Source organism: Malurus melanocephalus, unplaced genomic scaffold (genome assembly GCF_030028575.1).
Source record: "Malurus melanocephalus ecotype Western Australia unplaced genomic scaffold, MMel_1.1 scaffold_166, whole genome shotgun sequence".
In the NCBI taxonomy this organism is placed as follows: Eukaryota; Metazoa; Chordata; class Aves; order Passeriformes; family Maluridae; genus Malurus; species Malurus melanocephalus.
This window is the reverse complement of record NW_026623398.1, coordinates 689,986-762,074: the sequence shown is the minus strand read 5'-3', so window position 1 is coordinate 762,074 and position 72,089 is coordinate 689,986. Positions and strand designations below refer to the sequence as shown.

Sequence of the window (72,089 nt, the reverse complement as noted above, 5' to 3'; positions counted from 1 at the left end):
ACCTGAGATATAATCATCATATAAAGTTGCTTTCTTCTGTCAGCAAGCTGCTGCCCTCTGGGTGGAAAAGTGTATCTTTAAGAGGATCCAGGACAGTAATACTATCAGATTTAAGAGGTGACAACATTTAATTGATGTATATTTCATGCCTAGAAATAAAACAATGCCTCAAAGGAAAGAGACAAACTCCTTGTATATTGTCATGAACACCCAAACAGGGAGAAATACAAGGCGTGTAAAGAACATTTTGGTCACTCATAAAAGCAAACATTTTAGACTTGAGAAATCACAGCCTGTCTTTTAGAAAAGGTTGTGACAGAYCTCTTAAATTTTAAKGTCAAGAACTACRAGGTCACAATTATCAGCCTCTSAGAGCTAAATCATGCCAGCAAGAGMTATGATAAATAATGACAGCRGATTCTGCAAGCTGCAGCATGCTGTTGTTTGGCATATGAACTAATGGGTCACGGTAAATGCCAGCGTATTCAAATGTATTTAGTACAGAACCGGAATTTAAAAACAACTTATGACCCCTCTGGGTTCACTATCAGCATCAGTGATCCAAGCTATAGATTAGTTTTCTGAAATGCATATGAAACTTATTGGCTTCTTATACAAGTTCCCATGGTGCAACAGGTTCTAGTTAGGCTTGACCCCAGGAGGTAAGAAAACAATGCAGACTGCAAAAATTAAAGATGGGCAAAGTGCAGAAAGACTGGATCCTGGAGGGAGGAACACAAACTGCAGAAAGGAACAGGCTGGAAGTGCCACTGTGACACCAACATGAGTGCACAGGGCTGATGGCCACTTACCGGAATCCACACCTTAATTTGGTTTTACGAGCACTGACTCCTCTACTGTGATTATTACTGATTATTCTCTGTGCAGCGCACAAAGCAGGAATGTGCTGCCCACATACAGACCGAGAAGGAAGTCCAAATAGGGTACAAAGATCTGAGACCTGGTCCTGATAGAGAAAATGAAYGAATGACAAAAGCTCAACTGCTTCATTGAGATGGAAGACAATGCCTTCTGAGGTACAAACATGAGATAAGCCAATGGCTTCTCAATAAATACAATGGTGATCCAGCTCAAATGGTAACATTTTCATAAGTGTCTTACTGAATATAATACATAAAAGYCCCAAATTAGTCCTAAATGTTTGCTATATAAATACAGCACACATTGGGCAGGAGGGATGTAYCAATTACCCGTCAAAATTTTCTGCAGCTGCATTTGATCCACACTGCATCCTAACAGCTAAATATATTGAATAAGGCTGGTTCATACTGCTTTCATGCATCCAACAATATTCCAGTCCTGGAGCCGGCTCAACCATTTCTAGCTTGAAAGATCCAATGTGCTTGCACAAACAGGCACTTAACTCATTTTCAGGACAAATGTTACATTTTCCAAACAGTTGTATTTTTCCTTTAAGAATTATTGGAGGAAGAATCTTATTCTTATGTATTGCCCAATGTTAGATTTTGGAACATATTTAATGGAAAATATAATAGTAGATTACAGTGATCACAACAGTTAGAACTGTRGAAAAGGGTTTGCTATCTCCAGTGTCCAGGCCAAAAAGCACTAACCCAGCTTGAGACTRTTTGAGCAAAACCTTCAGGAATCAACAGCAACATTAAGAGCCCTTCCTTGCYAGGCAGTTTGTAGCACAGGGCAGTTCTACACCATAGAAATTCACATTTCAACAGCAGATCCAAATGGCACATGTCATATCCAAAATGCTGATTGTCAGGTAAGATACCATGAAACAGATAACAAGAAGCACTCACATATTAGATGTGAAYACCTTTTAAAGAGAGATTATTTTATATTCTGATCTGCAGCCTCCTTCTGGTATCACAGAAGAATTAAAATAACTTTTGACAAATCTCATTGAAGCATGTTGGCTTTTCTCCTTACTGCACTGGTGGTGAGAGAAAATAGATAAGAAATTTAAGTAAGAGCCCCTCACCACAYTGGGATGTGCCTTTTCTGCATCAGTGAGCATCTGGCTTTGAAAAATAGAGGTCTTCATATTCTCCAGTCTTTGTGAAAATTGCCACATGAATCCAAATTATTAACTTGAACAGAATTCATATATCTTTTATTCCATGGCAGTTGTTGGTGTAAGATAAGCATGGAATGTCCTTCAAACCKATCAGGTGACTGTTAGATCCTTCTGCATTGTTCTGATTTTGAAAACAGATCTCCAGACTGCAGTAAGAGAGCACTTGTTATTTCAAAGCATCTTCTACTTTTCTGTTATTAATCAGTGCGACCTTTCTTTCTGCCCACTCTACACATATAAGCAGATAYATGTGCGTATCTACAGAATTCTAAAGACTCCAACACAGACAATTATTAAAAGCATCCTTTGATTTTGCCTAGAACTTTTCTGAAGTTGGTGGTGTGCTATTTGAATGCCACTTTTAGCATATTGTGTTAGAGAAAGGATCTTGTTAAAGCAATGATTAAATTAAACTCCAGCTATTTTCGATTGAAAGGGCATTTTGATTCATCCAGGTATCTCTCTGGAAGAGAGGAAACCGTCAAGAATGGGCAAAGAAGAAACTTATCTGAGACAAGCAAAGTATAACAATACAAGTAAAGAGCTTAAGGACTTCAGTCTGCTGTAAAACAYTTAATTTACCTCTTTTGACTCTGGTGGTATCTGGACAGTCAGAGGTAGACCATAAACAGAAAGAGATACACAGAGATAAAGGATATGTCCAAATCCATACAAGTCAGGATTCAGCCATGGTCCATTTTATATTTCCTGACCTCAAACGAGTTTTTTTTTCACACAAATTCATAGGTATGTACAGATTGCCTCAACTCCAGAGGTCTCTGAAAAGTGAAAACCTGARAACACTTGGCACTCCATCACATTCTAATATTTCCCTTTGTAAATAGATGGATCAAGCACAGGCAAAGTCAGCAGTTTTCTGCCAGCATCTTCCCCAAATCAGCTCTTCAGAGCCATCATGATGGTTGTCTAGCATAAGAGCTAGTCACTGTTTGCACTCAAAGACTTTAGGATAGATAAAGAAGATATGTGAAGCTGAAAACATTYTCATACAAGTAGTAGGACTATTGTTACACTGTGCACATCTCTTTCCACCCCTCCTTTCTTAACCATCACAACTTCTGTATCTGTACAAGATGATTTTTTTTAAAGAAAAAGTATATATTTTAGGAGCTTTAATTCATGTTAACTTGCTCATTTTTTAAATTACCTGACAAATGGCTTAACAAACAAGTTGTATATCTAACRAATAAGTTGTATGTCATTTGAGTGGCAGSAACACTYGASAGAATGGCCTGAAGTTTTGTCAGGGGAGGTTTGGGTTGGATATTAGAAAGAGATYCTTCACCCAGAGGGTGKTTGGGCACTGGAAGTGGCTCCCCAGGGAAGGTCACAGCACCAAGCCTGACAGAGCTCAGGAAGCATTTGTACAATGCTCTCAGGCATGTGGTGTGACTGTTGGAGATGGTYCTGAGYAAGGMCAGGAGTTGGGCTTTGATGATCCTTGGGTCCCTTCCAGCTCAGAATACTCTTTGATTCTGTATGACTGTAAGCAGTCTTCATTATCCTACAAGTATTCATCATTTCAGAGATTTCTTTAAGAGTAACCCTGATTCTGTTATCAGTAGCATGGTTCTTATGGCTTCTCTCTTTGTTTTATCCTCATGATGCACCTTGGTTTGAGTTTTGTGGGCTGATGGGTGAATAAATAAAATGAAGATCTGTTCAGTGTTTATCTGTGTTGTTTCAGAAGTCTTGCTGTTTATTGCACTCTGTCTTTCTTTTCTATTAGCAGAGCTGGAATGAGCTATCATACCCGATAGGGCAACCCTGTTTCCAGTTTGGTTGCTGCTTAGAGTAGAGCTTTCTGTAAATTGGCAATAATAGATTTTGAAAAAAAATTTAATTATAATTAAGGACAATGTTTACACATTCCTTTCTGAGGTAGAACTGAGGATGAACACAGTCGAGAAAATAGCCTGTTCTAAGTTCAAGAAGACCTGTAGTAAGGACTAAAGCTTTTAATATTCATGAAGGAATATGTATTTTCCCGTGACATCAGAAAATCAACTCCCTTGTTTAGCAGAGGAGGCTTGAGGGAAGGGAGAGATACACGTATGCCAATGAATTACACTTCTTTCATCTGCAGTAATAAACATGCCTGAGAAGTATTGCAAAGAGCCAACTTAGGTCAGATTTCATACCTCATGACTTAATTGAAGGCCTGTTCTTCATTCTGCCCTAATCTTACATCTATTTCCATGGAGATGAAGGTTGTGAATGCATTCATCCCTGAATGTGTTCCACTTCTTTGTTATTAGGCAGGTGTGCAGCATGYAAGACAATCACCTCAGAGAAATTCTGCCTGTTCTCTTTGCTCCAGTGAACATGAGCCTTTCCGGACATTCTCTCAGCTGCACTTTCAGGTGAGTCAACAGGGAGTGTGCTTAAGTGGATAGCCATGCCCGTAATCAAGAGCCCTGTCTTACAGAGTCCTTATTGGGTGTGACATCTCTGAGGAGAGCCTAAGACAGCTCAGAGCAGATGAATACAAAATGTCATTCTAGTGAAAATTACTGTAATTTAAAAAAAAAATTTCTTTTCTGCAGTCAAACCTTTTCTGCAACTGTGTCAGTTCATTACTATGGGCACGTTCTTTATTATTCCTCTCCTAAGAGCTAAACATTCTGCACTGAGGAGAGCTCCAGGTTCCACTTTCTTTTGGCAATCTAGCAATCTACCAGGTCATTTCAGGGTAGATTCAGTGAAGAACATTGACTTAGTTTGCATTCCTTAAGAGCGTATCTTGCAGACTAATTATTAATTGGACTTCACAGATATTTGTAGTTCAGATCTGAACCAGGTGTTTCTAAGAGAAACAGTGTGAATCAAATAAATCAGTTCAGCACTTCATAAAAAAAGATCAAAGCAGGTTCTGAATGTCTGTTCATAAACATGAAGATGTTATTACAGAGTACACAAAATTTCCCAGACAGATGTGATAAAATGAAGACTCCCAGCACACAATGAGTCATACTTTCTGTAGGGCTGAGATGTTCACAGCTGAGGCAACAGCAAGAGGGCATCTAGGGTAGCTGTAATTYGGAGAGAAACGTGAACTAAAAGGTAGGTCAGTGGTGCTCTGGTCTCTGCTCCYTCCCCAACAGCCATACTGGAAGGTGACCAAACTGAAACAGAAGCAGGTACTGTTGGTAGTAGAAGGAATACCAAGGAAATCCTCAGTTTACCATTTGTAGTCAATTACCTGGGACAAAACAGATGTCTAKGCCTAAAATTTTYCYATTGGCCCTACTGAGTSCTTTGAGGTGTTGGTAARACTCAMCAGTTGATAGCTCTGAGRCATGTCAGCTTTAGTCCTATAAAATCACCTCACTACTACACATTTGACAGCTATACTTGGAGAATATTGAGTAGGATTCTAATTGTGAATATTAAATAATTACAACTTCATACAAAATAGCAACACTAACAGCAGTAAAAGAAAATTTATGGATTATGGCTGCGAGTAATGACTTCAGTGTGGGGGATTCTGACTTTTACACAATGGAACAGTAAATCTTCTGWAAGGGACAAATGCAYRTGAGACTTCTGTCCAATSTCRYATCACTGAAATGCAGGAAAATCACYKTGAAGGCYAGTGGATTTTTCCAGATGCAAAAACTAGTGGGARAAGAAGCTATTTTCTCCAGATCCTGTGATAATCATTAATGTGTAATATTCACAATGCCTGGCAAACTTTGCACAATAGCTGCGCATTTAAGTATAATAAAACACTTTGTCCTCACTATTTGTCTTCTTTCCTACATGCTGTTTGTAAAAGGTTCTGTAGGGTTGACCACAGAGTTAGGAGGCAAGGAGATGCAGGGAAATGYAGCCAGCTGTTGAATGAAGCACCAAGACATGAGCAGGACAATTACTTGAGGCAGTTTTCCTGCCTAAAACAACAGGAAGCCTCATCTACAAGATATGAATTTCTAACAGGAGACCTTTGAAGTGACTTCAAAGCCATCAGGTGATTAAAACAGATAAAGGGAGCAAAGGGAGAAGCCGACCCTTTGCCATAGGAGAGGCTGGGATGCAGGGAGGGATGGGCTGGGGTTGCAGACAAAAGCCAGGCCAGCTGATATGCTCTCCAGCTAGCCCRTGGACTAACAGCAGCCTCCCTCAAGGTCAGGACTTCCCACTGGTTTCAGGCAACAAGCACATGCTGCTTTGCTTCATGGAGAAATGTGCTCTCAGCTGCTGATGGTCTCCATCTCGTGAGAGCAAACACCCTGAATTGCTCTGCTCTGGGGCCACGGGTGAAGGAAAGATCCCAAGGCTCTACTAAAACCAGGTTTAGGAGAGGCTGCTCATCCACAGGAACTGCATCTGGGGCTAACTGCAGGTTTTCTGTGAGGATTTATTGATAAAATAGTAGCTGGAAGCAAAAGTATCCTTTGGGATAAGTGCAAAAYATTTATCCTCCACATACCCTTAAAAATTATTCTAAGACATCTTTCCACAGAATGTTATTAACATGGACTGGGAAAGGAACAATCTTTTCCTTCTATTTCAGAAAGCAAAGTTTAATGCAGCTGTTGTATCACAGTTGGCAATTACAGAAACATTAGAGATAAAATGAAAGGAATTTTCTTCATGTTTTATCCATTACCTCAAAAACTCATGAAAAAATCTCATTATTAGCATATTTGGTATTAGCAAGCAACACTTTTGAAAAAAACACTGCTTAGAAATTTTAACTGCCAACTTGGGACTATATTGTGGTTGGAATACCAGTTAAGTGCAAAAAGCCTTTTAAACCCTCTAAAACTAAATGTAAATTAATTTTGTTTAACTGGCATGGCAAATAAGTTCTTTAGTTAAGGGACTGTCTATTACTTGCAGAGGCAAAGAAAGGACTGATTCATAAAGTTCCAGCACAAAGCTATTATTTTCAACAGATAACAACARTGCAAACTTTAAGTACTCGTTTATTATTTGATTTCACTTATATTTCTTCATTTTGTACCTGACTACAGAGGTGGGATGTTTTTTGGGATGGGAAGGAGGGACAGTCTGTAATAATTTTGTGGAATGTCTGATGGTTTGTGGAGCAGCAGCAATTCACAGGTCACAAGCTGAATAATGCTAAAATAAATCAGGAAACAGCGAATCTGTTAAAGAAAGACCCCAGAGCAAACTTGTACCCCCAGAGGCAGATTACACAAATGGAGTCTGCAGAGGATCAAACAGTAATAAAAYGCAGAGTGCAGCTTGCACATCAAACCCAAAGGTTGCAATAAATAAATACTGTGCATCCCTTGAGGATACTCTCTCAAGGAAGAAAGATTGCCACGTGAGAAGAATAGCAACAGCTCCATGAGCATTAGCCACTTCAGGATTCAGGCAGGAATGGAGGGAACTGAGGTTTCTCTCTCCCTACCCTGCATAACCCCTTTGTGACACCTGTGTGACACTCAGGGACATTCCCAGCACTGGGGCTGCAGGCAGGAGTGGGAATGGGACACACCACATGGTTCTGCTGCCCAGAGGGACAACTTCCAAAGCTTCACCAGAGCCACAAGGATGCTGGGCAGCCATACAACAGTCAGTGCTTGGAAAATATCCCAAATCCCAGAACAACAGAAGAGAGATGGGTTCATTTCAAAATGATCTTTACAAAGTCATTCCAGTCTATCATGTTTAGCTGTTGTTTATGTTGTTTATAGTTTTGAAAGACAATGTTCCCTTTTAAACTGCTCGGGCTGTAATTTCCACTTCCATAATGACTGAATGGTCAAAGTCAAGCTGCTTTTGAAAACTTTTTTTCTAATAATTCACAGAAATAGCTCACTCTGAAGGGGCAAAATGAAAATGAGGAACAACAATGAAGAACAAAATCCTCCTATTGGGAGATACTGGCAGAGGCTTGGGGATTCATTTTACATCTTCTACCCTCCTTTCTGGGTGGTTACTCCAGTACCTCCATCATCCTATTTAGTTCCAAGGGAATCACCAGCAGCTTGCTTCCCCATCAAAGCCAGCCTCCACACACACTGCCTTTGCTCTCATTGCTGTGAGGAGAAGCAGACACACAGATGCCGAGCATTTGTCAGCTCATTTTTCCATCTTGGAAGAAAATTATGAGGGGGGAAAAACTAAACAGAGAGGAATTAATTCTGCAGTTGTTCAGTAATGTTACCTTGAAAAGGAACAAACTCAGAATTATCATTTTATTGCTATGGTAGGTTTCTTAAGACAAAAGCAAACATTCTAATTTAAGAGCACCAAAGAAATAAAATTATTGCAGAACAAGTCATGTACAAGCCTTCATAGTAAAAATTTCAGAAAGTCAGAGATATGTATTCAGATTTATACTGCTGCAAGTGCTGCAAATTGCAACGACCAATGTTAAAGATATTTACACAGCACAGTTGTTCCTGTATTTTTCACAAACTGTAGTTACACCTGATCTTGTTAGCTGCAAGTTATAGAAGCAGTTTCACCAAGTGTGATGAAGCAGGAGAAACTTATTCATCACTCTTTCCTGAAGGCTGTAATGAGTATAACTCAGAAAAAAATTTAGAAAGGGATATATTAACAGGTAATTTAGGATCTCTTACTGTCTAGACAGAAAGGGTATGATACTGCAGCAGCCAGCTGAACCAGGGGCACAGGAGAAGTATTGCATTTTGTCACTGGTATGATGCAGAAAGGTAAATGGAGAGTATCTGAGAGTTTTTTTTTTCTTTTCTTTTCTTTTCTTTTCTTTTCTTTTCTTTTCTTTTTACAGTGTACTCACTACGTACAGATAAGAGCAAAAATGGCCCAGAAACTAGACCAGCTAAAGCACCTCCAGCATAACACCCATTTTACTTACATTGATCCGCATTATTGAGCCTCAAAAGCCAGCCTGGTTCCTGTCTGACCAGAAAGTCTTTGCAGACATGTAAGCTGTCAGTGCCACAGTTTTCTGACCACCTCAGTTCTGCTTTAGGCACCCCTCAGGGGCCCAGATCTTGCTGGCAGAGAGGCAATCATCTTACCTTTCTCAAATCTCTGCCTTTACAATTTCTCAGTTAACTTTCCTCCATTTTTTGCATTCAAAGCACCTGTTTGGTCCATCTGTGCCTGGTCTGTGTGTCCCTGGTTGATAAAGTTTGCATGGAGCTGAGGGAGAACCAGCAGTTCCCCTGGGTAACCCCTGTAGGAGTACCGCTGATGAAGATGACAGGTAAGGACAAAAAAAGAGGTGTCTGTTGATTGAGAAATTAAGTCAATGGAAGAAGGAATCCTGCCTTTTGGTCCAGCTCTGCTTCTCTGTTTAATTTATAAGAAAGAAACATAAAAAAATGGGGTTGCATGATGTSTTTAGAAATAAAATCCTAGCTGGCTACAGAAGAAACCTGTGTAAGAGCTGCTGAATCTTAATGTCCCACATGTTAGTCCAGTACTTAATTTAAAAATATTGCCCATCCTGAAAATCAGGAATTGGGACTGCCCTCTCTTAGGCGTAAATCAGCATAGAAATTGCCTCAGTGTTATTTAGATGCAGTAGCTGTGGGCTCTAGTATTAGCTGGAAGTAATGAATACATTATTGACTGTGTGTTACAGCAAGCAGAATCCATTCATTCACACTACTTTTAATTTATGATTGGTTTGCAGTTTTTCATCTATACAGGGAATATGCATCCTGTAGATTGAAAAAAATCCAAACTAAAAACAAAACCAAAAATATGTTTGAAAACCTGCCATCAGGTTTCTGTTTTCTGTACCCATTTTTCTGGTGATGATCCTTTTATGTCTGCATCATCACCATACTGAAAGTAAATTAATTGCATGTTTCCTAAGCATCATTTCCTGTAACTGATTGCCAGCTAAAGTAAACCTCAAAGAAGACTTCACTCTTACCTGAAGGTCAGTAAGGAACCATCTGCAAAACCAAAGCTGTTTATTAATATAACTTTATTCTGGGGCATTTAAGGGCTTTGTCAGAGCAAATGAATAACTCTGAAGTATTGACTGATTATTTAATTAATACTATCAATATTATTCATATAAAAATATCCCAAGATATAATCCATTATCGTACAAAAGAGTATTATCCCACTGATTCATTGACACTGAACCTCAGACACTGGGGGTGGTTTAAATGCCAWTTTTGTCATCTCTTTAATGATTGTGTCTACACTTTTGCCAGCACTAAAGGATGGAGATATCCGAGCAGGCTGTGAACTATGGCTCTTCAGATACCTCATCAATCTCATTATACCTGCAAAATGGACTGTAGCTTTCGTATTTCCCTGAATTATCTTTATGCATTGATGCTGCTGCTATGCTGGATCCATAAATGCATGGGTAGCAGTGTGAGGAGAGAAGAAATTTCTTTCAGGAAATTAGGGAAAACTGAAACCAGGTCCTTTATCATGATTGTGTGTGAAAAATTCATCAGACAAGGAACACCAYATATCAGACCTGCTTGGGACTTCTCAGAAGTCCTTACAGGAATAGCTATTAACTCACTGTACTGATGAGGTCAGATTCCTGCTTCTTATGGTTTCGTGTCACTTTGTGTGCTTTCCAATGGAGAAGTGGCAAAKCACACCAGTGGCTCCTGCTTTGGCCTCCTCAGCACTTCTCCCTGACACAACAGTCTGCTTCTACACACAAAGGGACATTAAAAAATATTGCTGGGAGAGATTTTTTTTGCTTTTTTCCTTTTCATGGTATTCAGAAAGATTATTTCAGTTCCTTAAATAGCCTCCCTGCCAGTTACAGCAATCTCACTCAAGCCTCAAGTTTGTTGTGGTCACTGATCAACATCCAGAGAAAAGGTTTTGGGACTGAATTTTCTAACTATTTAACCTGACAGTATGTGAGTCAGAACAGGACACAGGTCTTCTACCTCTACATTTGAGCTTCATGCTCAAAATAAACCAATAAAAACAATTACAGGGAGGGTAGGGGATACATACAGAGCATTTGGACAGGAGTCCATGCAGTTGCTAGCAAATCCTAAAAACACCAGGTGAGGTGTCCCCCACAATGTGTGCTGAGCACCCTGCTGGGACAGGCTCTGCTCSACCCCTGCTGCTCAGGGTGGGCAAACTCAGCTCTCTGCTCGCTAAAATAACAGAGGGGTCTAGGTTTTGYAACTTTCTGAGATTCATGCTCACAGACTAGACACAGGTAAGCAGAGTACTCTGTGTGAAATGCTAGCCTGGGCTTTAMAAAATTTTTAGTTGCCACCTTGCTTTGTCTGTCACTTTGAAACACTGTTAATTTGGCCTGCTGCTGGCAGGAAATTAAAATATGCCAATGTACATTTTGGCTGCTTCAAGCAAATAGAGGGACTRATATCTCCTTCTGCCCTATGAGTCTTTCTTGGGTTTAAGAGATTTACAGATGTGCACCCAAGTACTATGATATAAATGCATTGACTCATATTTCCTCTCACATTAAAAATATTTCTRAAGAGATCAAGGGCATAATGGCTCAATAAGAGGAGAAAGTATTCCATAATTTGTGAAGGAACATGCTAAAATATGCTTAATGGTATGCTTCTTGAAACTTGAGGTAGATCAAATTTGCAAAGTCATGTCTCTTGTGTTTCTATAATTTTGGAACCCCCGGTGGTCATGGTAATGGAGTGAGTTATTTAAAATTCAAATGAAGAGGACATATAAATTAATAAAATATTTTTTATCTTGGGAAATGAAAAATTAAAAAAACTAGGATTTTTTTTACAAAAAGAAAGAAACATAAAATACTGCTTGCTCAAGGAAATGCAGGTGAGGTAAATGTTKGAATTCAAACTGCCAACTTTCAACTTTATCCAGTATTAATATCTCAAGGTCATGAGATTACCATTGTTAAAAATAATTGATCTGAAAAATAATCCCAACAAATTACTGGCTTTTGGACTGAATAAATATTCTCTGTTAACATAAAGATTATAGGCTGTAAATTTTTATCTGGTGAGGAATTACAGACCATTGTTGAATATACATGTCTTTAGAGCTGATCAAGCTGGAAAATAAGCTCCTAAGTAGAATGTATGCATGTAAATGTAGATAACCCTCAAAATATTAGCTCTGTGACAATAATATCCTCAGGGAAAATATATTCCCATATAGATAATGATTTTCTCAGAGGGGTGAAAGGCATAATATGAATAGAAGCAGGRCTGAGCACAAGTCTGTGAAAAGTGGGTTTGAAGAGCAATGTAAGAGGAGCAACTTAAGCCCACAAGTTTTCAGCAGAGACAGAAAACAAATAGATAGCACAGAAGTCTCATTAGAATAAAAAAAGTATAACCAAGTATGAGATACAGTGGTGCGTTAAGGTTTGCTCTTATTTTTTTGGCTTTTTTTTTCTGTCCGGCCACATTTGTGGTGTGGGGGAGAAAAAACAAAGGACAAAAATGCTTCAGGCAAAACGTTCATTCTGCTTATAATGTCCTAAACTTCAACGCTTTATWGTTTGAGAAGTTTTATTGCCTAAAGTCTGCACATTGTGTATGAAAAAGACAAGGAATTTCAGCTCCAAGAAAAGCTAGTTTGTGCAACATCCATTCTTGAAATCTGCAGAGCAAAACAGGCTTCCTTTCACAGCTGACATCTTCCCAGCAAGTGAGAAGGATACTAYTCCAGATCCATGGTTTGTAATCCTGTTTCTTCCTAATCATTTGAAGCATCAAAGGATGGCACAATCCCTTGGACAATGGCAGAGAGAATCCACRGGGAGTTACCTGGCTGAAAAGAGGCTGTGCACAGTGACATTTCTCCAGAATATTTCTCCCACCACTAAGGATTTGCAGTGCCCAGACTATATGAGCCTGAGATGGTGGCAATGAAGTAACCAAAACCCAGCAGGTTATTTTCAGGTAAAAAGTGACAGTTTTCCTCCTAAAGGCTTTTTATGTGGGGCATAAGAACAAAAACTGTAGCCAAACAGGCTTCTGATCTTCCCAGATCTCTTTTCCTCCAGTTCTTGTGCTTTTTCCCCAACCCTTGCCCTGATTAGAGAAGGAGGAAGAACAGAGGATATGAATCTTGAGGTGTGCATGACATCTTTACAGCACTTCTCTCGTTGTTATCACTGTGAGAACAAGTATATGGCAACCACCTGCTTTCCTACGGCCTGTATGGATTGCTGTAATGTTTTTGATTAGGGAAACAATCATGAGGAGTTTCTGAGAACATCCTGAATCCAGGGCCTGGCTGCCTCATTGATTTATCCCCTTACAGCCTGAGTCCTCTGCATCACTTTGATGTAGGCACACAYGGCCTTGAACAGATTTTAGAATCAACTGCCTGTCCCACCCTAGCACACACTGACATATTTTTGTTATTTTTGTTATRTGATATTTCTCATGAGCAAGTTGAATAGAACAATTGTGAACACCATGGCTAACTGACTCAAAACTGGTCATGGTACACAGAGAGTAATGGTTATCATTTTTGTTGTTTAAGGGCTGTCTACTTACTGACATCTAACATAATTTGGTGCCCCAAGTACCACTAGTCRCTACTTCAAGATAAAAATAGCTGGGTGTCACAAATACAGTGTGAAAGTTTGTACTTTTGAGATACATAAGGAAAAGCCGTTTAGTATCTACAAAGGTGTGCAATTGTACAGGCACTTAATAGAATCACAGAATTAGTTATATTGGAAAAGACCTCTGAGATCATTGAGTCCAACCTGTGGATACAGACATTCATATTTTAGTTTGGAATGGGCTTGAACTAAACACGACCCAATTTGCACACCTGGAAATTGACCCTTCAGGTCACCACAGTATTGGTAAATTCAATGCAGTGGAACTGAAYGGAATTAAAACAAGGAGACACCCACATCTGCACCCACAGCTATTTAGGCATGCAGGAGTAATGGWGCCTTGGGCTTCCCATTTGCCACAAGGGGATAACAGCTCAGCCACAAGAAATTCTTGGATAATCAAGTAATTCTGCCATTACTCTAAATATTCTTGTTTTCAAAAAGCTTTGTCAGGAAGTGGCACATTTTAACTTTTAGTAATGACTGGCACGCAAGTACTTTCCTGCCAGAAATCCTTTACCATACACTCATCAGTCTTGTCCTCATTAGGATACAGGCAAACCTTCCTTCTAAATCCAACTGAGATGTCCCAAAAACGAAAAGAGTTTTGTTTTGTTTTTTTTTTGTATATTTACCTAGCGATGCAGAAATTCTGCCCACAGAGTTGCTGGCAAGGTAAGTTTAGGTTTGTCCTAAGTGAGGAAAATATGAAGGAAAGGAGACGAGGTAGTAATTATTAAAATGACTTTTGTGTGTGGGAACTAAGGAAAGACTTGAGCTCAATGAACTGTGATTTTTACATAAATTACAATGTAAGTAGAAGTTCCTGTACCAGAAGAAGCCTCATTACTACACGTACAGGTATGTGCATGGTTGCCTGCAGACACCACACCACAACCCCGACCACCAAAGAAGTCTTCATATGTGGTAAATGAGTAATCACCTCAACATTCTATAACCTTCTACAACTGAAAAGTGCAAACTTCCTCTCTTTYTCTTCTTTTCCTTCCTCCATTAAGTCTAAATATAGACCATAAGCTGTTCAGAAAGGCTACTATATATTCTGATTTTTCACAAGCACTGAGCAAATATTCAGGACTCACAGTCAATTTCTCATGAATTCCATGAATACCAATCTCATGGTAGCATGCACTCATGCATGGAATTGTCTGAAGTTAATTTTTACAAGCCATGTGAAGGAATTTTTTCAATAGCAAGTACTATGCAAGAGGTAGGCAAACAGATTTTTGAAGAATGTTTCATTTGAATAGGGAAGAGCAAATTAAGGTGGAGATAGGAGGAAACAGAAAACACTGCTGAACCTGACACTACTAGCAAGACAGAATTAACAGGAAGGCGAGGAAACCCAAAATACTAGAGGATGAATGGGATACAAGACTCTGAAAACAAACATGGGATATTGACACTGTCAACCTTACCCTGCTGCATTTTTGATCCAACTTACTTTCATTATAATATAGCAATATTTTATTCCAGATATTTTATTTTAAAGATGTTGGCTTTGGTTCTTTCTCTGTGGTTTCTGTGGGCTTTTGGTCCCATAGAAGGTGCCAGAGTTTTACAAACAGTAATGCTGCCACAAAGCAGCTTTGAGACCTCAATTTGCAACACTTCACTCAATATTTCTGATGTCAGCATTTTTAAAAAGATGTTCTAAATTTTGAAATGAGAAATGTTAATAACAACATGAGCCAGTAAAAAAAATGAACAATGAGCTGAGCTTTAAAAGAAACATTTTATTTGGTAAAAAATAAAAGTAATAAATTATTTCAAGGCAATTTTTGATTTGTATTTGTACATACACAGTATATCCATAACATAGCTGCTATGTAATCTAGGAATTCCATTTTAGGAAAAAAGGATATYAAGTAGTTTTAAATGAAACCAGCACAATCTTTTACATCTGTCAGTATTGAAACCAACTTGATGGAATTCCCTTCCCATGCTACCCACCCACAAAGTGATCCAGGAAAATCCATTTTGGGTCTTTGTGTTCGTAGCATCCCTCATGCTTATTTTGCATCATCTAGATTAGTGTCTTAGCTTTTTACAATCAAATAGCACCCGATTATGATGTTTCCTGCCATTGGTGCACTAGCTTTCATTTTCAACTGGTAAAATATTCAACTGGTAAAACATTATGAATATTCACTTGTGATTTCATCTTCTGATTTTGCTTGTTTCCTTGCTGTGTGTGAAGATATTTGCAAATGCTTTTTATCTTTGTWTTTTTTAGTAATTCGAATTCACGTCCATATCCTCTTTTGAAATCTTACGGATCATCGCAGATCCACACACTCTACTTTAAAGAAGATTGATCTAAACTCTGAAACCAGAATAATATTTTCATACCAGCATACATGACATTTGAAAGAAATATATCAGACATGATGTCTAAATGTGGTATTGCCATGGGTCAAATTTAGACATAACCCAAACAAAACAAGGAAACTATATAGTCAACGATTTCCCACATCACATCAGCTAGGATTGCACAGAGATGTTTTATACCAAAATCTAACAAATCTCGTATGCCTGGATAGTAAATCCTGCCATGCTTTATCTTGGGATGGCCTAGTTTAAATATCTAAGCATGTTTTTAATGCCTCATTGGAACAGTTCTTCAGAGTAGTATTCAAGAGCTTGGGAAGCTGTAGAGGAACAGTCTGAATTTTGAGCATGTTGATTGCTAAATGAGGCAAGAAGAGATATACAATAGACATGCAAGAGTCCATTGTTTGAATGCTAATTAATTAGTTGCATTCATTTCTCAAACACAATAAAATATTGTCACTGCTGCTGAGACATTCAACTATTTTTACTTYAACTGTCATAAATTCTGTGTGTTCTGGAGAGAAAAGAAGCAATTTTTCTCCCAGCTGTGTTTATATATGGAAGCAACACTATCAAAATAAGCATGTACCATGGCCCTTGCATCAGAAATTATTAGTTTTCCCTCCAACTATCTTTTGCACTTACCCATTGAATGTTTAGATATTTTAACACACATGGTGAAAGAGGCACAGCATTCACAGATACTTTCTGAAGGGATGTCAAATAATTTTTAGCAAAGCAGTTTCTCCTCCAGAAATGCACAAAGACATTTTGAAAAAACCCCACAAAGATACTTATTAAAAAAACCAAAGATTTATATCTTTTTAAAGAAGGGACAGGCAATTCACGAAGACTACAAGGATACTGAGAGGCTGTGCAGGGGGAAAATTAGAAGGGCCAAACSCCATCTGGAACTTAACCTGGCCACTGCCATAAGATAATAAAAAAACTTTCTATAAATACATCAGCAAGAGGAGTGCTGAAAAGAATCTCCATTCTTTCTTGGATATGGGTGGAACCATAGTAACAAAGGATGAAGAAAACACTGAGGTACTTAATGCCTTCTTCACCTCAGTCTTTACCAGCAAGACATGTTTTCTCTGGGTATCAGGCCCCTGAGCTGGAACACAAGGATGAGGAGCATAATGAAACCCCCATAATCCAAGTGGAAATAGTGATACCTGATTCACCACTTACACACACGTCTATGGGACTGGATTGGATCTACCCAAGGATACTGAGGGAGCTGGTGGGAGTGCTCACTGAGCTCTGCTCATTTTCCAGCAGTTCTGGTTAACTGGAAAGGTCCCAGGTTCCTGGAAGTTGTCAAATGTGAAGCCCATCCACAAGGATGAGGAGGATACAGGAAACTACAGGCCTGTCACTGACCCCARTGCCAGGGACACCAATTTCCACAGCATTCTCCTGGAGAAACTGGAAGCTCATGACTTGGATGGATGCACTGCTCCTGGGTAAAAACAGTCTGGACGGTGTGGCGGTGAATGGAATTAATGCCCACTGGCAGTCAGCACAGGCTCCCCAGGGCGCAGAGGTGGGTGAGTCCTGCTCAGTATCTTTACTGATGATCTGCATGAGGGGAACAAGTGCATGTTCAGTCAGTTTGCAGATGACACCAAGTGAGCTGAGAGGGTTGATTTGTTGGAGGGTAGGAAGGCTCTGCAGAGGCATCTGGACAGGCTGGATCAGCAATAAGTGTGGCCAGCAGGACCAGGGCTGGGATTATCSTGCTGTGCTTGGCACTGATGAGGCCACACCTTGAGCAATGTTCAGTTCTGTGCCCCTCACTACAGTAAAGATATTGATGGTCTGGAGAGTGTCCAGAGAAGGGCAATGGAGCTGTGAAGGGTCTGGAGCACAAGTTTTATGACTTAGTCAACAGCACAAAAGCAAAAACTGTAACTTAACAGCAAAGCAGCCCAGTTTGGACCTCTCCAAGAGCAAATGTTTTCTTCCATTCTGTTTCTCAGCACAGAAAAGTATTCTCAGAACATGCAACATCTTTGGCATCATGTCAAAATGTGAAAATTGTAGACCTAACTGTAACTCTTGGAGTGGAAAATTATTAAAGATTTCAGACCCTATATAAAGGCACCCAGACATCTCTCTGTAAGCACCTCTCTGAGATAAGGAGTGAAATGGCAGAACAGTCTTTTGAGCATTCCAGTCTCCTCTCGTCACTGGGGTGCTAATGGAATACGTACTTAGGCAAGTGAAGACAAAATGGGAGGAACATGCTTCAATTATCCATGAACTACTGCTCCTTCATGTTGCTCCAACTCTACTGACTTAAATGAAAACATACTAAAAAATCTCTAAGTGCTGTGCAATACAACATTGATATGGGGAATAAATTACGGTACTACAGTAACCTTACTGATCCCTCTGCATTACACAGTTGTAAAGATACTTGTACAACTGTTGGTTGTACAGCSTTCCCCACACGTTACAAATGAAAAAACATATATTTATCATACAGCTTACAAGAGTCAATTTAAATTTTATTTTTACATTGTTCTGCAGCAGATTTTGGTATTTTTTTAATGATGTCTTATAAAACACAACATTTTCTAATACATTTCAGAAAGCTGAAAAATGATCAAACAGCTGTTGTCTCTGAATAGTAATTTTTCACCTATGTGCAAACATCTAGTGCCTGATAAGCTTTTTGTTTCTCTCAAGGTTTGTCACAAATACTAGCACCCTCATTTTTCAGACAGCTGGCAACTTACTTTTTCTTGATTTACAATCTTTCTTCACATCTASTTTGTGTTTGTTAGCATGAACAAAGAGTCCAGTGCAAGGTCATTAATAAGAGAACAACCAACAGTTTTCCAATCCGAGACGCAGTAAAAGCTGTTTATAATGGGGCTGAAGAAATGAGGCAATTTATTCAYTGTGCATTATTCCTGTGTGCAGGGGCAGTTTGTTTATGACACAGATTGAATGGGCAGTGTAAGAAGAGCCTGCATGTCCCAGTTGCACTGCCCTCTGCTCCTCCTGCCAGTGCTCCTGAAGCCATGCTCAGCACTGCCTAACTCTGAGCAGCCTGCACAGAGCCATCCTCAGATGTGTGATGGTGCTGTTAGGGGTTTTGTTTAATGCAGGAATGACACGACATTTCTGATGGGTTTCACAACTCCCAAGCCAACAGCTGTTACCTCACAGCTTTACAAAACTGGGAGGGCACTGSGTGTGTGTGGGGTGTAAACCTTTTAACATGCAAAGCACATTTAGGACACATTGAATGAAACTCATCTCCTTTGAAAGGCGGAAACATCCAGACAAGCTTTGGGAAAACAAAGCTCAAAAATACAAACTCCAACTTTTCCCTCCAGAAATCTGCACAACATTTTACTCTGCTGATGCAAGCTCCCCATTCCGCCCACTCCCCCCCCCCCAGCCCCCTCCAAATTTCCTTTTTATTTTATGGACAACTGGGTTCCCATGCAGACATGAGACAAATCAGGGAATACTGGGTGAGCATTTGAGCATTTTCCCACGAACACAGGTTCCGGAGGGAACAAATGAACACTTGGTCCTTGCTGCACCTGGGTACCTCCCCAGTGTGCTTCCCAACCTTTAAAGCTGTAGCTGTAGGCAGGGCATCAGGCTGCTCTTCCCATGTTGCCAAGCAGAGACTTATTCTTCCAAAGCAGCACGGGGTTTTGTAACATTTCTAAAATAGTGATGTCAGTATATTAAGTGTCTGATCCTACTTCCCCTGCGGTCTGTGGAATTCATTTCAATTAACCTCGGATCAAGCCTTAATGCAGACCACTCCTATGTGGGATCTCTGAGAAGAGATCGAAAAATGAAGAAAAAAAAAAAAGCTAGGTCTACAGAGATTTGTTTGCATTATCAAGTCTAGAGCAGGCTCTTAACTTAATCTTCTGTGCAGGTAAAAAATTGCAGTATGTATCTACAAACATAGACAACTTTGTAAATTAAAATATSTGCCTTCTCAGGACTCTCTGGTAATTTGCTTTGAAAAATACAGTAAAGTATTTCCAAATTGCATCAGTGTAGATCTCCCAAAGTTTATAAAAATATGGCAAGAACTGTCTCTTCAAAACTTGCCCCRAGACCCTTGTTCTCCCTCTCTCATTTCCTTCCCAAATATTGTTCTGYTTACAAGTGTATGTCATAAGAGATCATGAGTACGAAGGAAAACTAAAGATCTTCCTAAAACTAACCCCACCACTTTTTGCAACATCTGCACATAAATTCAGGTACWGCTTTGGACAACTGTCCAACTGGTTACAAATTATTAAGTGTTTTAARAAGTGCTGTATGGCATTGCTGTTGGCTGTGTAGCTGTGGAAATCATTGTACCTATGTTGAAAAAATGCCTGGAGTACCAAGACACTCCTTGTCTTGGGTCTGAACATGTTACCTCTGTTGACATCATAGAATATGTAAGTATGAATGTTTGGGAAAAATACTAACTGTTAACATTTTATCAAGGAATGAACAAAGTTACCAGCACTCATAGAGAAATTTATAAAATCTTTTTGTCATCACAGGCAAGGGAGAGAYCTAAACCTTCAGCAGAGGATTGAGATAAGAACCATATCAGTCTGATAAATAATTAGCATCTTCACAATGAAACAGTTACTGCTATGATGCATGAGCCTAATAAAGTTGCCTGAGAAGGTGCTTGAATAAAAAGCTGACTGYTTCGTGGAAATCACTGAAAGTTAACTACAGTGACCTCATAGGAAACAGAGGAGATTCTCTGAAGTAGATTTCCATWTAAAATCTATTCCCGGGCCACAGGTAGAGAGGACAAATGACCTTCAACTGGTACATGAAATGCCTTTTTGGTATTTCTTTCTAAAGAATTATGCCAAGACCTCCATGGTACACTGCTCCAAAGAACACAGTGGGACCTTTCGATCTAAGAGTGAAGTTGTCTCCTAAAACACTGTCCTGAAACACTAAGACCCTGTAAAAGAATTTTAAGCTTTCAGCAGTGAAATTTCAAAACATTCTGAATTTGAAACAAAACTGTCATGGAATATATTGCAGCTAAATGGTAATAGAGTCTTTCTAAGAACCAAACTCCACACCCAGAGTGGGCTAAACCAGTTGGATGTTCTAGCTGCACACTACAACTGAGAAGTCAATGCCATGCTGCTGCTCAAACACATCATCACACCTGTAATTTTGTAAGCGCTAACCTATTATTGAGAAATTTTTTTTTATGATATAGAGGTTCAGATAAACCAAACATGTCCCTTAGACTGCAGTTAGATGCCTCAATACCTTCACTGAAGTTTAACACTTTCTACTATCACCCTTCCCTGATACTTTCTTTGGCTTATGAATAATGCCTTATTGTTTAATGTGGTGACTTTTAAGAATCTCACTTYTAGCTGCCTAATTCCTCTTGGGCTTGTAATAGTCACCCAGACATAAGGCCATTAAAGCCAGATTTGCAAATAGATCTGTCAACATTTAAAACAGACTGCTGCACATGAAACTCAAAAACTTACCTGAGAAATGGAAGTCCACAGAATTTTTTTTAAACACCAGATAGAAGAAAGTATTAGAAAAGCTTTTCAAACGAAGACATTATAGAATACTGGCATGCTATACAAATGTAATTAACCCATTGAAATTTAAACTAGTTGTAGGTTATGTTCAAGGCACCTTTTTTATAAATARTTTTTTTAAATGTTCATTCTACATTCACACTAGTTAAACCACGTAAACAAGTCTGTGAAAACTCAAATTAAGGTCACTTTCAAATCTGTATGCCAAATACTTCAGGAAAACATCATATTACACAGAAAAGTCAATAAAGTAAGATAGATCCATCTGCTGCCCAAACAGTTCAATAGATGCTATGGGGTAAATTACTAACAGAATGAAACTTAAAAGAGATTTTCAAAAATTAAAGGTAAGTAACATGCAGTGCATTAAGATTTGTGTTTATCATTTGAAAGTGTACATAAATGCTGAAAAAATACAGTTCAATATTCCTAGTGCTATCCTATTTTTAAAGGGCATATCTTTGGAAGTATAGTTTAAAAACATCCCCCATCTTTTTTACCCCATGCTTATTAATCTTACAATCTGCTAGAATGTATTTTCTTCACAAGGAAAATGTATAAAATTAATCTTACAATATCAACACTATAAACAACTTCCTTGAGATATCTTCTGGACATAGAATTTCTGTAAAGATTTAAGTATAACAACTCTGGAACYATTATTTTTAAAAATATGTACATTCATTCCAATGTCCTAGACCCAAGAAGAAATCCAAGTAAGCTCTATAAAAGTTAGCTGAGAGTCTTTGTCCAGTAAAGATTATGTCCAGCTTTGCTAGTCTTGCTATATTTCCATATAAAACAAAAGTTTTACTTGTTTTTGTTTAGGAAGTTCCCAAACTTTTGCATAAATCCTCTCAGCTTATTCTCATTAGGCTGCAATGGGTGGTAAGCAGTTGAGTTGTAGCTGACCATGTGATTACCCCTGCTGTAATTATTCCCTAAGGTCTTGCTTTTGATATCTGGTAGATGTGAAATGCTGTTGGCTGCATTTCCTGYAGGCTGGCTGGCATTTTCTATCTTACAGAACGGCTCAAAGCGACTATAAACACGCCTTTCACTCAAACGAGATCTCAGCTCCTCTTTGTGTTTTGAGCTTGCCAGCTGTGGTGTCATTGAACTTGCTCTTTGAAGAGCAGAAACAGGAGCACTTTCAGAAGTAGCATTTGTGGAGATTTCCTTCACATCTTGATACTGAATCTGCTCTGTATTAAACCTTGGAGTAGATGCATCTCCTGCAGTTTCTATGAACTTACTTTCAAGKGGGCACAACAGAGGACATTTTATATTGCTTTCATCAGATGGAGTTTTTGGAGATTTTGGTGACTTTGGAGACTTTGGAGACTTAGTTGGACTCCCAGTGACATCTTCTTTACTTCTGTTCAAGCTACCTTGAGAATTTGATGATGAATTTCTTTTTCTCCTTGGGGAAGAATCTGTCTTATTTTCAGAAATCTTTGGTTTTTGATTCTCATCTTCAGAAACCAACGTGTCAGAACTACTACACATTCTATAAAAGGCAGGACCTTTGTTTTTTGACAAGTTTTCCTTCTTGTCTGGTGTGAGATTAAGAAGTGACCTCAATTTCTGGGATCCTTTCTTCAGAAAACTTGGGGAACTCTTACTTTCTTTCTTTGATGCGCAATCCTTACTGGACTCCTCCTTGCTAGCTTCAGTGAGAGCTGCCATGGAAATTGCCTTGCTAGCAGTYGGGCTCTTTAGCTCTCCTTTCAGGTCCTTTTCCTCCTGTGGCAAGTGGTTGGTCACACTGTGCAAACTTTTAGCACTTTTCAGCATATCTTCTGGAAGTTTTGGACTAACTGGTTGCTTAAGTCTTTGCCTAGTCAATGTGCTGTAAACATAATTGGATGCATGTTTGTTGGTACCAGGATCTAATATGGACTTGGAATTAAACATGGGAAAACTTCTCCTTTTAAGCGCATTTTCATTTTGAAGGTTCTTCAAATTTTCTGCATGTTTGTCTGTACACAGTGTTGAATACAAATACAGTGATGAGTCGCCAGCTKTATTTGAATTTATATTAGGTTTTGTGTTGTCTGCAGTATGAATTCTGTGGGGGTTTGGAGTATCTGATTTAAGAGGAAAGTTTGTGCCAAGCTCCTCTAAAACACGATCTTTTCCATTCTCCATGCTCGGTGCATGGTTAGATGTCCCTTTAGGYGTTGCACTTCCCTCTGACCCAATTATGGTTGAATTTGAAGAACTTGCACAGCTGCTTACTTCCTGCTGTTCAGGTAAAGTTGGCTGAAACACCAATGACGATCGCAAACGAGAATGAGAATACAGCGCATGAGCTTTAAGATTTTCAGCAGGGTCATAACTGTCATATCTGTCACCTAAGGCTGACCCATTTGACTCCACTGGATAATCTGACTGATCATTCAAATACGACTTTATTCGCCAGTTACGCAGGAATGATTTTGTTGTGTGCTCAAGGGTTGGCATCCTCTGCTGCAGATGGCGGATATGATTGTCTGTCCCATTAAAAGACCTCCGTACAATTGAATTTCTCTCTGCAAGATTCACCTTTGGTCGTGAGAACTGATCAGCAAAACTTTGTTGGGGCACATTGTAGTTATTTGCATATCCTCCTCGTAATGAAGACACAATACTAAGGCTATCAGAYGACATTTTCCAAGTGTTTGACAGATTGTTGGCTCTGTTAATAGCTCTGTTGAGCAGYAGGTAAGGTGTCCTTTCTGGCTTCTCCCCAGCATAACTATGTCTCTTCCAGTGCTCATTTTTTTCACTAGGTTGATACTGCTGGATTGGATTTTGAACATTAAAACCTGGATTAAATGGTTGCTTATTATAGCCTTGATTTCTCAAGCCATATTTTTCTATTTCATTTACTGCGTATCTTCCACGAGKATTCCAAACAGGATCTATCTTGAGAACCTTGTCTTGCCGACCAAAAAGGTTTCTCTGGCTGGAAACTGAAGCCAAGGAAGACACGGAGTGTTGGTACGTATCATTGTCCCAGAGTGTCTTGCGACTGTTTACCCGCACTAATTCTGGGGCAAACGAGCTAGGAACAGCAGAACGGGCATACAGAGTCCTGAACTCTTCATCAAAGGATTCAACAAGCTGTCCTGTGATAACTTGAACCATACTGAGGTTGGTTTTTTCAAATGACCACATAAAGCTGAAAGAAGAACAAATGGTCATTAGATACAGTTCTTTTGAGCGAAAGTATTACAGTAGTTCTTCTGGATAAAAAAGCTTTCTCACAAACCTTGAGTTTGTAAAAATACTTTCTAGATAAGTAAGTTGTGGGTGTGATTCATGTAATTTGGACTCAGAAGGTCTAATCTAATACCAGTTAAACTCAGCTGGAGATTTTCCACTGATTTCAGTGGGAGTGGGAATGAGACTATAACAACTATTATTACTGCCCTTATAAAAAAGTATTCCAAAAAGGTATTCACAAACGTACAAGAGGAAAATTCAAATACCTAATGGAACGAAATCCCCTCTACAAAGACTATGACAGGACTAACTGTGCCCACTGTATTTATTCTTCAGTGAGAGAATCTTACTCTGTGATTATGTTGTGAAAAAAAATACATTTGAAATAACAATCTTGAATGTACTTCATTCTAAACAGTATCAAAAAGATGCAGCTCAGAATTTTAAAAATGTTTACAGTTTCTATTATGCACACTGGATTGGATATGAAAATTTCATTTAATTGCAATGATAATGTTTTGGTGAAGAAAATTTTTCTCTTTTCTGCTCTAAAAGACTGAATACATGCTCAAAGCTAAGTAGCTGCAATTATTTTCAGYTACAAAATGAGATAAATTAACATGTACATTAAAGATGCTGCAACAAGACTAACACSATGGTGTGTAAAGCACACAATTTGTAGATTACAACCAAGCAAAAATCTGTTTTGAAATCCTATTTTCATGAAAAAAGTAAAAAAGTTACAGCAATGAATTTATTTTATTTGTATTTTTCTTCTAGATGTTAGAAAAAGGTTTGCTTTGTTCACAAAAATAGCTGGCTGATGAAGGTTTTTTTTTGCTGTTTTTGTATTTTTCAGGAAGTTATAGTGTATTGAGATYAAATCAAGTGTGCTGTGTTTTTTTCTATTAATTCTCACAATTAAGAACAACATATAATATTTGACAAAAACCTTGGAATTTGAGCTCAGTGACAGAGTTCAGAAAGACTTGTCTTTCCCATTGCAAATCACCAGATTCTCTTGCAAAGAAAGCTTGATTTCTCCAGAAATTGATGATTCTTGCCCCTGTGGTGCAAGGTGTTCAAACAGTGTTGTTTTTCAAAATGGAATGAGAAAACCTATCACATTCTCCCAGACCGTAACACTGTGTGTAGATGTCAAAGCATGCAGACTCTCCCTGCAGGCTCTGACCCTGATTCATTTATGGACTTGTCACTTACCTCAGYACCATTTATACATGTCAGTCTGAATTTGGGGCTGTCTGAGTCTTGGAGGAAATAAAAAGTCAGATTTTCAAAAGCTTACAGGGTTGGAAATCTATGAAAGGCAGTAGCTGTGAATCTGGCACCCAGGCACTACGTTGCCAGAAAGTAGCTCAGTAGTAGGGCAAAGGAGAAAAGTGCAGCATGAAAAGAAGGAAAATATTTAATAATGTGTGAGTTAAGACTGTCTCTGCTTTAACTTAGGTTTTTTCCAGCCTATGTTTTGCACACATACACTGGAAATAAAAMGTAGACTAAAGAAACTTAGCAAAACAGAGAGATACTTGGGCAATTCTGAATTTTGACCATCATATACTAGCGAGCCACAGAACAAATCTCTAATATTAGCTTTAGAWAATTATTACATGGAGAAACTATCCAAGACAGTTTATGCAGTAATTTTGACAGCCTTTTCTGGAGTAAATGTTAAACAAGACAATTCAGACAATATSAGACAAATAAGGATTTTTCTCTTTTTAGCAACTCTGCAGCTGTAGCAAAACCTACATCCTTTATTTTTTATTTTTGAAAAATGAACAGAGGAYCTCTTTAGATCAGTTAGTAGTAAGTATCTATGAAAACTGGTTAAATTACAGAAAAGATAATAAAATATACCTGTGCACTTCCCTGGAAGAATTTTCACAACTAGAAAACMCCCAAATTTGATATAGCAGCAGTACTGAGATGACAGGTTTGCTACAGACACTTCAGTCATTGATCTTACCTGTAAGAACCATATATCACTTTCTTACAGTCAACAAGAATAAATTTTTGTTCCATTTTTCCATGGAATTTTGCTCCTGTTTTAGAATAGTAATCTTGTCCTTTCACTGTGCGCACCCTCATATTCTGAAAAAGACAATCAAAATACTTTAATTGGTCTACTATAGGCCWTGTTTAGCATCCAGAGGGCTAAAATTCAAAGAAACAGTAGGAGAAAAATTACATTACTGCATATTATTAAGGTCTTCAGGGAATGGAAAACTGATCAAACTTGCTGCCTAGGGATGCCAGTTACAGTTTTGTCATCAAGACTGATGAGATTCCCTAGGCCAAAGAAAATGAAATTCCACTTTTCCATTGCCACCACTTCAGAAATGAGGTTCTGGTATAAGATGTCTTCAATAAGGGGAAAAAGTTTTGTATGTAAAAAAAAAAATTCTTTCCATCATCTGATGCACATGTTTGTAAGATTTYCAAGTATCTCAACTAATCATAGAACACTTAAAGGAGCCAGGATCACTTTTATTTTAATTGAAGAAGGCTGCTGCATCTACAAATACATATTCTCCACTCTGAGGTGATCCACTGAATGATACCACTTAGCACCAGAATCCCTTGYAGTTTTACCACAGTAAGATTTTTGTATCAGTTTTGCATCACAGGATGAATCACATTTTTAAATTCAGAGATGCTAACAAAACGTRCATAGGTAGCATGAACTCAGAGAAGTAGTTAATTTTGAATTCTATTAAGCTTTATGTTTTATTCATGCAAACTCAGTAAATGGCACTTGTGAAATTTTCCATGCTGGATCTCAAAAATAAGGCCAATTTTTATCCCAGACTACTGATGAAACTRATTCAGCCAAGTCAGTGTCTTGTATTTTTTCTCTCCTACTCTCACTTGTTTTTTTTAAACCCATAGAAATGAAAAATTTGGAAGAAGTTGTTACAATAGCTTATGGACTGTACTMATAATAATTTTCAAAAAGTTCTTATGGAGATGTAGAAAAAAATGCATTTAACAGAAATTGTTACATAAAAGGTGTTTACTTAAAGAAAAACTAAAATTTACATTTGATATAAATCAAYGTACAAGTATCTATCTCATGCAACTGTGAGACACAAAATGCTTCACAAGACATAAAAGTAGCTTGGAATATGGCTGTGAATGATCACGATATTTACAGTAGTTTCTAGTCTTGGAATAGTTTTTCTAGCAACTCTAATTTCTGGTAATTTACAAGTATTCTAGTGGCAGTAAAATCCATAATTTAGCATTGGCAGTAAAAAACAAGAATCTGTAKGATGATTACATACTCTGCACATATGGAAATGATGGAATGTAAGGCCTGTGAATAGAGAATAATGCCTTGCTTCACAGGACTGCCACAAGGACAGGCTGCAAATCACAGCACACGAGCTCTGTAAAGAGTAGCTATAGCCAGAAGGGCTGATCATGAGGCAAAWGGAAAAGTTATGTACATGGTAAATTCAGCAAAATCAGGAGAATGAAATAAATAGAAAAGGATGGGATGGGATAAGACTATTTCAGATGGAAAGAATGCACAAGGATTATTGAGTCCAACTATCTGACAAATTCAGGGCTGTCTAGAAGTTAAATGAAATTATTAAAAGCATTGTCCAAATGTCTCAAACCCTGACAGGCTTGGAGCACTGACCACTTCCCTAGGAAGTCGGTTCCAGCGTTTGACAACTCCCTCAGTAAAGAAATGCTTCCTGATGTTCATCTAAACCTCCTGTGGTGCAGCTGTGAAACATCCCCATGTGTCCTGTCACTGCACACYACGGGGAACAGAAAGCATCTTCTTCACTTCCCATCCTCASGAARCTGTAGCGATGTTTAGACTTACAAATTAATTTGAAATTCCAGTCTATAAAGTATGATTGAGTTTGCAGTACAGTGACATAAGCCTTCATTATCTATGGGAGCACTTGTACATTTACCTAAGACATATGAAGTTCCAGTAAACAGAGGTTGTAATAGTCTTAAAGATAATGTCTACTACAATCCAATTAACTTTATCTTTTTCCAAACAGAAATTTMAAAAAAATAGGAGAAAATATCCATGAAACAAAAGCACATTTCCAAATAACACAAGCTTTCTAAATCAGTGTACATTTCAGTGTTGGTATCGTAAAAATTCTATCAAATGAGAAAACAAACCATAGAAGCAAGAGGTACACTTAAAAGCTGTTGAGTTGGCAAAATATGGTTWAACTCAAGCTATCCAAATATGTGAAATTTCATTCACTGTTAGGTGAATTTCTACTTAGCATTTTTGTCAAGCTGTGTTTCACAAATTCAGTTCAGTTAAAATGCACAAGAAAGCATTTAAAAATCACTTTTGTTTGTGAGCTAAATGTCTAGCGAATGTGCTAAAAACAAAACAGAAGTTTTTTATTAGATAACTAAAAGAAGTAGAAGTGTCTAGAAGTGCTGTAAAATTTTAAAAGGTAAAAAATTTAAAAGTGAAAATACAGGTGGATGCTTAGGTCTGTTTTCAGAAACAGCGACAAAAGAATTAGCAACAACCCAATTTGCATTACCGAATGCCAGGTTAACATAAATTTGCATCTCTAACTGCTAATCACTTTTGCCAACCTAATAAGYTTTCTGCATTCCTATTAGAAGTTTTCTTACCGATGAAAGTCATTTTTTGTGCTTTTCCAAAGTGATTTTGTTGAACTTTGAACTAGCCCACTGAAGAAAGCAATTTTTTTCTCCAGCAGCTATTCAAGAGTTACCTAATTATATGAAAAGCTTTGATTTGAAAGACAAACACTATAGTAATTCCTGAAAAAGAAGAAAAGAAAATAATGGAATTTACCCATTCTAAAGATAACCAAAATAGTAACCCCTAATTTTAAATAAAATTTTTATGCATTAATAATGAAATTTGCATTTACTTTGATGACTGTTCTATCAAGTTCATAATTATATTTGTATTTCAGACTTACATTCAATTATATTTAATCTTATTTATGTAATTATAATTTGAAAAAGGTAACTTGAGAGCAGCTTATACATTTTCAAGCAGCCATAACAAGTAATGCTGGCCTAAAGACATGCCATTTGAACATGAGATAAGGTCTGATCAGAATTGGAAAGGATATTACTTGGAATCGATGCTGGAGGCACAACCAAGGCTAATGGCTTGCAAATTACCATACAGTACACAAAAAAAAAAAGCTTTGCCTTATGTTGAAATATAACTTTAAGTAAGCACACGTAAAAAAGGAATAAAATTATTTACACTACATTACTGTGKTTTTTTTTTTAAAAAAAAAAWTGTAGTCACTGCTTCCTCTGTTATCCTTTTTGTTTTCCTTCTCTTCAGTATTTTTCCTTCTGCAGCTTTTCCATCCGGATTCCTCAATCCTGCACTCTTTCCTTCCCTTGGTAAGTCATTCATTACCACATGGGAACATGACATGTGCCAGAGATCGTGCTCACCTTTCTCACACAGCACTTCCTTTTCCTGCACAGTTTATTCTGCACTCTTCATCAGCTTCAAACCCTCTAATTAAGGTTCCAGAAATGCACACTTTTAATAACCACCCAAAATACAAACCATATTTGAGGATATACAGTAACAATGCATTCCACTTGGGATTAGAAGCAGTAAGCATATGCATCCTGAATTACAAGCCCCATTTGGTACAAATGCTGGGCTCCTGCTTGGTTTCATCCTCAGGCGATAGGACTCTCCTCCTAGCATCAGTGTGCCACTCATTCTTGTGGGTAAAGCAATCATTCATTTATGAATGGAGGGTTCTGAAGCCAAACAGAGGATCTTCTCTCTTGTCCAAGAGGAGTTTATAGGACACYCAGAAACATTTAAAACAACCAGTGGCTGCAGTTTAAGGACAGCCATCAGGGCTATCCAGTTAAATGACACCCAATGATGAACAGGAAACAAGCTCTAACCTCTTTTTATGTACAGCTCTACACTTTCATTCCAGAGGCAGCCACATAACCATGATTTAAAATTCTGAAGTATAATTCACCACTACACATTTATTTTCATTAGTAAAAATACTCCAGTATGATAGGTAAGTACAGTGAGTATATTGGTCTCAAACATTTCATTTCAGTGTTTTGCATGCCCTGTACTTGCTGTCAAGAATATTCACAAGTAAGAAAATTGATGTCTGCCTAATATTTAGCCTAAGAGTTTTAAAGGAAGAATAGTCACATTTCTCATATTGTTCCTCATTACTAATATTATTTATTATCCTTGGCCTCTCTTCTCTAGTAAGATAAAATAGGTCATAGAAACATAGAATAGGAAGGGACCTCAAGGATTATCTGAACCAACCTGTCTTAGCAAAAGCACAGCTTAGTCAAGATCCCCCAACACCTGTCCACTTGAGTCTTAAAAGTGCCCGGTGTTGAGGAAACCACCACTGTCGTGGGGAAATTATTTCAATGGCTGATTTCTCTCATTGTGACAGAATTTCCTCCRGGAAATTTCCTCTTGGAACCTCTCCAGGAGTTCCCAATACCCTTCATCCTTTCTATGTGACTCCTTGTAAAAAAGGAGTCTCCATCCTCTTTGTAGCCTCCCTTTCCATAGCAGAGCACAGTGATAARGTCTCCTCAAACCTGAAAAAACTCAATTCTCTCAGTCTTTCTTCAGTGGTTCTATTTTCTATGTCTTGCAATTCATTAAAAATAGTGAGGGAATTATCAGGTAATAAACAGCTCCTGCCAAACTACTTTCAATATCCTCCTGTAGCAAAATGATTCTTCATTATTAAGAGAGCAGTATAAAAGAGGTTTCTCCAGAACATAGAACCTCCACCACATCTCACTCATATAAAAAAACCACAAAGATCTGTGTCAGATCTTTGTCAGGAGCTTGGTTGACTTCTTGGGCATTAAATAACATTGCYTACAACATTGGTTTTTCATTTCTAATCCAAAATGCATTGAGCATTCTGGTGGCTCTGGGGATTGCTGTCTTGCTGCTGCATCCTCAGTGCAAATCTGTTGAACAGTTTGCTGAAGCAAAAAAAAAAGTCCAAAAAATTACCTATTAGTTTCTGAAAAATCACCTGAGAAAAAAATGCTTGAATCTGTAACAACTCTTCATCTTTCTATGCAAAGGAATTGCAGACCAAACAAGTCAGACCAGTGAAAAAGTTAATCAAAAGATGCTTAGGTAGAGAAGAGGAAAAAAAAAAAACAACAAAACAAAAAAACTCCACATTAATTACTGAGGAGAAATGTAGAACAGTCAGAAAACTAATGAAACTGGAAAAGAGAAATGGGAAAGTATAGGTAATGAATTATTTGAGCTCCACTGACGGATGTGATGTCAAGATGAACATAAAGTCAAAAAAAACCCACATGAAAAGTTGCTGYAGAAAAGACTAAAACCAGTCCTAGTAACCCCCTGATTTCATAATTTCCTATATGGAATTCACAAAATAATGAGAATATAAGTTCCATCCATTTTTTCAGTTATATGCCTCAATAAAGAAGGAAACATGCCCTGATTTGGAGTCAGACTACAGATAAGAAAAAACTGTCTGCATAGATATTTAATGAAGATAAATGAACAAAATCCTCTTTCTTTTCCATACAGAACACTAAGTTGTAAATCCGAATTTAAAAATACAGTTTCATTCATCACTGCRTCTCATTTTTTTACTGATTCAAAGGGAGAGAAAAAGAGACAGAGATATTGAGCCTGAAAAGCTTTTACTCCAACAAGAACCAAATCATGCCAGAGAATAACAAGACCAATGCTGCTGGTGGGTGCTACATTTCAGGAAAAGAAACAGACCCACAGAACTCTGTTCTCTTCTGGCCTCCACTGAACAGAAGGGCAAGACCAGGAGCCAAGAGTACAAAAAGTAGATGTTTATTTCTTTTCCGAAATTTGAGTGACAAGAAAAAGGGAAAGGGAGAAGACATCTTCAAAATACTGGCTGTGCTTTCATAGTCACCTGCATTTCCCTTTTATTCTCTGAAAAGGCACAGGAGTTACTGCAGGAGCAGTAAACTGCTATTCTCAGAGCAAGTCACTGGGAGTAGCCCTTGCATGAGAAGAYCATTAATTTGAACAGCTTTATTACAAGGTAAGATAGAAACTCAGCACACAACAGGATTACTGCTTAGCTCTTCGGCATATTTTTTTTTTTTCTTTTCTGATGAAACTCAGAGTATTCTAAGTTAACCTTGCAGACCAAAGATGTTTTTTATTTTTCCCACCAAAAACCAGAAACAAATAAAACATAATGTCACTGAAGAGGCCAAGTGCAAACTTCTCCAATGCACACTAATCCATGCAAAATCCACTCTAATCTATGTATATGAATTCTTTCAACCACAGTAAAAATACCTAGAGGTCTATAAAACTGCATTAAAAAGACAACCTTGAATCCACTCAAAAGAAGGTAAGTTTTTGAAACAGCTGGAATTGCATGGGAATAAWTTGAAAATGTATATGGCATTTTTGAGACATCACTTGAAATGCATGGTTCTAATTTCTTTTATTTGGGAAGGAAAWAATTAATTCCATATATAGGCATAGACCATTTCCTGCAACCTCTGTGGCACAATTAACCCATGTGACCAGCAAATGGTGGTATCTCAAGTTTCAGAGTAGGGAATATTGCCAAATCTAGAAGTATTTATGAAGTATTTATGAAGCATTTACGTCAGTTCAGTGCAGCTTGTGGTTTATATTCTAATCCCTAATAAACATTAGGGCAGCGCAGGACATCTTGTGCAAATGTAAATTGTAGTCATCTTGTTATCTCTCTTACATGATAAAATTACATATTTAATATCTAAAAGTAACACTCTCTAGGACATGAAGCACACACATGATAATATGGATTTCCAGGAAAACACTAATAAAATAAAATATTGAGTCTCTTAAAGTATTTTAATGCATAACATTAAAAAAGATCATAAAATGAAGTACACAACYTATTAATTCATCTAAGTTTTATTACTTTATTTGCAGGCCACTATAAGAGAAAGGAAAAAAAAAAGCTTAAGTGTCCAAAAATGCACTATTCCTAAATACACCATAATGGAAAATTATTTTATAAATAATATACGAAAATGATGCCATCCAATCAAATACTCTTGTTTTGACATTTGTAAAAGGTGCTTAAAAAATCTGTAGAGCAAGTTCTGCTGAGCATTTACRTATTTACACCTGATTGTTAATTTGAAAAAATTATTATTTGATAATTACTTTTTCAATACTAATCACTTTTCAGTGGGCTGTGGAATAAGTAGTGAATGCTCATGCAAAGGAAGACAGGATGCCTTACCCTGAGCCTCTGAACTTGACAGCCTTGTTTCTCTGTCATCTTCAGAAAGTGACTGAAGTTTGACTCATCAAGCAGGATATATACTGCGATCCCTCTAGTAGATGCCTCCACGATTTCTCTGAAAATATCCACATCTGTAAACATATCCATAACRATGGCAATGACCTGAATCAAACAGAAAAGACACAAATTATTGTATTGTATAAACTCATATACAGAACTCTTCACTGAAGCCTGCACTGAGCAGCCAATACATTAATATTTTTTATGCATTAAAAAGTTTTCTTTTCCATGTTGTTCCACTTAACCTGAAAGGCTTCTGAAGACCACTGCATCCTCTTTTTAAGAAATCAAGTGATTGCTTGTGTGACATTTGTCACGTGTACCAAAGTCTGGCAAAACATTGTGTTGTGAGTTGTCCTGGTTTTGCCTGGAATTGAGATAATTTTGTTCCTAGTAGATGGCACTGTGCTGTGGTTCAGATTGAGTGTAAGAATAWTGTTAATAGCAAATGGATGTGATTCTTGCTAAGCAGTGGTTACCCCAAGTGAAGAACTTTTGAGTGTTCCATGCTATGCCAGCAAGCAGGTGACCAAGAAGCCAGAAGGGAGCTGATCCAAAGTGGCCAAAGGGATATTTCATACTGCAGAATGTCATGGTCAGTGTATAAACTGAGGAGAGCTGGCTGGGAGGGGCCAGTTGCTGCTCAGGGACTGTCTGGGCATTGTCAGTGAGTAGTGAATAACCRTAATGTGTATCATTTGTTTTCTTGGGTTTCACATCTCTCTCTCTTTCTCTCTCCTTTTACTTATTGTTATAATTATAACAATAAAAAGTTATAAATTAATAAAAGTTTCACTTGTGACAAACATGCATTTAAATCACTAGAAATATAAATGAGAAATGYATTACATAAAATAAAAGTAAAATAAGAATGAAAACAATTAGAAAAGGTAGAAAGATAGCTCCTGAAGTGGTAAAAAGTAAAGAACTTGACATCTTCATTACATGTCACCTGGCAATAAACAGAATCTTTACAAATCCACCAGTCAGAGAGGAACTGAATAGCATCAAAGAATTCAAATCTTCCAAAAATCTTAGGTAAAGTGCCAAGGCACTACCTCATTTTCTTATTGACTTTTTGAAATTAAAACCTAAATGTGGTTTGGGTTTTTTTTTTTTTCAGTACAGAATATATATTTTTTTTATCTAAGACTGAAAACATAAATGCTTATCTTGACTCCAAGGACCTCATCACTTTCAGACTGCATCTTCTGCTCGGTCTTGCTCCTGCGGTACACAATGTTAACTGAACATGGCAACCCTATTTATGCATCTGTCCTGTTTCACTTGCATCTGAGAAAAAAACTGTCAAGACAGATCAAGGATGGTRGGTAAAAAGACCAAAAAATAATGTGTTCTTAAATAATCTGTTCCATTACCTGTGTCCCCCTCCCTCTGAACTTCCTAATTTCTTTCTAGCCTTTCCTTCTCTTCAGAAATGGATGCTCATTGTATCTTAGGATCTATTTGAATGTAGGAGAAAAATCCGGAATGGATTCACTAGCATACACTGATATGAAAACATGAAATATTCAAAACCCAGAGCCCCCAAAAATCATTCTAATGCTTTCCCATGGCAGATATCTAAGATACTCACATTTGCAGCATTTTGTGGTTGCACAGACCACTAAACTGGAAAGATGCAGAAAAAAMCCCCACAAAATTGAGTAATGAAAACTAAAACCCAACAGTGACTAGAATGGCCATATCTATCTTTATGAAGAGGAAGGTAGAGAAATAAACACATAAACAAGCAAGTTAGTAAGTTGGTAAAATAAGAAGGATGCCTGTGCACTATTGTGCAGATATTTCACTTGGGTAGGCACAGGGACCCTCTCTGTCTTCACTAGCAAAATTSTTTTTAAACCACTTAGCTTATTAAATCTGGAGTAATTCTGCAAAGCATCAAGTTCTCTTGCAAGAAAATGTAGGTTTCACTTCCAGAGTTGGAATTAGGATTGTATTTTGAAACCTGAAGGTTGTGCTGTCTGATAAATCCTTACTAGAATTTAAATACACACACACAAAGCTACAGTCATGAYCTGACAACCATCTGGGCATCCCTTTGTGATTCCCTACAAACCAGAAATGGCTCGTGTTGAACATYCTCATTAGGCTGCCCATTTACTCTTAACAACTCTCTATTGATCTATTAAACACAAACATAATTGGGCTCAGTTGCTGGAGGACAGTGCCAAATCTGAACAATGCATATGACATACATATGATACACACAATATGTAAATGTCATTAACAGTAATAAGGTCAYTTCTGCATACTGATTTCCATAAACCAAACTAGATGTTTGACCATAAACTACAGATTTTGATTCAGAAAGAGTGGATTCCATGAATGTCATGGAACATTYTGGCCTTTAAATATATTAAACTTGCTTTTATTTTCCTTTTAATAGGAATGTGTGTACATTTCCCCAGTTTTCCTACTTTGCAGTAGAAGGGAGTGTTGCACTTGGGAAAAGACAAAGCAAATATRGTATTCAGATTCCCAAGTTTTGATTAATTAAGGAGAACAAGATTAGGAAATTACTTCAATGAGGTATTCTATAATGTGTACCTACCTTTAATTAAAGCTACAACAACAGCTGCAGGATTAGTTGCTCGCTGCATTACTTTGGAAGAAAATATTTCACTATTGTGCTTTTATATTTGTTTTTGCAATTGCAGAGCTAATTTCCACCCTGGTACTTGCAAGAAGAACATAGCAATGAATTCCAGCAAGGAAGAAAAACAGACAGAATTCAAACCACAGAAAATAGATCAGAAAGTTGCCTATTTCATAAATTCGGTTTCTTTTGGGCATGACAATACTATCCTGAGTCAAGAAAATCTCCCCAAGGCAGAAAGCTTTAATAACATACAGGAGGCTTCCTTACACAATGCCATTTTCTTTCCAAAGCATATCTGCTTTCCACAATGCAAAGGTCTTTATAAAAGCACCCACTCATGGTTTTGAAGCAAATATAATGGTCATCCAACCATTCCATGGAAACTGGATGGGTACAGTAGTTTTTTGATAAAAGCACTAGAATTCTTAGATAACTTTCCAAATCTTGGCAAACCGATTATCACCCTGACCAAATATGACCCTCATTTGGGAATAATTAAGCATTTTACACTTTCAGGGAGGAGAAAACACTTGGCAGACACTTGCTGTACATAATGTCACGTAAGATTGAAATGATGCATAGCAAGATGGAACTACCACCACCTGGGTGGGTATTAGATGAAGAGCACATTTCAGTAATCAACTAAAAGTGAAGACCAGAAAACAGTTTTAATCCTAGTTCTCTTCACCAAAAATATATTTAAATAATCTTTGTCACTCTTATCTTTATCTTATCTACAAACTGTTGGGTTTTTTTAAAGCAATGAATATTTTTAAGACTAAAATTTGCTTTCAACRACATCCTCACAGGAGAGTATCTGCTGAAGTCAGTAAGCACAAAATTACTCCTAATAAAGCTGACAGTATTTTCACCTTAACTCATGGCAGTAGTAGARTCATATGCTATTATTCTTCCTACTGTCTTGCCACTAAGACTATGGTTTGCAACAGAAAAGTAAAGGTATGCACACTGCCTTGGCAYTTAAAAAACATCTAAGTAGTATAGACAGGAAAGTATAATTTTATTGAATAGCACTATTTTTATGCATATATTCTAAACTATACTTTTCAGGAAGGTGATTTATTTATTTTGAACATTAGCAAGGAAAGTACCATTTTAAAGCTCATTATCTCTAAACTATTATCACTTTAATAGAGAGTTCTTTTCATTCTTTCAAAGTTAATAATTTCTAAGTTCAGTAAAGGACAGGCTCCTAYACAAAGTACCAGTGACAAGGTTCATGAGAGGCACAAGCACATTTGTTTTGATGGTTAAAACAAACAGSTACAGCTCAAATATCCTGAATATTCTTGATAAAGAGGAAAGAAAGTACACAGTAACATGACAATACAGAGGGTATTATGACACTCTAAATGGATGTCATTTCTGTCATATCTGTTATGTTACAGGGTAAGTTATTGCCAGTTTGGGCCCATTCATGTGCATTGTACTTGCTTAGATGGTTCATAGCTTCAGAAAATAACTCATTTCAGAGTAAGCTGTTATCTAGAAGGAAGTTGCCAATCCCAACAGTTACACTCATCACTAAACATCTCTTGAGCTCATGCAGGTGAGGGCCACCAAGAGGGCACTTGCCATGTGCCAAGTACATGAAGGAGCTGGATTGTTCAGTCTGGAGCAAAGATGGCTTCAGGGAATCTTACAGCAGTTCCCAGTACTTTACAGGGAAGTTCTGAAGGAGACAAAGACAGGTTCTTCACAGAGGTGGCAGAACAAAAGACARTGGTCAAATCGAAACAAGAACAGCTCCAACTGGATACAGGGAAACCCTCTCATTTCCACATGGACAAGAAAACAGAGACTATAAATACAGAATGATGAGAAATAAAGGAGTTTTTCTGCTTTACTTCCCCCATTTTGGTAAGAAAAAAATAAGTGGATTTTAATCTTCATATGAGTTCTAGGACATCAAAATCAACCTTTCAAYGGGTGTGCACTGAAATCCAGGCATAAATGTAATGAACCATCTTTACTGCTAGTGCTCAGTAAGTCTATTTTGTGAACYCCTGACAGTTTCATTATCTCAGCGTTACCACTTCTTGCACAAATACAAATGAATTATGATTCTCCAAGTTATATATCACAGTGTATGTCATTTAACTACTCCTTTGCATAAACAGTAAAACTRCAGGAATCCTCTACTAAAAGTGCTTCCTTAGGGCAGGCTTTAMTAGAGACACCCACCAATATCAATAACCTAGTAAGGAATAATGCCAAAGACCTACCCTACAGTGCAAGTGTATTGATTTCTTGTAACCTACACCTGGCTTACTTTGGCACAGTATGACAAAAATCTATATTGCAGTGCAGTGCTTTGAATGTCACCACCCTTTCTCACCCCGAGAACAAAGAAGCACATCTYTGACAGAGATTACTTCTATTTTCATTGACCTTTTCTCTGGTCCTCCAGTCCTCTTTTTGCAGATCTCTGTTTTGAGGAGAATTTCCTTGTGGCAAAGGCTCAGTGCTGCCTGAGCCTGGCCTCTCTCAGGGAGCTGGAAATTTCAACAGTGCAGAAGGAGGAGACAGCGCTGTGTACCGTGCTGTTAACAGGAGGCAGGCAGCAAATTGACTGGCATCATGAGAGACAAATTTTGTGATYGATGCAGACAACCTTCCCTCTGTGTCTCCCTATAATATGTCTCACAAATTATTRTGGGTTTTTTCAGTCATATTATGTTGGATTTTATGGTTGAGGGTTTAGATCCAGCTTGCTGCAACTCATATTAGCAGCTCCCTAATAAATCATCTGTTATCCTTACTTTCTGGCACTGTTGCTCACATCAGAGCGCTTCTAATATGAGAGTTTATTAATTTGGTATTAATTTTCAAACCTGAAGACAGGTCTGAAATACTTTGCACAGCACATCCCTTCACTGCAATATGTACTTTGAAACCATTGTGAGTTGCACCTGAATATCTTGGGGCACCTTTTTGCTGGATGAATTGCTGCGGTCTCACAAAGCAGTAACAGATGAGAAATCTTGCAATGAAGTACCAAAGAGAAGTATAATGCAGGGAGGCCTGCTCTGAAAAAACAGCCTAATACAATAATACAAATAGTGATCAACCATCTGAGTATTATCCATTCTCCTACAATTTCTGTGGCAATATAATGGAACAAATGCTGAGATGATTTATACCTATGCAACAGTCATGAAATTAATGTCACTACTTGTTGCATTGTCACTACTTGTATTATCATAATTGACCCCCTGAGATCTTATTTAATATATTTAATTTGGCTCTACAGACAGAGAGCGATAGACAATAACTATGCAGTGTACTTTGAAATGTTCTTCCATTATTGCATTATTTAAAAGCAGTTTAATTAACTACAGGTGAAGTCTGACACTTCATTATTACAGGCAGCTACACCACCTCAGATTTAACTCTACTAAACCTCACTCTCTTTTCYTCCTCCTGCTCCAAAAACACTTCTATGATTTATTCTGAGGACAGAAAAGCAGATCCTCTCAGAACTGAGTACATCTTCTGTTCTGATTACCAAGCCTCATTTTCTCATGTCACATACCCCCTACAAAACSTAAGAATTTCAAAGGGAAAACTAAGTTCATATGGGTAAAAATTAATTTCAACATGTACATTAGCAGTCTTCCATAAGTTCAACAGCTTCTCTCTGAATAGGACAAGTTTAACATCATCAAAAATTCATAGGAAAAAGTTCACTGTGCAGAAAATATCAACTAAACTCTGGATATCTCCTGAAATACAATAAGGAAAACCAAAGCAAACTATTCAAAAATTAYGAAGGCAGGTAATCACATAAGACAACTATACAAATAGTTTCAACTGTGTTTACCTGTGTAGTACACATGGTAAAGCCTTATCTGTTCTGCCCAAGAAACACACMCAAAAATGTGGCAGGGGAACTTTCTAGCTGTCAGTAACAGGGTAAAATGTTCAGATTCTGTCAACAAATGATAATATGACAGTAAAACCAGGAGCTCTGAGGAAGGATGCAATTTTACTTCGAAAAACATTGGGAAGATCCATTTTTTACAATGAACAATCTTCTTAAACGACACAAGAATTCTGTCTTTTGCTCAATTTGGCAACTTTTGTAGCTTACTATGTCTAAAAAAAAAGCAGATCAGAAGACCAGCATTAGTTTTTCAACAGGTGAAACTCAAACCAATACAAAAGTAAAGTTCTCTGAAATATAAAGAAGACTGTTTCCTCTGAAAAATGAATGTACAGTAGCCTTCTGCATTACCTTTCAGAAAGCTKTTGCAGSCCAAGATAGCAAGTGATACACACACCAYGTTAAAGCGACGCCTTTTGTGCTACCTCTTCAAATTCACAGAACTGGGAATTTCATCTTGCAAAACTTATGRGAGTGAGCTACATTAATTCTATAAATGTGATCTTTATCTATGGGTTTGGTAGTTGTTATTCTGGCTGAAGGATTAGTAAAAACTCATCTTGAGTTGACCAARTTACAGGAGACCCCACCTCACTCTGGACAGCAGCAGAGATGATAATTCCTCTGAAGCTTTACTTCTACACATGCAGAATTGAACATCAGCAAGTCAACAAGATGGAATGGGATATTCCAGGAATTCTTTATGGGGACTTTCCAAAAAGCATTTTTAAAGCTAGTCCCTGGAATAAAGGATCTGAAAGAAAAAGCTGTGCCTACCACTGACACACCATAATAAACAAGAAAATACCTAATGCCTAAATYTGCAAAGAACTGTTATGCATGATTAAAACAGCAAGTGCTCACAATGCTGAATTTTAACACTTTCCTTCCTGGTTGCCATGCTCCCATCAATAACTAAAATGCTTTTGGATTTAGCAAGCAAGCTGCATTCTGTCACTGAGAACAGAAACAGGCAGAGGTCACTGAGAGAAGCACATAAGGCAGCACAGAAAATCCTTGGCAAGATGTAGGGAATGCATTAGGGACCTCACTCTGCCCTTTCTTCTCTTGCCATTGATATCGTTGCTGTATTCCCAGCGCCATGTGGGCTGCAGCTGGTTGGGYAGCAATATTCTAATATTTGTATTTGGCTCTTCAGAGTGTTCATATTCAGTTGTTATGTTGAGAAGCTGCCAAGCTTTTCCTGAGGAAAGCAAACAGAAAGGAAATGCCAGGATTTCTGACGGCCTACGACTCTGCTATACCGCAACAGAAATTCATGACAGAAAKAAAAGGTACTTCTCTAGCCTCTGGCTTTCTCCATGATGAATTTCAAAGACTTGCTGCCTCAGAAATACTTTTTTTAAATTTAAGAGTATTAACAGCTTTAATATGTGGGTTCTCATGGGATCCCTTAATACTTTGGGTATGTTTAGGCTACTTGAATTAATATTATAATCTTATACTTTTTATTTTAAATTTGTTTATAAGTAGAAACACTTATTTATTCATATGTGCAGTATTTATGACTGCACAAAAACAAACAATGCTCAAGAGTGTGATAAGCCTTAATTATATTATTTAGAAGTGCAAATAGTATAAGTTAACTAATTCATATTGCATGGTTAAGAACTCTTTCAATACTTTAAATTATGAAAGGCTGCCATAGATTTTTATACACACTTGAGAACATGGGAAAGGGATATCTCAAATGTTGGGGGGGGGGGGGATGCAAAGGGACAAAAACATTTTAAGAATGTACTAAAATTGTCCTTTCAAATTGCTCCTACTCAAAAATGCTCCTCATGCCATGATAAACTAGATTGGACACCAACGCTTGTAAGGGGATCTTTCTATCATTAACTTCAAGAAGTATTAAAATATTGACTGCTTATCAAAGAGGCAAAGTAAATGTCTGAGGTTCAGCTAACCTAGGTAATCTAGAGAATATTTTGGAGGTTTGCCACCTGTAACAACACCTTTTGGTGGGGTTTCTTAGATCAGGAATGGACTGATGTTCTGAGTCAGTCTGCCTTTCCACTGCTCCACTTGGTTTCCTCAAGAATCCTGTATAAACCATTTTCAACACTAAACCCTGCTTCTTGGGAGTTTATATACTGAAAAACGCTAGACAATATATAAAACCCCACAATATTAATGAACATTTACAGTCTGTAAACTTTAAACTATATAACAAAAGCATAGAACAAATGTATAAAACTTAGTTGGCATTTGTTAATTAGACACTTGGAAACAATGAAAGATTCTCTTCGTCAAAGGCAGATTTGTAGGAAGAAGAGATGATTCAGACTGACTTTTCTAGACCAGGAAGGATAATTTTGCTTTTAAGTTTACTTAAGCAAGTATTGTACATTGTTTGTCATCTTTGAGACCTTAAGAGTAAACTCGTTTCTGAAATGAAATTAAATGGAAAATACTGAATATCTAATATTCATGTTTTATAAATAAGCTACATATTTAAAATATCCTACATGGATTTCAATGCTTCTGCTACTATATATATATATCTCAGATTAAAAAAATTCCATTAAAACATAACTACATTGTTATAAGTCTTACACGAGAGCGAACTTGCATCAAGTAAACACAACTTCATGCWAAGACTAATGCTTTCTAATATGAAAAACATTGCATCCAAGACAAAACAAATCAATTTTCATAGGCAGTGCCCAATTAAAAAAAAAAAAATCACCAGATTTGAAATCAGTGAAAGCCTACTGACCAATGAGCATGACCTGATTACATAGCTGACTTAATGACCTCAGTATTGAGAAACAAGTTCTAATTAGGACTTGTATCATTAATTGTTGAAGGTTTGTCCTCTATAGACGCTCAAAACTACTTCCAAAAGTTAGAATGCATAATCTGAAGGAAAACTTCTAATGAAAGTGTCTCAGACATCAATGCAGAAAAAAAAAAGAGGAATAAAAAGAGTCCTTGCAGAAGACATTGTTATATGTCCATAGAATCCCAACTGAGACTAGAACCAATTTTGGTTAAAAACCTCCTCTAGTTCATGGTCTAGAGAAGGTAATAGCAAAGTGAGGAAAGGAGTTCTCAACAGTGACTCCCGTTAGTCTTTGGAAAAYAGTGGCATAACCTCTTTGTCTTTAGGTTAAGAAGGTTAAGAAGGAATATTGCAGTCCACTGCAAGAGAGTAATATTTGTTGCAGCTGCAATTAGCAGACCTGGATAGTTTACATGCAAGACAGCAAAATTTTGCTGTTGGTCATTTTTAATTAAATTTTTGAGTATCAGGGAACTTATGGCTTATGAATTGTGCTTATGGCCACAATTCAAAACACAGCTTGATGAACAAGTTGATTGCTCAGCCTGACTTCTGGGAGGAAAATCAACACAAGAGTCAATACAGAAATAAGATTAATCACATATTTAGGGAAGGATCCGTCAGAAAACACCTTTTCAAATATTGCTTATTTCATCCTTTTTCAAAATACAGCTTTYGTATTCAGCTTCATATATGTGTTTGAGAGTCAATAATAGACACATGAGGTGTACACACTTAAGGGCTGGTCAGTGGCCAAATGTTTAGAGCAGTTCTCCAATGAAAACATTTTGATTGCATGTATTTCTAGCAGCTTGTAGGCWTAATGATATTAAAAAATTTTATATTGCTGTCACAAACTTGCAAGCAAACCCACTACATTTTGATGATCCATTTCTGTTACCCTTCCTTCACTGCTTGCCTTCGTCTAACTTCTTCTTCCCCCTCCTTCCCCTCTACTCTTTCATTCCCTTAATTCTTTCTTTCTCTCTTCCTGTCCCTTCTTCCCCCTTTCAAGGGAGGAACTCCAAACTCATTTAAATTTGAGACTGGAAAAAATCCTGGTATTGAATACTGAATGTGGGCTTAAAATGGGTTCCTATGCATTTTATAAAAGCTTAAAAAGACTCCACTTTTTATTGCACATTTTATCTCTATACCATTATGATATTTACAATAAAGCTTTTGCTTCCCGCCACAACTACTATTTACTTCAATGCCACTAATTTCAAATTCTACACATGTACCTAAATACGTTTAAGGARGTCAACTCAAGCAGCAATACGGTTACGGTAAATCAGAAAAATACAGAACACAGGCTGTTTAAAATTACTGGTCACAGGTCAGTGATGGGTCAGTATAAAGGAAAGCCAGTGATCTTTGGTATAAGTAAGAGAAGATGAATAATRAAAAGTTTCCACAGGGTTTAGCTCTGCCAGGTTCTCTGTTCACCTTGAAAAGTTTTCCAGTTTAGCCACAGGACAAAGTAGAATGCACTTATAAGTAAAAATACTATGCCTGGACAACACCTGTAGAAACATTTATGCTGCAAAAAAAGCAACAGCAATGATGTTGGATCAGTATTCTGAAGCATATATTACAGACATGGTGCCCGCGGAAGTCCACACAGCACAAAGTTACCTCTGAATGCCAGAAAACAACCCAATCAAATGATTTAAACTACTTACTTTTTAAAAACTTACTGCCAATTGATACTCATGAGAAAAAAAAAACTACTTCACTGATACTCATGAGAAGCAGATTACACCACCTGCTCATAGAGCAGCCACAGCTACTTGTGCAATATATTGCTAATGACTGTATGCTGGCAGACTGCATTTCCATTTCRCATATTTTAAAGACAGGTTTTGAAACTAATTAATTAATTGTTGTCTGCAAATCATGTTCAGATCCTCAGGTGAAATCCATTACCCTGGCACRCTAGATTATTTATTATAGATTAAATGAAAAAGGAAAAAAATAATTGCAGACTAGTCTGAAAGCATCAGTAGAATGTCCTAGAGATAAGAAAAGATTAATCTTGTTAATAAGTAATTATGTGCAGCTTTTCAGGAAGAAAACAGATTCACATTTTTATGCACATTAACATATGGAGTAAGATGTCTGAAATAAGAGAGAAGTAATTATAAAAACCCTACTCAAACCTCCCATGAAACAGACTGAAATGAAGAAGATAACTAATGCTGCAGTTCTTGTAGCCCCAGCGGACTGAATATTGAATTGGAACTAAACAAGGTGCTAAACCAATTCCTGAATCAAATGCAGCACTTGAAATATAAAACGAGAAAATAATTACAAATAAAATTATTACTAAAGATTTATAATTTGAGTATTGGTGCTATGCTTTAAATTATTGTTTTGTTTTTTTTTTTAATTTTTAGACCCTCTAAAAGCTTTTTAAGTGAAACCTGACAATGCTTGTTGGAGCATGAATCTTGCACAGACAGTGAGGTATTTGAAGGAGTTACCAGTCAAGGGATAAGAAAGRGAATTCTAAGACAGAAGTTAAAAAAAAATTAAASAAATTAAATTTCTTTCYTATTAATTTCTGTCATGGATTTTTTTTATGCTCAACTGTTCTTCTGCCTCTATGTGAGCTGACTTTTGAATAACCATCTTTGTCAAACAACAAGCCATACAGCTTAAGAATTATCCTGGTGACACTATTATTTTATAAATGCAGTTAGCATCAACTTTCACTGATCTTCATACAGCTCGGTGTATTCTGACCACAGAAGTATTTAATCACTTSCAATTTGAYGCTGCAATTATGCAAAATTAGCAGAAAGATTACTTGATCTTTGCGATAAAGTCTGATCAGGTTATTTGTAATACTCCATCTTTGCTACCTACTACTCTTTCCATTTAACAGTTTTTAAAATGGTTAAAATGATCTATTTATTGCATTCATAATGTTTTCTTAAATCAGAGCCCTAGGCCATTTCCAGGACACATSTGGGGAGGAGCAGAAACACAGCCAGGCTGCAAGACTTCCTTCCGTGATCTGGATTCCATCTGTCTCAGCCACAGATGGGCACTGTCATCCTGTGCTCACGGTCTGCTCCTCTCATTTTTCTCATTCTCACAAGGATAGGATGCATAATGAAGCACTCATTCAAGAACCATTAAAATGAACAGTTATTCAAATAAATGAGTTATCATTGCGCAAGAAACTGAACCCTTTATACTCAAATGAGCTAGTGACCAACATGGCAAATCAATATTGTTGTTGGTTTTTTTAATAGGTAGAAGAGAAAAATGTTATCACGTGTCTTCCACTGTTCAGCTTCACACATGTGAGAGCACTCCCCTTTCTACAAAATATTCCTCCTAATGTGCATTGCATGCCAGCTCACACACACACACACACACACACTCCTAACCTCCATCTGGGTAATGATAATCAGAGATCTAATCAGGATGCATGCTGAACATCTCCAAGAAATGCAAAGCTCCTGCTAGAGCAAGGCAGCATCCTCCAAAACATCCCAGCAGATATCTGGATTTAAGAATGAAGGAAGAATAAAATCAGTCTCAGAGGCACCGACTGCAGCTCTTCAGTAGCTTYCTTTGTGAGATTTTCTGCCTATTTGTGCCAGTGAATCCCCTGTAGCCACAAAACACTCCTGCGTTGAATAGCTGTGTACCTCAAGGGTATGTATGTTAGGAAATGTGATGGGCAGAGAGGAAAATTCACTTCTTTTGCCATCAAAAGCAGAACCTAATAACAAGGAGCAAAAGCAGGAACACCATGGACCAAACTACCCATGAATTTACATTAAGCCATGTTATGTTGGAAAATTGGTTCTGTTGAAAAATGTGTCAGGCATGCTAATAGCTAAATATACTGGGTAACTTTAACTGCTTGAAATAAGGATGGAGATGAGAACCTGCAGTACACATCTGTGGAAGAAAGGTGAGCATTTTATTCCTAGAACACTTTGAAAAGTTTTGCTTTTCAATGCAAACTAGTGCCTTTCAGATAAATATTTGTTCTTACAAAGTACCTCTCAGATCTCAGAAATTCTCTTCCATTGAGTAATCTGCTCATTCCAAATTCATGACAAAAGGCTCTCCCCATACCAGACTGCTATGCTCCCTGTATATGTGTGCATGCCTGAAATCCATGCTTTCTGTAGCACAGTGTGAACATCTGAATGGAGAGGATTGCACAGACATGCACACACAATGACTGAAAAACATTAACTTTATTATTTGCCTTTTTCCTTTCGATAAAAAGTTTCAAACCAGCACTGTACTGACAAAATAAAGAAAGAGCAATAATTTCAGATGTAATAACAGGACAGCTTTTATCCTTTTTTTTTCTTGCTCACTTAAAAAGGCATACATCTTCTCCTATTCCTCAGAGTCTTTCTCTGTAATTCTGAACTTGCTTTCAGATGCTGGTGCAGTGTGCACTGACTTGAGATGTGAGGTACAGCTGTCAGGAAGGAATTTTTCAAAGTTAATTTTTGGTTAACTGTGACCAGCAGTTGGTAATTAAAAGATACTCCAGTCTCTTTTCAATCTTGGAAATGCAATCTACATCATTTTTGTTGACATAGGAGCAATTTTTGCAACGAAACAAGAATCAGGAATGCAAAGGTAAGACTTTCGTGACACTTCTGTGGGTGACTGAGTGTTTGTTGAAATGCAGCCTAAATTAGAAACACTATTTCAAGTGAACAGCAAAAAAGTTATTTTCTTGTTTTTCACTGATATATAGAGGACTATTGTGAGAAAAAAAAGCATCAGAATATGGGCAGATAATGGGAAAGCAAACAACTCTGTTTTGTATTTGGACATTACTGAAATATTTCTGCTTGAATGATCTAAAGCAAACAAACAGTCTTATGGACAAAACAAGTACACAAAAGATTGATGCAAAATCTAAGGTTTTAAACCACTGGAAGCACCTGAAAAAAGYAGATTTCAGCTCAAGCTCCTGAAACTGTGTTCCCTACCCCTAGCACATGATTACCCCAAACTACGCATGTAGTTTCCACATACGCATGTATGTTTCCACAAATCACTCTAATATTCATATTTATAGATGAGGAGTCTGGATTCTACAAGGAATTTGTATACAAGTCTTGCAAGTCCTAGACCAATGTATTTAATCACAAAACTTTTATATTCAGCAAAAATTAAAATATAGAAACAAAACTATTTTTAAAGGATTTAACAGACCTTTGAATAGATAAAAATGGAACTTACAAAAGCATGTAAATCCCTCACATTTTATCCAGTTCCAGAAGATACTGGCATAGAAATATATTTTTAATAGAGTAATGTTATTTACAACCTGTCAAATCACAAATTTAATGAAGCTTCTATTTCTCTGCCATAAAAGACTCTAGAAGAATTGCCAGAAAAAATAGGCATCTTTTTAAAATCCTCTTAAATGCACACTGAAAACCTTTCCTCTGTAAAGCGCAAACCATTCCCTAAATGCGGGAATAACAAATTGTGTCTATTTTCATCCGGGAAACTGACAATATACAGGGCGTGTGCATGTGCGTGTCACTGCTGTCCAGCGCAGGGACACCTGAGTCAGCCCATTGCTGCTGGAAACAGTCTGGTCACGCCAAGGTGATGCTCCCAGGAGTGAAGACGCCCTGCTCATCGGGAGTGTCCTGGTACACTGATCCCTGCTGTGTGAGCAGACCCTCAGAGGCAAACAGCCAGCGCTTATGGGCAGGCTGAGCATCCCAAGGACCCTGTGAAAGCAACCTCTGCAGCCTCGAAGCAGCCCAAGCTTCACCTCACCCTCTAGTCCTGCATTTAGAATTCTCTGTACCTTCTCTTTTGGCTGTCTGTCGTGTTGAGTGATGAGATACACAAGCAGAAAGCTCAAGCAGGCTTGGTCTGGGCTTGCAACACGGGTTTTCTGAAGTAAATTCCATCATTTAGAGAAAAGTAATTGTCAAAAAAAAATCTTATCTGCTGAGCAATTATGGATTAGTTACTCAGAAGTGGTGACGGTAAGACTCGCACCCACATATTTTAAAGTCAGATTTATTCTTAGTATCAACTCTTTGGAAATGCAACACTATCAGGCTTGTGTTGTGCAGGGAGTCAGATGTCGTTATCAGTAYAATCCCTTCTAACATCAAAACATGTGAATCTCTCAGTTTTATCAGACTCTGCTGATTTTGCAGTCTGGAAATGGCTACAAAGATTAATAGGAGAGGCCGAAATAGCTATGAGATTTTAAAGGATACAAACACAGACCACAGGCTCAAGTTTATCCAGATCTTTTTCAAAATAACTTCCAGTAAAATGAATTAGAAAATTATATCTGAAAAGGAAAGCAATCACAAGGCTCATGAAGAGGAYATATGAACACATGCAAGCAGCAGCACACAATCAAGAAGTACAGAAGACTGATTTTTTAAAAAAAAACAGCTACATTCATTAAAAACAGCAGAATAACTTCTAGTCTCATAAGGAGATCATGTCTCTACAAATGAGCTCACAACTAAAGCCCTGCCACTGGGATGTTGAGGGGAATGAACATGGAGCATAGGAATTCTCACTAGATGTAGTGCAAAGAGTCCTGCCTAAAAAGACCAAGGAAGCAAAAAYTGCGGATTCTGTGAAACACCGAAGAATATTTTACAACTTGAAAACTAACGAAACATTTAAATTGWGATTTTCTTGGTTTTGTGGCTTCGAACAAATTTGAGAATGGAAGGAAAAAAGAGCGTACAGTTTATTAATGTTAAAATCCTTCCTGGACAACCTGCTGACCTTCAAGAGCCAGCTGTGACTTTGAAATTAATTAAAATGTCCTAAGTGAAATACCATTCTCAATTTTCATAATGCATTAATTTAGTTAACTGTGTTCATAATTACAATGAAGGATTTTCAGCATACATCATATTCATAGGTGTTCTGCATTTCAGCCTGTGGCAGTTGCTGACAGCAAGCTATTCAATGAAATTCCAGTGTGTGTGTTTATGTGTATGTATTTATATAAATRTTTTGTAACCTGTTAATAAAGATTATTGAAAAATATTTTTCTTCTTTTTTTTTCTTTTTTTTTCATTTTTTCTTCTTTTTTTTCAACAGGTAAAGAGATTTCTCCTATTTGGTTTATATATTTTAGTCATAAAATTGATCGAAACAGGATGCTTTACATTTTTAGTGTTTCATGCCAAAATCCAATTTAGAGCTACAGACTAGCAACTTACCAACAAAACCAGGACAGCTCAATGCTTGTTACTTAGAGAGTAATTGCTTAATTCATAGCTGTTGAAAAAGAAAAAATGCAAACCAGTGTACTTTTACTGTAATTTAGGACAATCAGTCGAAGTCACTAAATCAGAAAAACAAATTAAGKACTGGATTATTTTTAATTTTTATGTTACAATACTTTCTATATTTCCAAATTTCTCCTCACTAGAGAAGTAGCTTAAAGTCTGGTCAAAGTGTTTTTTCTTAAATAATCTCCAACCAGAAGTACATTTAGCATAATTATCAGAAACATCTCCACTGTTAGGACAGCAATGCCTCCAATAGGAATCAGCAAGAAGCTTTTTGTACCATATCAGGGATTTCTTTTCTTTAGGGAAAATTGGAGATTTTTGACACACATTCAGCCAAGACCAATCAAACAGTCTGCCCAAATTTAGATCAATTTAGTAAGGAAAAATTATGCTTAAACCTATGTGTGCTTCTTTTTGCATGCACTATATACATTATGAATCCCCACAAGCACACAAGAAGCTCCGACTAAGTTCCATTTGAGATTTTAAAACYAGAAAGTCTGTGTGAACAACAGGGTGAAATGAAATGCTACTGTTACTTCTTTTAAAAAAGTCAGAAAGATTTCTGAGTTTCGAATTAAAATGCATGTTTGTTTCTCATTCAGTATCTTTCCACAACAGGTAACCATAACTGTGCTACTRGAACGTTTCAACGAGTGTGCTTAGCTGGAAATCCCCAAAAATCTTAAAAAACCTAGCTGTTTGTGGTATTTTCAAAATAATTACATACCATTTAAAAACATCTGACAAGGATCAGCTTCTAATGATGCCTTCAGGTAGAGCACTCAGCTTTGTAACTTCAGTCCCTGCATTAAATTACGATTCTTACATATTTCAGAAATTAAATATTTTCCCTTTTCTAATTATCTGTATCTTTGTTATGCGCAGTCTACTACCTTAAAAATAGATAGCTGAGTTACAAACTAGACAGTAACACATTAACCTGAAATGCTTTCTCCTTTTACTTTATGTCTCAAAGGACTACTTTGTATAATTAAATTTAGCAAATAACCTCCTCAGACAGTATGAGCAATGTCTCTCCACAGAATTTAGCAATTAGGAAATTCTGATCCCTAGAATTTTTTGAAACACCACTAAGAAAACTCAAAATAGGTTCACCTATCTGTGATACACCATTTTGTACCAACATGTCAAAACTGTCCATTTCTCGAGATGATGTTTTAATTTAAAAATATGGACCATTTAAAAAACAAAATCCATAAACTATTTTGGACAGTTCTACCACAATAACTAAATTCCAGATGTTCACTTCTAACTGGCTTTTCTTTTGTTTTTCTTACTTGCATGCCAGCATACATGAAAAAGTGYCCATGTGCTTTTTGCAATACATTTTGCAATAATTTTTAAAACCTTAAGAGTACAAATTGAGAAATTTTTCCATGGAATTTTCCTGGCAGTGTACATAAGCCCAGTAAGCATGTGTAATATGGTAGAATGTAATTAAGCCTGTATCCCCCGTTAAGGTTTGCTAGCTGAGGACTTAAACATTTTGGTTGAGGCCATTTACAAGAAACTACAAAATAAAATGTTTTATTATAGACATTCTATACTGGCAAAATCTCTCCTTGCTCTTTATGTATCAACATGAAAAATTAGTCTCGCTTATGTATTTCTTTTGAAGGGATCAGCCTATCTTCTATAACATTCCTTTGTGCATCCATCCTGCTTCTGTGGGTCCTGGGCCTGAATGCAGGGATCAGTAAAGGGATGGAATAGSACCTGGGGAAAGGAAAGCATTCCATCGACGTCATGGCTTTGCTTCAGTTTCAGATATTCAGATATTCAACATAGTTTTTATTTAGGATAAAAAAACTACTTGCAGTGGATGCAATCACCTGAAGATGTAACTYATTTTATATTACAAATGTACTGTGGCATGATTTAAGAGAAAGAGATTAATTAAACTTTCAAAATCAGATCCTTAATGATATACGGCCATATCCCTAGGCATCAATCCTGCAAACATATGCAYGTTAAGTTAATGGAACCTCTCACATACACAAATTACAGTATTTAAATCCTCAGAATGAGGGATCCAGTTTTGCTTGAAGAAGTGTCTTTGAGCAGATACTACATTCTTGTCTCTCTGCCCTTTACTAAATATCCTCCTAAAAATTCTTTTCAAGTTTCATCAGATGTAATGTTTGACAAAATGAGATTAAAATCAGTTATGCATAAAAGTCACGGTTGTAATTAAACAGCCTACTGTCGTTTCTGATACACAAGTGCTCAATCTCTAAACTTTGTAATTTTTGCCAAAAACATCAGTAAGACAGTCCTACTCAGAAAATATCCCTCTCCAATACTTAATGTCAGATATGCAATTTATAGCAAAAATCAGAAACCTGGCAATAAAATTGATTTGACCATCAGTTGGAAAGCATCGCTCTGTTTCCRTCATCATTGTGGTGTTTTACAAGCTCCTCTTGGGAGTGACAGAGGATGGGGAATGAACACAAACACTGTGCTGCAAGCACTGTCTTCAGGTTTGCTGACTGGCATCCTCCAGGGCAGCCACATTTCTTTGTTGACCAAAAAAGGAGGAATTATTCCCAGATGTCACACCTGGAACTGTGTTCCAGAAAGATGCAGAAGAGTCTAGAGCAGGCAGCAAACATTCACCCCCATCTAAGGTGCACAATGAAAGGAGAGAGGGAGATAGGGCTGTCCAAGGGATAGAGCTGGAGTGAGRGGCAAAGAAGGAGGGCAAGGAAAGAGGATCTAAACCCAAAAATGTGTAGGTTTCCTATCATACTGCAAGTATGGTCACTTCCATACACACAGCTTTCATGCCTTACTCCCATCCCTTTGACACAGATTCTCAGGGAGCTGATTCTGATCAACGCTCACCACACGGAGCAGAGCCTGGCTGATAAAAACATTGATCCATCTGTGTATGTCTTAAGCTGTCCCCTTCCACATGATGCTGTAAGACTCCAGTAAACTCAAGCTGCCAGCATTTTCACCCTGGGTGCAAGCTCCAGAGTGTTATGATCCCTCAGAAGGTTTAACAGTGTTTAGCTGCTGCACTGGCTTCTAATAAGAATCAAGCAGGGATCCCTGCTCCTCTGACACGCCTCTTTCCCAACACCCAAAACCAGCATATCTTTCCCTTCTTTTTATTCCCTTCCTCCAAAAAACACCTGGASTTCTGGCTTTGCAAGGCTCTGACATGTACACAGAAGAGATTCCCAAGCTCTCAAGAATTCATTGCAAAGACATTAAGTCCTCTAACTTCAAGACAAAGTATGGAGCCTTTACTTGGGACAGAAATCCTCTAACGGGAGATTGCAATCTCATATCATGGCATTTCAAATCTGGACTGAACTTCCATCATTAAACTTATGCATAAGAAATCAAATCACCTGACTAATGAGATTTCTGGCACATGTGGCTTAATGACATTAAATAATCTAGAATTCATTAGCACTATAGATGATATAACTGCAATCATTGTACATCAAAAAAAMCATTGTAAACCACGATATTACTGGTGCTTATGTTATGCTAAAACATGAAATATAATGATAGCAAGTAAATAAAACTACAGAAGAATCAGTCATAATTCCCCATTTCATCTCTATCCTTAGACTTCTCATTTCAAAAGTACAACCCTTGAGCAAAATAATATAGCTTTTGTTACATTTTAAAGCAACTTTCTGTAGATTTGTTAGAGTACATATGGCTGTAAGAGTTAGACCTGTAGATGGCTATATTGTTAGGCCCATCCTCAGCAAACACAAGTTACTGATCTCTATCAAGCATATTCCGTGCAGCCACACAGACCGGCCTATTATTTAAAAAAAAAACCCACGCCCTTTAACAATGACTTTTCAGGCAATTATTGCATGTCTGTGCTAATCCACCATTAGTCAGTGACAGGAAATTACCAGAACAGCAGACAGCTTCAGATATTGTTGTGCTCTGTCATGCTGGATGGAGACCTAGTTGCTTTGACAAGCAGTATTGCCGTGGCATTTGAAGCAAATCAATTTTGCTGGCTTGACACTGTTAACTTCTGTTTGCTGTCTCTGATGTTTCCAATCAGAAGGCACAGCTTGCTGGCAGGGAATTCTGCACAGTTCAAGAAGAACTTAGTCCCTTAGCGGGCACCTCCTGAGAAAGGTCCCACTGGGGGTCATACTTTTCTTCTGTGCTGGCTATTTAATCTCATCCTCAGTATTATTTCTGGCTTATCAAGCATCAAAAGCCTAAAGAAAAACACTAACTACAACACCTTCCGTGGGCTGATGCCACTGAGATTCACCTGAATTCCAATGTGATATTCATGTTTTACCTAGTGCTTAAGCAATAAAGGGAATTTATTGAGCTGAAGTGCAGCTTTTTTAGCAAAGAGTGCCTGCAGCTCCAGGAAACAGCATGAAAATAAGGATGAGATGTTTTATCTGCCGTTTGAACTGAAGGCACACCTATTTGGCTACCTGAACACACAATCCTGTGCTACTGTTCAAGCCTGACTGCTAGTGGATGATGCAGATATCAAAGTTTTCTTTTCATCTCTAACAGATACGACGCAGAACTTCTCACATTATCCTATCATGCAGTTTCATCTCTGACAGCAGGATCCCTGGCACAAGTGAAAAGGTCTGAGGAGATCTGGTGCTGCAGTTAGCAAAAATCCCTGGATAACAGAAGCACCAAAAAGTTTTCTGAAGCCAGCTACATGCCCACATGCCTTGCTGGGGAAAGCAGGGGTCACCAGGGACCCTGTTTTTGAGAAATCTGTTCTGGTTTCCTCACACCACACATCTTCTGGGCAGTCAGCACAAAGCACTCCAGACCAAGAGACAGAACTGCTTAAGATAATCCACTCCCAGATAAGGTAAGAGAACACTCTGTAAATGCCTTAAAAGATACACCCTCCTTATCTGAAGCTAAGAAAGAACTTTATCCTTTTACAAATATATTTGAAAAGTAAGCATTACGAAGCCACGGTTTGCAGCTTTTATCAGGAAAGTTCTGATATTCGTCAGAAACTCATTGGCATAACTACAAATGCACAACTGTAATTTTTACCATCAACTAAAAATGGCCCCTACTTGCTCYGAGTATTGTTTGCTAATGTATAATACTCTCAGGCTTTTGGTTTATAACTGCATCTTTAAAAAAAAAATATTGTGATTTATATTCATTTAATGCTCAATGTGTCTCAGTAGTCTCATCTATAAAACTGCACACACTTTCGTTATGTTCTTAGCTSACTAAGGATAAAGGGAGCATATAAATTTTGAATCAACTGTTTATATTGTAGTAGTGTGTGTGTCTGTACTATCAGGAAGACTATGACTCCCGTAACATGAACGATATACAGACATGCAGTGAAACATAACAGTGTTTACTGCTTCAGAAAGCAAACACCCAAGATATGGGAAATTATGACAAACAAGGGCAAAGAAAGCAGAGATAGCTAGTCTGGTTGCTTGTAACTCTGTATTTATAACGCAAATAACACTACTATAAATTCAGCTGGCTTACTGATCAGTGAACTRTATACTGAAAAATTGTTAACTGTTGATCAAGAAAGCCATGGCCAGATCTTGAATTTATTTGTTGTGAACAGCTCTGTTGAGGTGAGTCATTTTATGGATGTCTGCACATCCTACAGTAAAGTACCAAGCTCAGCACCAGCTACACCCTGTTATGGTTGTGATTGCCAATGCTTCCTTCCAAAGGTAAATTACAGCAGGGTTTCAAARAGCAAAAGCCCTCTGAGGTCTCAASCAYGTTGACAGCATTTCTGAAAATGTGGACTTTTAACTTCTACTGCAATTTTATTGTATCTTCATTAGGAAATGGTTATAGACACACTTTATCAACTGGCTAAACTRTGTCTATGGCAAGGTCCGCACTTCTTTTAGAGAAGTAAATAATGAAGTGTACTTTGAGCCTTCTATCATCTGTACTGGAATACTCATAGTACTCCTCAAGGAAAATAATGCAGCATTAAGCAAATAGTTCTGAAATAATTACAAGTGAAGTAGATACTTCTATTCAGATCTGATATATGAGGAAACTTAATATATGTAACTYACTGGCATGCAATCCCACTCCTTCCAAACAGAAGCATGGGAAATTTTGAACTTTTTTTGTTTTGTCAGCRCTTCTCTACTTTCTATGTAGATTCTATCACACTGTTACACAAATACTGCTGAAGTATTGCAGGTATCAGCACACCAACGTATGCTCATTTGAAATTCTACTACAGATAATATAATATTTTAGTTTCCAAATTCTGATATATAACAAACTCGAAGTTTTAAATCCCCCTAAATCTGTCCCACTCAGAGCATCACTGGCTATGTTGGAAAGCGACCTTGAGTTCAAAAGCTATGCTAAAACTGCAGAGATGAAAAAAGGCTTATGGATTTATGAATGTGAAGTGATTAAGGCTATAGTTCTTCTGGTAAGATTGTTTCCTGGCTGAAAAAAAYAAAAAATTGGTATCTCTCCAGGAGAGGAATTCAGACAAACTAAAACAGCAGTTCAACATTATCAGTTTTTTTTTACGAGCAAGAAAAGTAGGGGGACAAAACCCAAATACACTAGTCTGAGCATTGAAAGAAGCCTTCCGCCTGGGCAAAATTATTTTAAATCAACAGTTTTGTATTTATAGCATATTTTGATCTGTAATTGCTTCAGCATAATGCAGCACAAAGCTATTGTTGAATATGATAAAGAACACTTTAATCTACTGAATGTGCAAAAAGCGTGAATGACTTCTTAATGGYACTTTTGTTTTGACTGACAGAGATTTATGTCAATGAGAGAAAATGTTTTAATGAAAGAAACTGCTCTAAAACATACACATGTGAATGAGACAGACATCTATAAAGAAATATTGCTGCGTTCCATATCTGGCCTTTAATCTTCCCTATTCCATTTCTAAATTCATCAAGGAGGTGTGATATTTTGATAACACATTAGCACAGTTATGACATAAAAATGGCAAAACTATAAATTATTTAGTTACATATTTTARTGCAAGTATTGAAGATGTCAAAAGTCAAAAGTCCCCAGGCTCTGCACTATGATTGCTTTTTAATTTTGGATCCTTCCCATGAAACAGGGGCGCTATGAGGAAAATTTGTGGAATTCATTATTTAGAGCAATTGCACGTAAGAACTGCATTTCACATAAGTCCCAGGTTTTCCAGATTATAAAACTGCTTGCAGATGTGTCCCATGGATGACAGCCCTCTCTGCTGGCACTGGGACTGCTTGGGACTACCCTCACACAGGGGAACTAGGAGAGGGAGAGAAGAGGACAGGCAAGTAAAATGATGTGAAGAGTCCAAAGGCAAAGCCAAGCAGAGAAAATACCTGAAATAATTATTTGTTGTGAGYAGCATTACTTTGTGATGACAAAAAAATTGATATTGGATCACAAAATAGCAACAAGAGCAAGAGGGGTCCTCTTCCAACACACGGCACATGTTCTGTGCAATCAGAAAAGCTGGGACATGACCTCACTTTCTGAAATAAATCTATCACCAACCAAAAACAATGTTTCACCTGGAAACCATACACATGGCTGCCATGCTGGTTTTCAGATATCAGGAAGTCTTTTAACAGAAGTTGAGAGGAAGTCAATGATAAAGTGACTCTTCAGCAGAGCAGCTGAACCAAAGGGCACCTTCTAAAATCCTTGTGGGGAAGAACATCTCGGCAGGGAAAATGTTGCCTATATGTTTTCAGCTGGAAACTGAGTATTTCTAAAAGTTACTCTAAAAAAAAAAAAGATATCCACTGATTATCAAACACTTTACAGATAATACAGAAAAGGAGTGCGACAGCTACTGCATTTACCTATTCTGTCTCCCCAAATTCAGCAAATTGCTCTGGTTTTTACAAACAAAAATGTGCAGCCCCTCTCTCATCTGCTTGAACTGATGCAATTAGTGAGCTAAGACAAGCATTGCCACAAGCACAATTCATTATCATTGTTCCCATCAGTGTTCAAATTATATTTAAAACAGCTGGCAAAGGGTATTGTTGAAAGAGTAATAAAAGATTGCCCAACATATCCATATTCTACAAGTTTTTTTCTGTATAGAAACATCACTCTTCATATAAGCATGTAAGAATTTGATTTTCTTTCATAACMGATTGCAGACAGTACTAGACTATTRTTATTGTATTATACACATGACCAAATGAGATTAGCAGTAAATAATGGTGAATTAATARTGAACTATAATGAATCATAATTAATACTGAATAATAATGAATTAATAGTAAATCATTTTTTTCTAATAATGATGAACAACCTTTCACTCTTGCCTGGAACAATACAAGACAATATTAAAAAAAAAACTAAAGTAAAAGAAAATGTTTTCCTTCTCATATATTTGTAAAATGAGTCAACTGTTTTTGTTTGACTAGGTCCACTGCTTTAGAAAACAACACAGGCATTACATTTTGAACATAACTCTCAAGATAACATAACAAGAATTCTGAGGAAAACAGTTTTAACTAAGTGCTTTACCTACAGTGTGTCCAGCAAGACTAATAACAAGTTACACTCATTTACAGTGTATAATGTAATTCTTTCCCAAGGGTCCAAGTTTTGCAACTTTTCTCATTAAAAACCCAATCTTGAGTATTTCAGCAAAAACAACTGCCTTTTTTTTTATTTTCCAAAATGATAATACACTAACCATCTAAATTTTTATTTAAGCTTCTAAGCAATTATATTTTTAAAATATTCTTAMAAATATCACTGACTTCATAAGCCCACTCTTATGACTCCCAGTCTATTTGAATATAACAAAATCAGTGAAAAGTATTGCATATTTCTTGAATAATGGGAAACTTCATAAATTCCATCACAAATCGCAAAAGTATGTAAGGAAAGTCTTTAAGTGTTTTCTGGCCTGTGCTACAAGTCAGTAACCWTTGGACTGTCTAAACAACATGGTTCTTCAGAAAACAGTTTTAATTCTCTCCAGGAAGAGCAGATCCTTATTTGGATATTAGTCTGAACAACTCAGCTGTGCCTTCTCTCTAAAACTGTGTAGAAACGTCTCCATGGTCAACAGAGGAATCTAGYTACTAGAATAGGAGAACAACACACTGCCAGAAGGTCCCTTTGGTGCTCTGCCCTGTCCTTYCCCTGCTGCCTCACGCTGTCAATCACACCTGAGAAAATAGTACAAGATGTTTCCTGCACACATGTACAAGCCTCATAACTGATGGTTTTGAGGCAACTCACAAGAAAATTCATAGAGAGAGCACTTMATTATTAAAGTCTCTGTGATAGTTCGTACTGAAAGAAGGAAGTTCCATCTGTACTAAAAGAAGGAAGTGGTTAACCAGCATCAACCCACCATAACCTGACACAGATGAGYAATGATCTTGATACCATTTCCCAGATGAATAATCTCAGTAAAAACTGCTAAACATTATCAGTTGCTGCTCAGACAGCCCAGCCGTGATGAGTCAGGCTGTRGGAGCACCTCGAGCTTCAGAGAAGCCGGAAACCTGCCAATGATTAAAGGTAGTGGCCTCCAAAACATAAGAGAAGTAAGGCTACCCGCTTGTTTACAAAAGTCCCCATCAGTAAGGTCAGACAGACCTTGCAGTGCTTTTCCCTTACATGGTTGTATCAACATGTGAAAAAGCTTCGTGTCGCCCCAGTTGACACAGTCAKGCCAAACAGCCTCCTTGTGTGAACACAGGTTATGTTGACAAAGGAGGGAGGCTGGCAAGCTCTATCATTTAGAGATGAGGTCTACTTACACCAACTGTAAGCCAATTTTGTTGACATCTTGGTTTGACCTAAGGCACTCTGCTAACATCACATCTATCCCACAGAAGTGCTGTAGTGTGTAGATGGCAATGTAACGCCATGCTGCGCACAATACAGTTTCCCTGCTCTAACATAAGTTCAGAAACAACATCACAAGCATGGATTCATCTCTTTAAAATGGTTAGCGYTTTTTTTTTTTTTTTTAGGATTTAACAGTATTGATCCTTTTCTGAAAGAATTCCATTAATAGATCACGTGTACTTTACAATGTCTGTAATTTTTATACTAATTATATATCCAAGAAACATATGACAAGATTTTATTACCGCACTTTCCCATAGTCACTGATTTTAGTCTAGTGTAGTATGGCCTTACAAACGATTTTCCTCTTTAGCTGGGAAAAAAATCAATTGGCAAGCAAGTTGCTTAATGTTGTTTACAACATCTTCTTAAGGTTAAAATTAACATAGGTAATAATCACTTTAAGGAGTGACACTGTGATGCATCAAGCATGAAAGAGGTCAAGAATAAGTCCACTAATAGTGTCATCCTTATATATCTCCCAATAGTCAAAAGAATCTAGGTTTCAAGTGGCTCAGTCTCCTCCATGAATTTTTGGGATAGTTCATACATATAAATACACATCAAATGGGTTCCTTCATGGAGTGAATCAGTGCAGAAATATCTTCTGCCTTGATCTTGTAGGAGTTGGCTTCCTACTAGATTGAGCTTTCAGGTAGCCCAGGGAAATCAATGCCCCAATGCAGACACTCAGGCCCGGTGCTTAAATTTAGGTGCTATGAAAAAAGCCCATCTCCAGCAGCSTATTTATTTTCACAGAGAAGTTTGTTGAAATTCCCATCAATTTTGTTTAGAGCTTTGTTGGCTGAACATGATTTGTTGATTTATTCTTTACAGGTTTCTGTTTTCCATGTTTAACATTATCCTACTGTCTTTAAATATTCTCAAGACTACACATCTCTACTACTACATAACAAAGACACCTGTTTAATATAACTACATTTTTTAAAGTGGCTTAGGAGAAGTATGCTAGCCTTTTTACAAAGTGTTTGCCTACTGAGCACATTTTAAATACTTTACCTTACTTAGAAATCCTTTAAACTTTCCTATGCATCTGCAGACAGAAGAGGCTGAACAACGCTTTGTCTCTTAGATTTAATTGCTGCTCCCTGAAGCAACCACCCTATATCACTGTATCAAAAGTGTTATGGTTGTTGATGTTGAGGTTGTGCTGATCAACTAAACAAACCTTTCAGCTGTCAGATTTGACAGTGACACACATAAAACATCCTCATTATAAAGTTGAAACACCACAAGCACATCAGGAAGCCAGTACAYTATGCATTTAACCTTCTTCAAAAGAGAAGCAAGAATCACACCGATTTTTTTTCCATAGCTCCGTTCCAAGGACCTACTAAGGGGAAATGGYGTTTTCATGGCATTTCAAGACCTTGTAGCAAAACTGAACTACTCTTGTCAAAAGAGTTAACTGTGTTTTTGTTGTTTCCCTCACAGTGGATACATTGGTAGGTCAGCAGCTGTAGCTGACAGAGTATTTTGGGCAAGTCACAGTCATTACATACCAAAACAGAAAACACCAAATCTCTCTCTGAAAAGGACAAAGAGGAAGAGAATTAATTAACTCTTCCGTGAGCATACAGTCATTCTAAATTATAAACTGCAGGATAAAAGGCCTAGTGATAACTCTATTATGGCAACAAATTACATSCTTTATCTAAATATAGCAGAGACAATGTAAAAAGACACAGTCCTTCCCTTCCCCACCCTGTTCAGTCCATTTCTACAGCACACATTTACATACATATTTCAGCCACTGAAGTGTTTACAGATRTATGTGAGCTAGAGCCCATTCTACCTATTTAAAGCTCATAGAGTCATGCAGAACACAATTGAATTTCATGGGGAAAATTTGAGAGTGTGACATACTTGCTAGAAATACTTCTGATGCTTTGTCATATCTGTTAAAGAGGTATTATGACCCAGTGCCAAACAGATCTTCATGCAAATACATTTTTTGATTTTTTTTTAACTGACATTGTTTTAAAAATTTAAAACTTAGAAGTTTTAAACTAACATACTGAGAACAAAAGGTGGTTTGTACATAAAACATTCTGTCACTAAAGTGTAAGCTGGGTGTGCCATAGGAAATCCAAGATACAAGTGCCCCTAAGTGGAGACAAGTACATTTGGAGAAATGTCCAAATTTCTAGTCATTAATCTGTAATGAAGGCAAGATACACAAGTRAAATTTATTTCCTTGTTGCCTCAGTCTAGTTTGTTTTTTTCATTCTGAGTTCGCTTCGATTTCCACAAGGACATGCAAAAATCACAAAACCTGACTCTCAAGGTACATGAATCAGATGTACACTGAAGTGTTGTTTTCTTTTAACTGTCTGCTGTGCCAAATCAATGCACGTCAGCACTGATGCAAGAGAGAAACATTAGTATAAATCCTGAACTTATACAGAATTGTATCACTTGATGTACATTCAACTGAGGTAAAAGAAAAGGTGTGCTGATATATCCACAAATTTCTCATCATTGGTCAGCATTACAGTAAAATGGTATTATTCATTATCATGGTAATATTAATTAATCCCTCCAATTTACCCCTTATCCCTCTGAATTAGTGTTAATAACACTGGTCCATGTGACACCAAAGGACTGATCTCAGTGTGGAAAAACCTTTCTGACTGAATTGGGAGCAACCAGATATTTTTTTCCTGCCAGGACAAAAAAAAAATTAAAAAAACCTTGTAATGAAGCATCAATATTATTATTATTGCCACTTTTTCCCCATTATTATTTTTTATGTTTACCTTTCTTGCATCTCGTATCATCTTCCGAACGGTTTCCTTTATGGTGTAAGGCTGTGCTCGTGGTGGATGAAAAAGCAGATCAATATTTGTGCCACCAGAAATTCCAGGCATCAGATACGGCCAACCTAAGTCAAGATTTGGAGCTTCCACATCTGATTCAATGGGCCAATAGGTTCCCGAGGAAGAGGTGTCATCAATGGCATGGTTAGAGGAATAAATTGTGTTTTGGGGAAGTTTGTGAACATTGTTCAAAATATAATCAATTTCCTCATCTGCTAGGAACTCTGAGCATCTCTCTTTGGAAAGAAATTCTTTGTAAGCTTCTAAACCTCCTTCAATCAGAGCRTCAATAGCTATTCGGTACCATTCCTTGTAATGAGGTTCAATATAGTTGTCTGATCTGCATTCATCGTGTAAGGAGGATAGTAAGGATGAAGTTTCCATTTTTGCATATATTTTGTATAAAGTCTTTTAAGTTTCCATTCATGAGCTGATGAAATGTATCTGCAAAGAGAAAATTAGTAAGAAAACAATCAGAATATTTCTAGATATCTATGACATGCACACAAGTATTAACTATAATRCTTTACAGGTTAAGTTGCTCTAATTTTTCCTAGTATCTTCCAAGAATTTAAAAATATTGTGAAAAGGCTCAGGGACTAGTGCTCCAATTAAAGAGATAGATAGATAGATAGAGAGGTTTTACATAAAGTAAACTAAACAGATAATTCAGTGATTTTAGGAAGTTCTGATATTACAAGCTACATCAGAGCTCACAGTACACTGAACACCTGTACCAGTAACACCAATACATGCCCAGTGCATGTTCCAATTCACTGTCATAGGTGGTGTTTCAAACCCCCTTTGTAACAACTGAATACTGTTCAAAGAAATACCTCAGAAACCAATTAAATTTCCTACTTTTTGACGAATTACTGTCTTTGCAAATCCCTTTTCTTTAGCTTCTTTTAAACCACAGTCATTCAGGTACTTCTTATCTATCTGTTCTCCCATGCTGATCTAATCCATTTGCTGCTCCCAGGCAGGACCAGCCTACCTAATTTCAGTGAGTTATGAGGAACTCCAGAAAGATTTATCCTCCCACATCTGGGATCAAACTCTGAATCAGCAATTTGATGTCTAGTTTCCACCCTGCTCATTCCTTCTGCCAAAAGGAGCGGCTGCTTTAATCTTACTTTTTTTTTTCCAAAACATTAATAACAAGCTATTTACTGCTGATGTTTTATAAACTCATTCTTATACTTCTTAAAACTTCATTTAACAATGGCTGTGTGCTTTGTGCTGCACATTTGGGATGTAAGATAGAGGGAGAATAGCCAATGATACTTTCTCCACGTTTCTGCAATCGTAAGTAACCAAAGAAATGGGGGGAGATGTTTCACAWCAGCGGCATCAGCACAGCCACGTAAGACAGAAAGTGGGTAGCACATTTTCCACGGCTAGGGCATGAAGCTTAAGAGGAAAACTGCAGAAAYAGGAAGAACATCCAATGAAGGCAAAATAGCTAGAAAAAGGCTTGATAGCTTGAAAGTTTGGGTTTCCCTACAAGCCTGATTAATAGTAGAGCAAAATAATAGCAAATAGCCATATGGAGTTTTGATTTCATTTACTGGCATATAAAGGTAACTCAATTCYCTCTTCCCATCAAGATCTTCCAGATATTTTTACACACATGGCARTTGCTTTCCACTGTCTGTTGGGAACAGCTTAAATCTTCCTGAAAGGAAATGTAAATTAGCTATATTAACCTAAAGGAATGAAAATAAAAATCTCCATAACTACTGATACCTCAAAACCAATTCAATATTCAATTAAACCAAGATTTATAAGGAACTTGGGAAGTCTAAGGTTAAAAAAGACCAAGAAAGAAAAACYCAGATCTGAAGCTGGCATCAGCATGTCATATGGAATAATTCCATTTGAATCCTGTCTCTCAGCCAAGTAGCAGGGCAGATCTTCCCAGATAGGATTGCTTTCGAGCCTGGGGGAAAGGAGTGTTCCTGGCTGCTTCAAGAGTAGCTCTTTGTGGTGAACTGGAAAGCAGAACACGAAAGGGATCTCACTGCTCTYCCCCCACCTGAGAACTACATGTATTCCTGAGACAGATATTCAGGCCTTCATTCCACACTGTTCTCCATTCCGCAGGTAGAAATGAAATGTTAAAAAATAGGAGTGACATTATTTTCCTTTTTACAGATGCAGATACAGCCTGTGGCGGAAGGCAAACGGAGAACTAAGCACACAGGGCAGGCAAGACAGGCAGATTCAAAAGTTAAACTCAACACACTGTAAAATTAAAACAGTCACATCAGTGGCCCAATCACCTAGARAAGTTTTCTAGACATTTCAAGTAAATGATGAAGAACAACCAAGAATACAAGATACAGGTAACTCAGCTGAGTTGCTCTGAAGAGTCTGAACACTAATACATGTGACTTTACTGAGATTCCATTACACCCCTCTTTTAGGGCCCTCCAGGACAAGTAATTCCCTAGTTACTGCAGTAAAAAGTCAGTCTCAACATTCAGTCTTATTACAACATTTAAGGATAAATAGAAATTTATAAAATCATGTGAAAGATATTTCCAAAATTCTTACTACTTTGGAATGGATATATTTCTAAAATAAAAGTTTTGCAACTGAATGCATATAATACAATTGARAAACACATTTATTTCAAAAGCCTGTCTAAATCAATTTTTTCTTCTTCTCATTCTGTCCTTCAAAAATAATTTAAGGGAACAGGACTATACTTACTATGTAACATTGTGCAATATMAAATATTGAATGTTATGAACAAATAAAAGGTAAAATATTATTGCATGTGTGTTTTGGCTCACATGCATTTCTTTTATTTGGTTTAGTTCTTTCATTTGTTTTTCACAATACTATAGTATATTGCTTGACTTTTCATTGAATATAATGAATAAATTAATTGTGGCTTAGGTCAAATAGAGCAACTCATGTTCAGAATTATACTGTAAGCAGGCTATACATATAAGTAATCTTGGAAAGGTGAGACTTCTAGTGCAGCATCTTCCAAACAAGAATAGTCATTTTACAGTGAACATCTTTGAAGCTGGTGTTTGATTTACAAGTGCTGTTTACAAAAGCAACTTAAAGCAGTGCACATTTATTTAAGAAAGCAAATGTAAAATTTGCCAGCATGGAAATAAATCACAGAACACTTGAGACGAATGAAAAAATTTTAATCCTTGTTTTTGAAATTAAGGACATCAGCATGAGACACATTCACACAAGGGAACTCCCAAATTAAAACAATGCTCCAGGTATACTTGACAAACACTCTAGATGTCTTGACACAGGTATTTTCCTGTGTCTTAGAAGGTAAGAGGTACTTTGTAGAAACTGAACCTATTCAACCATATAATTCCGGATAAAGAGGCAGAGGTTTAAACAAAATTCTTAAATGAACGTTTTGTTGTCTTCTTCAACCACATATTGTTATTTTTCCATAATAAACTTGGTTCTTCAAAAGTCCTCTTCACGTCAGCAATTATACTAGCAAGGTTATGCAGAATGAGGCCCATCTCTGGAGGCTTACAGATCTTTATCATACTTTATGTACCTGATCACAAATTTACCAGTACCAGGAAAGCGGTTGTTCATCCTCCAAGAAATAACCTTGGCTGTTAATCCCAGCCCAGCATATCAGCCAACTTCTCTGCTTCAACACGGGGATCAGCAACTTAAAACTTTTCTAATATCTGTCATTAGTGAGCTTAAATTAAATTTAAGTTCCAGTGGAGCTGCTAAAATTGCTGAAGAACACAAATTCTGAATCCTGCACTGATGTGATCATCTTGTCCTTCTATTAACAACATGCTCAGATCTTTTTAATGCCATTGTCAGGAACTTAGCCAGAAAACACCTTTTTCTATGAGAAAGAAGTAATTGTGCCTTTATATAYGAAGGTTTGAAGAGTATCCCAGATTTCACAAATGCAGCAGACAACAAAGTGTCCACTAAARAAAATTATGCAACATTCTACAGGGGTTCCAGGCTAGTACTAGAGACAAAGAACTTCCTTGCCATACTAATATCCACAGGATTTGAAAAATTTCCTATTCAGCAACTTTAGGCAGCTGCTCTAACCTCAGGCTCGTACAGCCGGTCCTTGGCAAGGGCCTGGCCATGGTGCTCTCCTCAGGATGTCCTTATCTCTTTTCCAATGGAAATGTGATTACTTTGACAGTTTCTGCATAAAGTTTCAACCTTGCCCGGAAATTCAAACCTCAGCAACCCCATGTTGCAAGCTGTTGCATAGTCTCAGGTATGGTTTTTGGGGCATCCACCTGAGCACCTCCAAACCCACGGCTCTGCCAMGGAGCCTCCCCACGGCTTAAGGGCCTGGCATGAGCGACCTTTAACAGAACCAACAGGCATTTTATGACAACTGCCTTCCACCAACCTTTCTATTAAGGACTGTATCACGAATAAATAATAATTACCTTACATTAAGATCTGACAGGCAATTATTTAATTATTAATGAAATTACATTTTCTGTGAATACCAAGGGCATCAAACCCTAGTGAAAAACAGCACCGCAAGCGTTCCTGATGCTTTTCTTCCTTTCTCTTTCTGTTTTCGTTTATCTGTTTTGTGGCGGGTCTGTTTGCGCGATGGTTTTGTTTGTTGAAGCAGAAAGTTAACTTTCCGGGCAGAACGGAGGCAGCGGGCGCTCCGCTGGGCGACACCGCACGTGTGGCTCCCCCTGCCCGGCGGCGCGGGGGTCGCTTGTGCCCGGGGAGAGCGATCTGGGAGCCGCGGGAGCCGCGTCCGTGGGCCACCCCCCTCGCCCGGCCCTCCCCTGTGCCCACAGCCGGAGCGCCCCCGCGCCGCCTCCGCTCCGCGACCCGCGCTTCAAACACCCGCGGCTCCGAGCGGCATGCTGGCGGGGCGGGGGACTGCCCGGCCCTGCCCCTGCCCCTGCCCCTGCCCGTCCCGTCCCGTCCCGGCGAAGGGAGACCCACTTACTGCGCCGGTGCCCCGCGTGGGGTGTCCCTGCGGAGCGGCGGGGCGGCTCGACCCGGCTGCTGCGATCTCGGCGGCGGCGAGTCACGGCGGCGCACGGCTCATCGCAGGTACTTCCCGTCTCTCCCAGGCGCGGTGGGTGTGGAAACCAGTTACAACATGTCAGGACGGTGTCGCACCAAACCCGCCGCCGCGGGAGTGGGGCAAGGACTTGTCTGAACTGGGGAAGCCCGGCCCTCTCGCACGGAACGAAGGGCAGCGCCTTCCCCGGGCCGCGCCGGGCCCCCCGCCCCTGCCCGGCCCAGCCCAGCCCAACCCAGCCCGGCCCGGCCGGCGCTGCCCTGCCCTCAGCCGCGGGCGCCGCGGGGCAGGGGCGGCCCGAGCACAGGCATCGGCAGCCCCGCGGCGGGCCCGGGAGCGGGCTGTGCGTGGGAGATWAAACTCAAAGAAAAAATAAACCCGTCAGCCCCGAGTCACGGTTTCCAGGTTAACTCTGGTGGAGCGAGTCACGGCAAGGGAGCCGACACCCGCTTGAGACCCTCAAATTAGGATATGTGGACGAGCCTCCTTCCCATAGCTCAATTGCTTTTAAAAGCTCTTTGATGCCTCGSGGGAGAGAAATGGAGCTGAAGGTAGAGCCCTCAACCTGGCTGCAGTACACCTGGGCCGGCCTGCCTCATTCTGCTCTCCAGCAGCATGGCAATCCACGTGTTGGAGAAAACTTGGAGAGCCCTCTCTGAAAGGTTCTTTGCAAACACGACCGTATCTTCAGTAGGATCTTGCAATAGCCAGCAGATCAGTACATCACATGTGTGTAACAAGCACACTAAGTGGCTTTTGTAATTTTAAACTTTTTATAGGCTTTGTCCATATCATGCTCTGTGGTACATAACTGCAGGCAGCTTTTTCTTGAGCGTTTAAGACAGTGCAGCATAACCTTGATAGTCAGACTTTATCAGCAGTAACTCATCCAATCCAGCTTTAAGCACAAGCTGATTTTCCTAACCTTTACTGCCTAATAGTAAGTGTGGGATATATGCTATTTCTGAAGTTAAGCCTGGYTTTACTGTGACATTTTGATGATGGTTTCTGAAAACGGTAAAAATATACAATATCTGCACAGCACTATTTGTCTATTTATATGTATATAAATGTGTAAGCCTGGCCATCAGGGAGTGATTTCTTTTSCTGTGCAATTAATTCAGGTAGTGGAATGCACAAGAAGAAGTAGTTGGTGTTAATATACTCATGGATTACCCTTTATAAACAAAGGAGCATCTGGATTAAATAATTAGACTCTTCTCACGCTCAAAAAAAAGAACTTCCCTGGTCTTGGTGAAAAATACAGGCTGAAAACTACTTTAAAAACAATCAAATTTTGAAAATGTTCATAGAAGTTTAGAGTTAGTACACAGCATTTTTATCCCATACATAGAAATTCGTAGTCAGGAAGGAGTACATGTTTCTGTGGGAACTTATCCATAAGGAGGTGAGGCTATCTAAAATTTTTMAAGAGCAGATCAATTTTCTAAAATTATTTAGGAAGGGGTAGGAAGGTTGAGGAATGGTCACAAAACCTATTTTGACCTTGGCTGAATGTGTTGGATTTCTGTTGCATAAAATTTGTAAGCCTGTGTTTTAGAGAAGCTAGTGGTTGAGCACAAACTTAGTATAAACTGTTACGAGACTGGTCTTAGCTTTCTAAGGAAATCTGCATAAAGGAAAGGATTTAGGGTTTTTGCTACATTAGTATCTGTATAAGAAAAGAGTGTTTTCTACTCTCCTACGGTGCTCTTACAACTCCCTTACAATTTATCAGTTGAAGCCCTCCAGTAGTTATACCACACCAGACACTTCATAAAACCTGACTTGGGTAATGTTTTGGAAGCTGTTAACTGTCAAAATAAAGAACGTTTTTACCTAGCAGGTGGCAACTTCTGTGTCTTGCAGCCACAGGGCATCAGTGGAAGCAGATGGTATGAGCAAGCTTAATAAGCAGTAAGACAAATTCTTAAGCAATAGGTATAAAACTATTGTAAAAGCATAAGACACGAGTATGTGTTTCAGTGTCCCCACTCCTAGAGTTGAGGAGCTGTAACAGAGTGAGGGGAAGGGACTGCAGAAATTGGCCAGCCCTCATTTGCCTAAAAAGCCTTTGTATGGAGCAGGATCAGTTGAAGCATCCTATTGATTGGAATTGTTTTACTGTAATCCAACTGATTCATAAAGCCTCAAAACTACKAAGTAGTTCTTAGACATAGCTTGTTCATAAACTACATGGGATAAAAGAATCAACTCGATATGTTTGATACCCCCATCTTTAGAATGTCTTAAGTGGCCTGGGTACTCAGATAGATGATGGTGCTGATGGATGATCATCCCTGTGTCTTCTATCCGTTTCCAGTTCTGAGACTTTTTTTATGTTGACAGATCATCTTGCCTTGTACAAGTCTAGCTGAATGCAAGCTGAAGATAAAACATTATTATCACATATGCAATGACACCAGTCCACAAGTTTATGATATGGGTGATTATTATGGATACATGTTTATATGAATTATATTTATATTCCCACTGCATGTTTACTAAGATTTCATTTAGATTTACTAAGAGGAACATTAATTTGGAAGCAGTGGATGTTTATACAATTCATGACACATGAGTTGAGCTTTTATTAGATTTAAACAGATGAAGAAAGAGTACAGTCCTGAAGATTCATGCTATTTACAAATAAATGGCCATCTAATCTAAAGCATAGGCACAGAGACTTCACACACTAACCTTAAAATTAGAGGAAATGTGCTGTTACAGATATGAATATAAAAGGAACTGCTCTGCATTTATACAAAACTTGATGAGTAGTGATACAAAGTCCACACCTTTCATAAAGTTGCAGAGAAAAGAATGAAAAAATACAAATTAATATGGAAAAATACAAATTAATACGGAAAAGCAACTGTCCTACTCTCAGTACCTCTTTTTGAAATTAAATAATCATRAACTACTCTATTTTATATCAAATCCTTAAATTGAGAATACATTAATTTGGTCCTAGCGATATAAAGGAAATATTTGGCGATGTCCAGACACTGGCTGGTTTGACAATTACTTTCCCAGCTTCTATCAAGAAATATCCAGTACTTTGAAATACAAAGTATTAAAGTCAAGGTCTTGTACTGAGAGCATTCCTAACCCATATATGGTGGCCTGGCTATATGTGCTATATACTATATGGCAGATTTTTGTCATAGTTGGGGTTCTGTGTCAAAGGCTTGTACAAGCCTACTGAAATTACTTCAGGAAGTTCAATTGTGTGAAGAGAATCTGTGTGTTTCCTTTGAGAAATTTATGGTAAAAGATKAATACAATTATGCAAATCACATTATTTTTGAGACAAAAGTAAATAGATTAAAATGCACCAGTCCATTTTCTGCCCCCAGCATAACTGGCTGTAAAAAAGCAGAGTGAGGGGGATAATCAAAGATGAAGAAGCATTGCTTTCTGAGGAAGAGTCATGCAGGTTGGGACTCTTCAGACTGGAATGGAGCTGGTGATTGAGGCTTCCTGGTGTGGTTCATTACATGACGTGTAGCTCCAATGTACAACAGGCCTGAATACAGAGAAGGAAACTCCTCTGAGGTCAGCTTTAATACAATGCCAATATCTCTCTCCCAGGCAATTCCCAGA

At 37.8% G+C, this 72,089-nt stretch overlaps 1 protein-coding gene across 1 annotated transcript; it reads right to left on the bottom strand.

Moving 5' to 3' along the window:
* Nucleotides 1-19,364: 19,364 nt before the first annotated feature.
* On the bottom strand, nucleotides 19,365-68,470 carry FAM83B (family with sequence similarity 83 member B). Its single transcript, XM_057372209.1, has 5 exons — nucleotides 68,406-68,470; nucleotides 63,386-63,889; nucleotides 34,042-34,206; nucleotides 26,724-26,848; nucleotides 19,365-24,692 (listed from the first exon to the last, which is right to left on the bottom strand). The coding sequence occupies exons 2-5, from the start codon at nucleotides 63,827-63,829 to the stop codon at nucleotides 22,337-22,339; spliced, it is 3,090 nt and encodes a 1,029-aa protein (XP_057228192.1). The 5' UTR covers nucleotides 63,830-63,889; nucleotides 68,406-68,470; the 3' UTR covers nucleotides 19,365-22,336.
* Between the last annotated feature and the right edge of the window lie 3,619 nt (nucleotides 68,471-72,089).